Genomic DNA, 72,089 nt, shown 5'->3' on the forward strand with positions numbered 1-72,089 from the left:
TGTTGCAAAATAGACTCTTTGTAAACCATATGGGTTTCTGTCCTGGATGTGAAGTTGACAAATAGATTCTGATTAGTAGACACACACTTCAGACTAAATAGCAGATGTCCTTTAGGCTAAAATATAACATAAATTACAGCCATAAATGGATAGGTGAACAAAACCCCTAAAACAATAAAGCCACAAAAGTAAGGCTTTTGTTAGGCCTGGAAGAATCTACAAAGTCCTCTAATTTATTAGAATTTTCTTGGATGCATTTTTGAAACCTGTTTTTCTCTCTTATATCCTATAATTTGAAAAACAATTGTTTATTTTTGTGACTTAGTTCCATTGCTTCTTTTACCGAATGTTTGTCATTTTAAAGTGACACAAAAATGCCATTTCCATCTATCAACGGCTTACATACAGTGTGAACTCCTTGGAGACCTGAATTTTCGAATTGTGACTGAAAGACAGGTAATTTCTCTTGTGGAGATGATTCAAATAATTTGGAGGAGACACAGAGTGCAGGAACACACTGTAAGACCTTTAACAACATGACAAATGACTGTTCCAACCTGTCCAAGTCTCAAGATCCAACTTCCAGTGGTTTTGGTTTTATAAATGAAGAACAGTCTATGAATAGATTTTTGCTTGCAAGCACATGTGTGGCTTCTTCAGAGGCAAGCTTTCCATCTTGTTACAGAGCTAATACATCCATTTTGAAACATCCTGTTTTATTTCTACATGTAAGGCAAAGTAACTCATTTCTTAAATTTAGTTAGTAGATTCAAACTAGTTCACTGAGATTTCAAAAGTGATTATTCGGTGTGGGTGCCTGGTTGTTTTCTACATCTGTCTTCCACTGTGTTATACAATACCTGATTTCAAAAAAATGGTCTTTGGAAGTAAAATCTATTAAAGATATTTTTGAAACCTGTTAGTCACTCTTCCAAATCTTGACTTAGGTCTCTAATGTTTTGGGTTCCTGATATATTGTGATAGTTGAAGATGAGTCAAGAAATTCAATGTCTGAATTTTGAAATTGCATGTATCACAGGATGCTGCAATCTCAATAAAATGGTGTGATTTATGTCTCCTGGAGGTGTGTCCCAGCATGCTCATAAATTCATCTGTTATGTATGTATATCTAAAATAAACCTCCCCCCAAAGAACCCAAGAAAACAAAAAAGGCCAAAAGTGAAACAAATAAATGCAAACTGATAATATTAATAATTAAAGTATAGTTTAACTTTTATTTAGTGGAAACACAATGGACATGTGTGTTATTCTCTAAATCACAAAGTAGCTGGTCCTTTTGGAACAGGAGGTTGCTCCAGTAACATGGTATAGAACAAAGAAATAACTGGAAAACAAATATTAAACAAGGAAATAAACCAATGAACAATGTAGAAAAAGGATAGTCTTCACTTTCTTTCTGTTTGCCAATAGGGTAGATGTTCCATTGTAATTCAAGAACTGAAGGAATTGCCATCACATAAGAATTTTTTTCATGTAGAATTAAACTCTGTTTTGTTCAGAAAACCTCACTGTTTTATCCAGGTTGAATGTGGAAAATTACTGTTGAGAAAATCTGAAAAGAGCTTATTTACAAGAATAAAAGTATAAAATTCTTTAAGTAGTACTTAAAAGAAAGCCCAGATCCGGTTAAGGGCAATTTAAAGTCTTTAGATGCTTTATGAAATGCAATGGATATTTTGAAGACTCTTCTGTGAACAATACTGCAGCCTGGAAGTATTTAATGGCTGATGACCCTAATTCCAAGTGATCTTGGAAGTGGAAAAAATCTGATAGTATATTGATAGAAAAAGATTTAAAAAATATTCAAGTTTGGGTATTATTATTATTATTATTTTTTTTTTTTTTTTTTTTTTTAATTCTCAGCCATGATAGTGTGAAAATGAATTTAAATCATTCTACTGCCCTCCCTTTACGAACTTCCATTTTGTCCTTCCTGAAGAAGCTTGTATACCACTTTTCCATGTTTTCAAATCAGGTAAAATTTGCCTAAAGTGTATAGTGTTCTCATCGTCACTTCTCCACCTTGAATGCTAGATTATCATCTGTGCTTTTTGGACTCTTCTCCCACATCATTATTTTTCTTTATTATGTTTTTAAATTGTCTCAAATGCAGCAAGTTACTTCAAAGGTTCTAGAGTTATGTCTTTTGCATTTGAACCCCACAGGGCACACCCTGTTTAGACAGGGTTGATTCTCATGTAACTCATCACCATCTAACTTAAGATTCTCAGCAGTTCTTCTCCATAGTCAGGTCACACAATCCAAACAAAACTGCTAAGTTTTATTATATTATTGCTTATATCTTGGAAGTCATATTTTTGTATGTTTAGCTGAAGTTAGAAATTATTTATTTCCTCAGTAGATTGCCAACATAAAAAAAGGAGCATTTTAATACAGAGACATGGACACAAACCCTATTGTAAACATCCTTTATTTCTGTTCCACTCCCTGTTTCACGACTTTCCTTGGTAATATAGCCACTAGCTCTCCCTGAAGAAGTTTACTCTCTGTGACGACTAAATAGGAAATCAAGGATGACCTGGCCATTCACATGTTTTTCGTAATCTGGGAATAGGATGTTAATATCTGCACAGGATGTGTCTCATTCTGAATGCTGGTTCATAACCCCTGACTAACAGAGGACATGCAAGGAGTATAGTTCCAACATTTGCATGAATTACTGTCATCCTTTTCTGGGGTATTGTGTAATCCAGCTGGGATGATGAGGCTTGTTCAGAGCATGATCTAAGGGCCATCCAAATGAGAATTAAGGTTTGGATCTTTCATTTGAACCTTGGCAATATTTGGATTCCAACTCAGGGTACTGCGAAATACAAAGAAAGGTCAAAATCTGATTAAACAGCTGCTCACTTGAAATTTCATCTCCTCTTACCTAAACCAATCCTCTCTCCTCTGAAGTCATCACTCCCACTTTCATGGCCCACACTCTCAGAGTAACACTTCCCTGGGAAGGCGTCTTCCATAGGGAGTTGTAGCTTCTGTTGATGAGGGGCATTTACCCGCACACTCTTTCCTTCATTTAAGAAATTTTCCAGAAGGCAGGAGACTGCTGATGCTTGAACAGAAGTCAGGCAGGAACAAAATCCAATGCTGTGTATTACTGAAACACAGCAAATGGTACCGAGTACTAGTACAGAGGCTATCAGTGTGTGTGACAGTAAATGTTTCTGCATGATTCTTCAACATTAATTAAAAGTGAAGAAGTAAAGCCAAAGTGAGGTTCTGGAGTCTTCGGTCCACTATCACTTTTACTTTTCTCTCACTTTTTGTTTCTAGGATGGCTAGGAGCTGGGAGTACTCATACAGAGTCTAGTTTTACATATTTGCTGCATTTGCTGAGAGAGGTAACAGTGATCTCAAAATGCATGCATACACTGCAAAAGTGTGAGGAATATTTAGGACAGGCTTTGTCTTCAACAGTGGAAGTTCAGAGCATTTGAAATCCTAGTGAATAGAAGGCTACAGTGATATGCTGTTAGCTGCTGCAGCTGCTGGTTACACCTGCACAAAAAGATTTTATTTGGAAGAGAATAAAATGCCAGTGGAAGGAAAGCCATTGTTGAGTACTAGAACAGATTGGCCTTTCCATAGAGAAAGAGTCTGAAGTAAAGGACATGATCATGTCAGACACTTCAGCTGAGGACAGTTTGAATTTGTTTCCTAGGGTGACCTGTGGATCCCACAGACTCCCTTCAGAAGGGACCAGGGAGATGACTGTGAGGGTATAGAGTACTTTGGTCTTGCTGAGTGGAAAAAGGAGAGAAGGGAAGACAGACAGTGAGGGAAGAGATTATTCCTTCAAAGAGAGTGCTCTTTCTTTGAAGGGTCACAGAGGACTGAAGGAAACTTTGATACTCAGAATACCCAGAAATTACATTTCTGTCTCTTTAGCTACTTTGTCAATTTCTGCCTGGGTCAATATTTACCTGGATCAATGTTTACTAAGCTTAGGTCAATATTTACTTGCATTTTCAGTAGAGGAACTTCATTGCTATGGTAAATAACAGTTTACTGCAGGTGACTGGAATAAATTATTATGTATAGTGTAGAAAAGAGAGGACAGACAGGTAGTAAGTAGTACATTAGAGAATGCAGAGGATGCCATGCTAGGGAGCTTGTAAAGCTCAGGCATGTAATATAGAGGTAGAGGAGGTGGAGAGGGCCCCTAAGGGACAGCCAAACAGGGGATCTTGTTTCATCCCTTCCTGATGGGAACTGACACTCACCTAGCTGGTTCATGAGGCAGATTTGCTTGCCCCTCTTCCTTACCACAACAACTATAACAATGCTAGCCAGCCTTTGATCATCAAATCTGGGATCTATTAGAAGGCAGCCCAAGAAAAATGCACCCCCCCCCCCCCCTTTTTTTTTTTTAAACTGAATCTCTGTGCCACTGTATTCCTGCAGGACAGATCCTGTCTTCCTGCTTAGGTTTGATTCCAGTAACATTCTGGATTGCAATAAATGCTACTTTTTTTTTTTTTTCTTTTTTTTTTTCTCATGCTCCCTAAAAAAGCACTTTTCTTTCTATCCCCAGGGGCAGATTATGTCAGCTCCTCTTTCTTCTGAGGAGTCTGCAACCTGTGCTGGCAGCACTGGGTGCCTGCTGGACGTGCCTCTCTCCCAGCCCCACGCTCCAGGAGCTCTTCCCCCAGGGTATGTTTGCTCCTTGCAAGGCAGCTGCTCATCTCCTTCCTGCAGAGACTTCCACTGGACCCGGGCAGAGCAGGCAACAGCAGGCAGGCAGGCAGGCTTCCTGTCTTCTCTCCTGCCACTGCCCTTTGAAAGGTCCACAAAATAAGCTGTGAGCAAATGAAGCAGATGCTATCCATCAAAATTTAATAAAAAAGACTGTTACATAAATAACATTAACATGCAGTTGCCTGTAACATTCTGGGAATCTGTATTTGGAACAGCATGTAGCCCTGTAAGTTTGTTAAACTAGAGTGATAAAGTCATATACAAACCAAGATTGCTCTAATCATGTTTTTTTCTATATTGACTAAGCTGTAGTCAAAGCAGATCAGACTGGGAAGGAGAGTTTATCAATGCTAGAACCTGTGTATGGTCATGGGCCTTAAAATAACATAGTGACTTAATATTATTGTTCAGTTGGGTTTTTTTCAAAGTTATTTATCTTCTGAGTGACATCACAGGGGGCAAAGAGTGGGATTAAAGGAATATTTGTACCAGAAAGGATCTGACATTCCCATAAAAACACACAAATGACTCAAAACAATTAATGGGGTACTGCACCAACATTCAGTGTCATAAGTACTCTCCCATTCAGTTGCTCAGACCTCCATGTACTCCACATAACATTTCAAGAGGGGGTGGATGCCTGACACATGCCCCTTCTACTTCTGGGTCTCAACAGGCAGAACAAGTGTCTTCATAATTCCTAAAGGTGGTAATCCCAGTAAGCACACTGTACTCCTCCTGTTCCCACCTTGATCTTTATATTTTTGTTTGACTTTTCCTAATATCTGGGACAAAAATGGAGAAGTGGCTGTCCATCTCTTCCTGTGCCTCCAAAGAGGTGACTAAGCTATTAAATTATAATACCTTTTGACCCTGTAGCAGATATCAGAACAAATGTAGTTTGGTTTTACTGGGAAAATGGGTTATGTGAAACAAACCGACAAGAAGTTTACCCTGACCTGTTCCTCATCAAAATCTTGCTTTGAAATGTTTTTAAACACCAGATGCAGCTGGTGACCAAGGTTCAAATAACTGACATTACTAAGATGCTGCCAAGATTTCAGCAAGCCTCATGGTGACACTTCTGGACAAAGATAAGTCTTTGTTTTAAGCATGAAAGCTTGGAACACCACTAATCTTATGTAGAAAAATGTCACAATAAAAACCATTAGCAGCTTTGAATCCAGTGGAGAGGAAGAGGAAAGAAGTTAGTTCATGGACTAGGGGTGAATACATTTTCCTTAATTTTTTAGAGTGAACTATATAAAGAAGGTGTAATGTAAGATGTCTGATTACACCTTTGTGCTACACTGACCAAAACTAGCAGTCAATTATTCTACCATGTTTTCTTCCACCAAAGGAGAACAATTATAAGAGCAGTTTTAATGGTTCTTCTTGAAATTCAATGAAGAGAATAGCTAAAATGTCAAGAGTTTATTGCATTTTTAAAAATTCAGACTTCTTTTAAACATCATTTCACATTTTATAGGCTTTAACTTCAGATTTGCACCTGGTCTTAGCCTAGGGGCAGAAATAAAAGGATACAAGTCAAAACACAGAGGCACAAGCCTCCAGTCTCTAGATAGGACAGCTAACAACACAGGGAAACTACACGTGTTCACAATGTGTTTGGATTACTAAATAAATAATAATTATTGTATTTGCTCTCCTTTCAGTTTGCTAGACTTGTAAAATTGTGCAGGAATAGAGAAACTGCAGTTTAGCTTCCACTGGTATTTGCATCAACCCAGAAATTACTAAAATAAAATATAAATCTGAACAATGAGCCAGATACATTTTTCCTTTTATCTTTTAAAAAAGCTCCAAACAAACAAAAAAACCCACCAGAAAAATCCCAAACAACTAAAACCAACCAACTAAAAACAAAACCAAAAAAACCCAAACCACTCAACCCCCGCCCCCCAAAAAAAACCCCACCCCAAAACCCCACTTAAAGCTATTTTCCCCTCTGCTTTGCTGTCCTGGTGAGAAAGCAGTAAAAAAAAGAAGGAAAAAAAAAAAAGAGGGAAGTTTATATAAAGCAGTTCTAACCACAAATATTAGAATCATTCTACTAATGAAAACATGATTTTCATATATATGAAAAACATGCTGTAGTTTCAAGAAATACATAAAAACTATTATTAGACAGGATAATAGTATATTACGCTATATACTACTTGGTTTGACAATGATTATAGCAAGAGCAAAGGCAGGTTGATATCTGTTTAAATAGTTTTACCTAAAGCTACCCCCTTTTTCTGATATTAATCTCCACTTTTACTAACTCCAAGATTAACTTTATATCATTCTCTTGAATTATACATACTATAAACAAGAGGAACAGCCAAAAAATTTTCTCAGTAATGAGTCAGAGAAAAAAAAAAACATAGTTAAAACCAAGAAAACTTTCCTAAATATATGTTACAGGAACATAAAAAAAAAGATAAGTTGAATTACAGCTAAGCATCTGTCTAATAGTGTGCAAGTAGTTTGGGATTCTAAACAGATGAAAAAGAAATAAAGCAAATGAAAAAGAGAAAAGGAGGAAAAGAAAGGAAAAGACCTGATAAAGTTTCTGGCTACAATACAGGAGACATATCATTACCATATGATCTAATGTGGGTGTCAGCCTGGATTGTGTTCATTGAGAGAAACCTTATTTTTTAACTGTGCTATGGAATAGAAGCAGGAGGGTTTTCCACCAAGTGACAGTCACTGAGCTGAACTTACCCCCTCCTCCTTTCCACACCTGCAAAGCCTTTTGCCTGGGTTGAATATTTAGTTTAATTACATCTCAGCTTTGAGAGCTCCTGTTGCAAATCCCTGGATTAAAAGGTACGGTTTTCAGTAATTCTCCTGAACTATGCTGCATTAATAAAACTTCAGGCAAGTCTACGGCAAGAACTAGCTGAATTTTAAGAGAAGCAAGGAAAAAATCCTTCTAAATGTTTAGCAATGTTAAGTTTTGTATCCAGCACTTTTGTTTCTTGGGAACACGAGTATGCATTCTCAAGGACTGTGCAGATTTCCTACTGTTTATTTGACTGTTCTGTCTCTTGTTTTGATTTGTATAAGCACTGCTATAGCCCTTTCTTTTTCCTTGCTGTAAACTTTTGCAGCAGTATATTCTCTGTTTGAAATCCAGTGTTTAGAATTGTTGATATAGTGAGTGTAAAAAATGTGTGAGTTCTTACATTTCTGTTTTAAACTGCACTCTGTGATTTCTCTTTCATTTGCGTTTCTTCATATATATTCCAAACATTAATGAATATAGTTTCAATTTCAGAGAAAAAAATACCTAGTAGTTAGTTAAACAGGCTCAGTGTATGCCTTTGTAATGTTAGAAAGTGTTATGTTACAGTGTACAAACAAGGGACTTGCACATAAAGAAGGTTTCTATGAATGAAATAATAGAAAATTCCTGGAGTTGTTACTCCTGTTAATACAGTTTTAATCTCTTTAAAACTTTCAACTCCTATTTTTGCACATCTAGACTTTATTACACAAAATGGGTAAAACATATAATGTAGGGGATTTTTTTTTTTAACTGCACATATTGTTTAACTTGTCTTTTGTGGTATTTTGAGAGATATCTGACAGTAGGTGAACTAATATTTAAAACTTAATATTAAGGTAAACTGACAAGAAGACCACCAATACAGTGGTGACGTGAACTGATGAGGCATTTTTCCAGTGGTATTTTAAACTGAAATGTGGCCAAGTCTATGGTATAGTTTCCTCTGTTTGTGGAAAAGTCTTCCTCATTGTAAACACATAATTAAAGCAAATTTAAACAGTTATGTCCTGCAGACATAAATATTGTGTCACAGACCTTTAAGAGCTCAGATTTTTTTCCTCCTCTCTATTTTTTTTGTAAGTGAAATGTAAATATTTCTAAATAGTACAGTTTTGTATGTATTTTTTTCTCTAACTGCTTATGTTCATTTACACATGCAAACAATAGCAACAGATATGTGTCCGCAGTATGAATACATGTATGGAGAAAAATATACAGACAAATATCTATTCCTAATTCCTGACTAATATGTATCTTGTATCTGCTGTTTTCTCTGATCCTTGATATCCTTTGTTGTCCTACAGTTTTTATTTATACACAGCTCTTACTGATTTTATTATAATTTTGACAGAACAGGGACCAAAGGAAAAGGCCTGCTACAAGGTTTAACTAAGATAAGTGAAATCATCAATATTAATGTGAATGAGAAGTGTGAAGACACTTCCAAAGTGCCTTTGCATTGTTTTGGGTTTTTAGAGGGGTAGTAATTTAACTCCAGGATAAGATCCTGATTCTTGAAATGAATGGTGCTTCACCAGTGACCCTGGGGGGGATATAAGCAGTTTTAAATATTTTAAAATATTTTAAAAATATACAAATATGTAAAAAAGAGCTGGGGAAGCTCTTTAAAAGGTACTTACTGCCAGTTTCATGCCAGGGTTGGTGTGCAGTATTCCCAATGTTTATTGATGTTAATGTACATTCTGAAAAATAAGTTGTACTGGGGTAATGTTTTATTGATCATTTTCTCAGGGCAGTTTATTAGGATGAATGGTGATGATTTAGCAAATTTGTCTTCCTGCTTCAGCTTATTAATAATTTTTTTAATTATTTTAATTATTTTTATTTTATTTTACAATAATTCATACATAACAATGATTATTTTAAAAATCTTGTTTTAGATTAAATCATGGTATGAACTCATCACCATGTATTAACACCGCTTTATTGTGACATCTTTACTTGTCCCTGTGCACTCTGGAAGCATCAAGGGGGTGTTCCTGGGGAAGGGGCACAGCCCCAATGTCGGTGGGTGGCCAGGGCAGGCAGGAGGACAGGAGGATGTCCCACATGGGCACACAGCCTGGCCCTGTGACATGGCACAAGTTTGCATGGCACCACCTTGGGCTGACAGGAAATGCTAAAATGCTCTGGCCCTCCAGTTGACAGTACGGTCTGCAAAATCCCTCAGTTCATGCAGCAGGTAATATGTCTGCTCCGGGAACAGAAAATACTTTCAGATGCAACTAATAAACTAATTATGCCCATTAAAGAGGAAACAGAAATGGTGTTTTGCTGCACATGAAGTCACTTTGAAGTGTTTGGAACATCTGAAGATGTTAGATACCCATCTTCCTGTTAGGTAGATTACAGAAATGTAAGCTATAATTTTAAAACACTAGCATATCTCACAAGGTAACCTTATCATTGTCTCAAGACTGAGCCCTGAAGGTTTCTGCAGGATTACATTATTGGCAACTGTAGGTAAAAATTCATAAAGGAAATTGAACCCAGACACAATATAGATTGTATCTAATTCCAAACCTGTGTTTTTTATTTATTTAGCTTTTCTTTTTTTTTTTTTTTATATACTAACCACACCTGTTAGAGCACCTGGACATAGTATTCTAGAAAGAGAGGCCCCAGCAAACCACTCTCACCTAACATCAGATGTCCAAGTTAGTCGTCTACCTGGTAGGTTCCATATGTCAATGTAAAGAGTGAGACAGCCCTCCTACTCTGTCTCTCCCCCATTTTTTTTAATCTTTCCATTAGTCAATATGGAGCTGAGAAATGCTATACCCCGCCCCTAACTGTTAGATAACTTCTGCTAGAGAAAAAATGAATCCCAGCTAGTGTCCAGACAAGGCATTTCAGAAGTTATTGACCTGAAGAAGCAAGTAGACATTTTCACTTTCTTTACAAAGAGCAACATCTGTATTCAGGACATTTTAAGAAAAGGCTCCTAAATAAATTACAAGTTTGCCTTTCTGTCATTTGGATACTTGAGGGCAGTTTTCTTCATTTTTTTTTTTCATGAGTTGTTTTTAGACCCATGAAGGTTTGTAAAATAGAAGTTTCTTTATACAAAATAAATAGAAAAATAAAATAATTTTTAGAAAGTTAGCTGATCTATACAGCCTTGATACAAAACCTGCAAACAGCTGTTTTGTAGTTTCTCCTTAGTGCAAAACACAAGTAGCACAATGTACAGTGTGTTTAAATGCATTTAGGCCTAGGTCCTGAGAACACGTATTTAAGCAGTTTTCCTTGTTAACCTCTATGGCAATATATACTTCTGCGAAGTTGTTCCTAAGCATGAAAGTCTGCAGAATGAGGCCCTGAAGTTCCATTAGAAAGTGTGCTGACAATACTATAAGCATCAATTCAAATGCTTATGCAGTGCAAAGAGGAGGATTTTCAGGGTCCGTTGTTTATATCATAAAATCCCCAAGCCAAAAATTTGTAAGGAAAGCCAAGAATGTCCAATATAACACAACATTGTATTCCATTTTATTGTGCTGTTTAAACTGGGAAAGAAGTATAGCTCATTTAAACAACTAAAGATCTTCCCGTCTCTCTCCACCCCATCACTAGATCCTACCCTTTCTCAGTCAGTTTTACTAGGCTATAATTTAAAACACACAGGAAGCTTGCACTTAAAAAAAATAGTTCTCAAGACATGAAATACTGCATCACAGTGAGTTTGGGAACCTCAGGTTCATCCCCAGGGGACAAACTCTTTGCTACGAAACAAATACTAATGAAATCAAATAGACTGTTACACTAGCAGAAAACAGATACATGGAAAATGTGGCTTATTGTGTTGACTGTTTTGCATAACAAATTTGACAGTGCTGCCTGTTCCTAATAAATATTACTCTAAATATGCAAACAGATGTGTTTATAGTTGCCTTTAAACTGCTCTGTCAAAGAAAAAAAAAGCCTATTGACAAGCAGTTACTGGAGTCCTATCACATAACTGTCCTATTTTCACTATTCAGTTTTCATTTATTGAAAGGAACAGTTATGCAATTGGTGGATACACTGGACCTCCTTCAGCAGGAACTGTGCAGCTATGGGAAACTGCTACTTTTTTTGTAAATCTCCTACTTTGATTCCTAGGTTGTGCCTGGAGTCTATGAACTAAGCCATGAGGCTGGCTCTTCTCTTCGTCCTACTGCTGCCAGCATGCTTGGCCAAGCCGTTCCACCAGCAGGGCCTCTTTGACTTTATGCTGGAGGATGAAGGGTCGGCCGATATGCCTCCAACAGATGACCCTGTCATATCTGGATTCGGACCAGTGTGCCCCTTTCGCTGCCAGTGCCATCTTCGCGTGGTACAGTGCTCTGACCTAGGTAAGCCCAAGAGTATCTTCGCAGGGCATGTACTTACATTCTAGCCAGGGGTTTGTAGCTGAAATGGTGAGGCTGCTACACACTGCCACTCCGTAACTGGGGTTTTGTCAAAGAGATATCCTACAATTACTGTTAACTAGAATGTACTATATGAAATAGGCCATAAAACCCTGACAAGATGGATGTTTGTTATGACCACAAAGAAATTTTGACTTTTAATGTACATTTTTGTGTATGTACATTTCATTTGTTCTTTGAAATACCTCAGACTTCTGTAGCAGAGAAAATAACTTTTCAAGCCTATGTCTTCAAATGCATATTAAATACATTCAGTGAGGTCAGATGTGGGGATGGAAACATTTTAAAAGGTTCTAAATTGCATGGTCTAAGCTCCTTAATAATACTGTCTAGTACCTCAACATGGAAATCATCCCATTTCCATTGGAATATATGAGCATGGAATAACCAGCCCTGAATCATATGTGCTGGAAACAGCTCTTTGGAAGAAAGAGCTTGGAAAGACTCCAAAACAATGAACACATTTTGGAGCTCCTTATTAAATATCTTTCTTAGACATTATTCAAGCTAAAACCATGAGAACCTTTCTCACAAACTTCCCTTGCTCTTTCACGTACAAGGGCTTGTCTGCGCAATCAGATCAGTGGGATGTGAAGACATGCCTGGCATCACTGTATTTGACTTTCCCATGCAGAGATCTCAAGTAATGAAGTCGACTTCAGTGAGACTGCTCTTGTTTTAAGCCAGTATTATTCAGTCTAAGTCAGTGTGCAGTGCAGAAAATTAAAGTTGGATTTGCTCACAAGGAAATTAGGCCATTTGTTTGTTGGACAGACAAATAAATTCTCTTATGATTTTACAGAGTTAATTGGTTTTTAAATCTTCTCTTAGCTGTTTAAATATATAGCCGAGTGTTTCTATTTTCCTGTGTTATAGCATTGGCTTTGATAATTGCTATAAATCATAGCACATATCCACCAATTGGGACCCAAGTTTCATCGTGATGGGTGTAGTATAATTACAGAAAGGAAAGGGAATCATTAGTTACATCCCTAGAAATTTCTGTGAATTTATTAAAGCGAGCCACATAATTATGCAACAGATATGTTTGGCAAAGACCCAGTGAACAATGAGAGCCAAGTTGCACAAATGAGCACGGACTAACCTAGCCATGCATTCATAAAGCTTTCACAGTACTGTCCTGTTGAAAGATTATTACTTTTTTTTTTTACCATTTATGTACCAGAAAGTAGCAAACGTGGGGTGGGGAGTGGGGAGGAAGTTGCCCCACATGCTATGAAGGTCATAGGTTTTACTGTTACACTGGTTAATGCTGATGGAATTTAAGTTATTTTGGGAACTCGTCCCCAGTCTGCTTCAACTCTGAAGAATGTAAGGAGCTTTCACTTGTTCAAAAAGTAGAGATATTCACACAGGAACCCTTTGTTGCTGTATTTGCCCCCATGTTTGTTCAGTTCTTTTTCATACACATATGGTTTCCAAAGGGTTGCATGACAGTCTACTGTCTACAGATGATTCTGGGTTAACAGAGTCTGATACTGACAAGGAGACACAGAAACACAGCAATTAAGGTCCTGGGTCTGTGTTTCCCAGATAATTTCAAGAGGGGTGATAAGAGGTATACTTTGAGCTTGGTTTAGACCCACATGCTGCAGATACTGCAACAAAGAGACTCTGCTTTTGAAGCAGCTGGCCTGATAACATCCAGCCTCTGGGCACAAAGGAAGAGACATCTCCCTGGGCTTAAAATATGCAGCCCTGAAAAATAAATAATATTTCCCTGGCAGAGCCCAGGGAAGTAATAATCATTCAGAGTTACCCAGCCTTAAGTCTCATCCATCCTTGTCACATGTGGACTGGACAGCCCCTGATGGGTCGTGGCCCAAGTGGCTCACCAGGGCAGAGGTCCAATGGCTGTCTCTGTGACTAGGGACAGGACAGCTGTGTGCTGCCAGCTCACAGGCAAGTCTGCCCTCCACTCTCCTGTGGCCTTGAATCCATTTCTGTGTGAGACTCAGACAAGGTCAGATTTACCTGCAGACTTGAGGAAAGCCAGGGGCTGGCCCCAACAGCTCAAAATTTTGTTGCAAACTGGGGAGGTTCTGCCAGGACAACCTAGTATGCTTCTGGAGGGAACTGGGGCTGTTTAGCCTGGAGAAAAGGAGGCTGAGGGGAGACCTTATCAGTCTCTACAACTACCTGAAAGGAGGTTCTAGCATAGAGGATGTTGGTTCTCTTCTCACAGGTAACAAGCAGTAGGGTGAGAGGAAATGGCCTCAAGTTGTGCCAGGGAGGGTTTAGATTAGATATCAAGAAAAACTTCATGGAAAGCGTTGTCAGGCATTGGAACAGGTTGCCCAGAAAAGTGATGGAGTCACCATTCCTGGAGGTGTTTAAAAGACCCATAGATGAGATTCTTAGTGACATGGTTTAGTGCCAGTGTTAGGTTAACAGTTGGACTCAATGATCTTATAGGACTTTTCCAATCAAAATGATTCTATGATTCTATGAAGGGTCCTTGGGCTGCAGTGATTAGGAAGGCAATGTGCAAGTGGGAGCCATGAAATCAGCAATGGCAATTGCAGCTCCCTGCAAACCGTCGCTCCTGGCCTGACCCTCCCTTCAGCTCTGGGTGTTTCTGACCTGATCAAATTAGCTGCCTCTCTCCCCCAGAATTATCAAATTTAGTCATCTAGTCCCATGGGCACTAATTGACAAAAAAACTGCAGGCAAAAACAAGACTCATCCCAGGTATATATTAAGAGCTTACTAAATTAAGTCCCACACAGGAAAGTTGAGATCTGGATCAGGATCCTTTCTTCCACTCACTCCTTGGTGTGGAAGGAGGTCTCTTTGCAGCCATGAGCCCCTGAGTGCAGAGAGTATGTCAGAGCAAGTCAGATGGGGGACCCTAATTTGGGCTACCTATGGAGAGGTCTTGTCTTCCTCATCATGCTCCTTTTCGTGCCCAAAGGGACATCTGCTATTTTTAAACTCTTGCTTTGTAGGGAAAAGGACAACTGTCTGATGGTGAATAAACCACAGAACTGTCACACCCAGGGTCCAGAGATCAGGTTTGCCCCTTGTCTCATGAGCATTGAATGGGAATAATTAAAAAAAAAAAAAAATCAAGAAAAACAGTGAAAAAAATGCCCAGTGGTCCAATTACACTCTTGTCAGCTATATTTTTGCATTCCTGCAGTTTTAAGCTTCAGTCACATCTTCCTAAGCACATACCTCTGAATTAATTTATTTTGCCTCCAAGCCAAAGGCTGAGTTAGCAGGAAGGAGAACTCTTGTCTTCTCACACCCTGAAGAAGAATTCTCTCTGAGCTGTGATTACTGACAGATCAAGAGCAGAACCCCACAGGCTCAGTTTATATGAGATGTATTACCTTTGTGCAACAGGCTCAAGGATCTCATCAAGGAAGGCTGCTTCAGTATCTTTTCAAGTGCTGCTTTTTCTCCGTCTGCCTCCTGTTGCTAAAAGGGAACCACAGGTGCACTTTTTAATCATGTCTCAGTATAAGACATTACTATGCTATAGCCAGGCTTTCCATAGAAATCTCAAACACTTTCCTAGTTAGCGCACACTACAGGTGGGGAGTAGCTGATACAACTGGTCAGAGGCAGCTCTTTCTGTTTTAAAATAATAAACACAGGGAAGATGTGCAGTCAGTTGGCAGGCAAACATGCCTCATTAAAAGCCCTAGCAAGGAGTAACCATTCTATTTAAAGTCTCATCCTCCCAAAGGGAGTCTCAAGAACAGGTTCCTCCCAGAACACCCTGGAAGGCAGGAAGATGCATGTGTGATTATTTGGCCCTGCAGCTGATGCAGAATGCTCTATACATGCATTTGTCAGAGCTTTATTTCACCTTCAGAGGAGTCTGGCAGCCCCTTATGAAGTGAGAAGCGCCTATGTTCTGCAGGATGCAATGAGATCACCTTCCTTGGAGGCTCCACAGGAAGCATAGCGTCCCTTCAGCCCTGTTGCCTCCATGGAGGTTTTGCGGTCTCCAAAAGGTGTGCAAGAGATAGATGTCAGTAATCAAAGTTCAAGCAGTATCACAGCTTAAACTGAAGTTTTCTTATAGCTCAGAAATGCAGGGTTTCTCCAGCCATAAAGTAAAGAAGGGTATATTAAAGCTTAGCATGGGTGTTGGAGTATGTGTTTGAAAAGCAGTTTGAGACCAGTGGGAGAAAATCACACAGATATGTAAACCATTATTCCAGAGATCTGGTAACATGAGGCAGTTTATCTGAACACATACAGTGTCTGAACTGTATTAACTGATGGCTCTTCAACAGCTGAACCATGGTAAAGTGACAAGAGTTAATTTATTTTTTGACAAAAGGTGATTTACCTCCTTGTATAAAATTTTCCATAAACATTTGAACACTCATTTTCTGACCATGACTCCATTTAGGAACCTCATCTCTCATTATAAAGGAAATTATCTCCTTGGGGATATAAATTGGTGTGAACTTCTGCTGTCAACATGAGATCTTTTTAAAGAAAAATAATACATACCTCTTTGGTGATCATTTTCAGTCATTTTATGAGTTCAAGAAATCAGATAGGATTAATTAGTATTGTGTACTTAGCTTTAGAATCCCTGCCATTATTTGAATGTTTACCAGCCTTTCAAAAATATAATTTTTAAAGCTGAATGTTTAGCTCAAAATCTTGCAGATTTCTAAAGATGAAATAAGAGAAAACATAGATCCATAAGTAGCCAAACATTAGCAAATATAATTTTTACATAAAAGCTTTTGTTAATTTGCATTCTGGTTGCTGAGCCTTTAAAACAACAGCCTTTGTTGACAACATTTTTTAGCCAAACATAACTATGGCAGTCAAACACAAATCATTGGGCTTTCCACATGCTAACTGGGTCAATTGTAACACTTTAATATGTTGGAGATCAGACTGGAGGACTTATATGAAGGATTACAGGTATTATCTGTAAAATAGGAGTGTTCTCAGGTGATGTTAGCTACCTGTGATTCATCTGTGCTCTTTTCACAGCCATGGGGACAGCTAGGTAGCTGCCCAAATGGGCATTTCATCCTGTCTGAGTTGGATGTCAGTGCCAGAAATGATAAATCACTCTTGGAGAATTAAACTGCCAATATAGGGCCTCAATGATCACTAGAGGCTATACAATCTCCTTTCAGATTAATAAAGTTATGTGTGATAGAAGTAAAGCATGGACAAAATAAACTCGGGTTACCAGCATTATTTTGTAATAAATTTGCCATGGATTATTAACATTTTTGTATACAGTCTTCTTAGATACAATTTTTTGGGATGCCTTGGAAGCATGAATTAAAGCCCTGTACTCAGCACAGCCTGAAAAGTTAAGTCAAGAACCCAATAATTAGTAAATATTCTTCAAAATTTGTCAAGAAAAAAAAATATATTGACCTGGATGTAGATTGCTTTATATTAAAAAAACGTCATTAGCTTTTGCCAGCGTAACAGTGAAAGACAGGCCTTGTTACATTGCAACCTGAATTGCTGATGTTCCGGTTGATAAACATGATTCCAGGTGAAAATTAGTTTACTGTAAATACATCCCTTATTTATTAGCTGCTTACTCCAAGGTGACAGTTACCAACTCTGTGTGTTTTCATATTTTTATTATTTTTTAAAAATTTTTTTTTAGATTTGTTTACTTTCTTAAAACTAGGCTATGCCATTTAGGAAGGCCTAGTGGCAGGAATGGAAATCCTGGCTGCCAAGTCCAACTGATACAAGAAATGACTGTTTTCTGTGTTGCACTGTAACAAGGTTTAATTTCTAAAATTTCCCAATGCACAAAGAAATAGGTAATAGGTAGCTAGTAAAATGTGAGTTAGTTATTATAAACCATGGAAAGTGATTTCAGTGCTTAAAACATACTAAATCACTGCTGACACCTACTAGTATTATAAACATCTATAGTATTTGTATTATGTTCTTAACACTTTTATAGAGTGTATTATTTGGTAAGACGTATAACTATTTAAAAACTATCCGTGTTTTCACAACATGAAGTCTGTGCTATTCAGCAGTGAAACGTTCACAGCCAAGCCTTAGAAAGAGCTGAAGAGTCCAAAGGCTCCTTCCCAATGGTCACTGAGAACTCTCTGCCAACAGGGAGGAGATCTAGAAATTTGGGTCCTATGTGAAGCCACAACAAGGAACTGCCAATATTAGCCTTCAGCTACTCAAGAAAACTGTACTTTCAGAGTCCAGTTACCATGGTATTTAGAAAAGATTTTAGTTTTAAACAAATTCTCAAAACATGTCTCTCTAACACAGATTTGACAGTGTCCCCTCCTTGTCAGCTGTAGACTCTCTGGTCTGCATTTTAATTTACGCATGCCCTGGACCTGATTAAAAGGAAGTGGTACAAAAGAAGATAATCAGGTCACAGGAAAAAAAACAGTATTTTTCTAGGTAAAATTTTATCTTTTCCTTCAAAATACATTGACATTTTTTAACTTCTTTCTCCTGATTTACATGCTTTCCGTGACAAACAATATTGACAAATACTGGAATACTTGGTCTCTTTGGCTGTATTATATTTAAGGGGTCATTCATGCAGAGCATTGTTGTCCTACTATGTCCCCTATGAAAGTAAAATAAATAAATGAAATAGAACTTGCTTATTGACTTCTCTGCAAGTAAAGAGATGGAAATTATGAACATAGACACAAAGGGATCTTAAGACCAAGGACTGTGCCTGTGCAGGTTTTTTTTGGGAGTTTGGGATGGCTGAGTTGTAGTTTTCAACTTATGGGACCAATTATGGGATTTGAACAACTTTGTTGTTAGAAGGGTTACATTTGCTATATAGGCAACTCTACTGAAAACTTCTTAGGCAGTTAATAGGGAATGAAAAAGGTGAAAAGCAGTACTTAAAGAATTTTTGTGCTCTCTGCGTGCATGCTCTCAAGTGAGAGGGCACCCAGGACAGTATCCCATACCACATTTGTGTTTGTTTCCTGGAATTTATTTGGAGAGTTTTGAGTTGCTACAAAAATCTGTTAAGGAGAAGATGCTTTCAGTTTTGATTTCCATAAGAAAAGGAATGCAATAAATACTCATATTTTAAAAAGTAGTGAAAACAAGAAACCTTTACTGCAACCTAATTTTGTGGCAACTTTAGGGACTTAAAGGCAAAAGAACAAAATGACAGGTTATTTATAGAAATGTTAAAGCATTTAAAACTTGCAAGTGTAAATGAGGCTGGTACTATAATACATCATCAACATAAAATAAATGTGCAATAGGTTGTCCCAGGACCAATTTCTGCCTGCACCTCCTGAACCATCTAAAGTGTGAAAGTCTAGGATGACCTCAGTTTGTACTCTGGGGTGCAATTTCTCCCTTCCACTGCTCCAGTGTGGGCCTCAGAAACTGAACAGGCTCATGATTAATTTATTTTTTAGGGTGACATGGAAGAAGAGTGTTTATAGTGGTGCAATAGCCAAACTTTTTGCTGAATATCTCTACCTAAGAGGTGTAGGAGCAAAGACATAAATGATTTAGTCAAACAGGACTATAAAACTATGTTATCATTCAGCTCTGATGTAATTTCTTTCCATAAGTTCAATTAGATCTTCAGCTTTGATTGCACACCTTCAAACTGGGATTCTTTACCACTGGGAAGTAAGAATGGAAACGGAAAGGCAAAAGGTGCTAATAAAGTTTGTATAGTAGCAGCAGCCCAGAAAGCAACAACAAAAAAGGCAGATACTAGATAATGAGCAGATTCTAGGATATAAATGAAAAAGGAGAAAGTCAATGGAAGAAGACCAGGATAGACACAATAGGAATGATTTGAAGAAAATAAGGGACAGTACGAACATGGAAAGGAAAGTCTTGCTTTTTCAAGGGAAGTAATAACAGAAATGTTTAGAAAAGGAGATGTACAGAAAGTTTCAGATAGAGGAGGAACTTAAAATGGTAACTGAATGGAAATCTTACTATTTTCAGGGTTAGGAGGCAACATTTATTTATTGTCTTGCTCCATGGCAGAGAGTTTACATTCTCTGGACTGTAGAAGATGACTTTTACAGTGATAGCTGAGCTGGGGAAGGTCTATCACTACATAGCTAACAAAATAAAAGAGTAAAATGCCAAAAATATCTAAGAGTTACAAGGATATATCCAACATCATCTAGTAGAAAGAGGGAACTAGCAGGTCTGCAGACTCCCTGATTGAGTCATAAAATTCTCTCTCAACATTTATTTAAATGTTATTCACTGTGTTCAGACAGAGTCACAGTGTCTCCTTCCATTGTTTTCATGTGTGGAATTAGGTTGAAAACAACCCTACAACATTTATGAAAAATGGCCATGTTATGTTTGGAAGTACCCAAAATAACCAGGAACATATCTCTGCCCCCAGGTCATAATAAAACTAGGGCTGTGCAATGACCATGTGGTCAGAACAGGAAGGGGTCAGTTTACTTGAAACCTGAGAAGATGTCTCCCCCCCACCCCCTGCCCCAAATAACTCTTTATTGCTGTTCCGTTATGGTAGTGCTAATTCTGGTAAATCCCAAAGTACAGATTGAGGGAGCTAGCCTTAAATTGGTGTCTGTTACCTGCTCCTTAAAACTGCAAATTGAGCAAACATCAAATTATGTTACTCAAAAGAGTAATTCAAAATGTAATTTGTTAAATAATGCTCACTTTTATGAGTCATTGAAATGCTCTCTTCTGACTACTGTAAATACTCATAAGAAATAGATGTTTCACCTTAATGCATGAGTACTCATAACTAGTACATCTGCATTGCATCCACTTTGACTAAAGCCATTATGCACATGGTGTTGGCAGATTGCATGAATCACACAGGACAGTTGCTGTTCTCTGATGGGATGTTTTGTGTCTGTAACCATGACAGTGGGAAATGTAAAGCTGGCAATTCTAGGAGTTCAGAGAACTCATGTTTGATTTTTTTACTTAATGTCTTAATCCCTGAAGTCTCATGATTATTTCAGAATATTCTTCTGCTTTTTGAAAATATTTCTGTGCTTACTGAGGACTCATATACCTTCCAGACCTTTGAAATTAAAAGTCAGTTAGAAAGAACACAGAAAAGGAAGTTGCTTGATTTTTAGTTTGAAGAATATATCATTACTCTTAGGTATTAGCTATTGGAGCCAGGAGGCTGAATCTATCTGTACCAAAAATGTGACTAGCATTGAAAAATAATTCATAACATCTGTAGCATGCAACATCCATTATACTTCGAAATATGCGTTCACAACACAGAGTGGGTGGAAATGGAAAACAGCAGTGACAGCAATGCACTAATTTGTAAACCTTTGCTAGGACCTTCCTTAATCTTAGTACTATGATAATGGAAATTATGCATTTGATCAGAATGTGTGAATTTGTTTCTGTTTTTCTGTGTTCTTCACTCTGTTGTGGGAAGCAATGTTGTAAATATTTGGAACAAAACCCAGTGTAGTAACATGTCAGTATGCCTGACTTCGTGAGATGCCACCTCAGCAGGGGATGGAGTTCAGTTTCCTATTTTTTCCCATGAGAAGGGTCAGAGTTATACAAAAATAATAATGTGTGATAAAAAATAAGTCCAAAATGGATTTTAATGCAACATGACTCTTACAGACTGTTGCGCAGAAAACAAATCAGAAGAATGGCTGAGAATAACCTTTAAAAATGTATTTTAGTAGTCTTATACATTCCAATGGACACTGTTTTTTTTTATATATCTTCTAAAAATAACTTGAGATAAATAGTTTTCTAATTTTTCAGGCTTTCTCACTTTTTTCTTTGTAATTATTACTGCTGATTTCCTAGCAAGTGAGGAGAAGGTGAAGAATAAACTTTTACTTCACAAGTGGGAGAAAGAGGCTGTAGATACTTCTCTTTAATGAAAGACAATTGTTTATTATTTTAGGGATGTAGGATGCAAATAATGAAATTACTTCTATTTGCAAATCCTGCACAACAGAGAACAACTTTGTAGTAAACACTGAAGAACATAGCCTGGGAAAGCATCAGTGAACTTTTCTAAGTGAAAACAGTCAAGGCTGCCTCAAGCAACTTGCCATCCTTCCAGAAAGCACTCCTTGAGTCTTGTTATTTTCCATGACTAAGTACTCTGACCCCGTAAGCTTACCATTTGCCTCATTTGCTCCAGAGTCCACGCAGGGCATCACTAAGGGCATTCACCCCCGGGAGGGTTGCTGCCTGTCAGTGGGATGCGGTGGAGCTGGACCTGGAGCAGGGGAGAGCAAGCAGCTGCTGGAGAGGCTGCCTCCACTGGGAGAGCAGCCGCTGATGATCACAGTTGGGAATTACATGTAGTTCAGCCCAAATTCCTCAGCTGGCAGCAGCTGTTTGTGGAAACTCGAGGAGTCTTGAAAAGAGCCCCATTTTATGGCCCCTGTGATAATAATCGTGAGTGTTGCAATGTAATAACACATGTAGCTGAGCTACAGCGTTCCGATGTCTCTCTCTGCCTTTGGCCTCTTTCCTCCAGCTGGGGAAGGGAAGGTTTATTCAGAGGAATAAGCCCCATCCCTGCTTCTTGTAAAATGGATAGGTGGAGAAAAAAAAGCCAAAATACCCTAAACAAACAAGCAAAAAAACCAAACCACAAGCTCTGTTCCATTGTAAACGTTATTTATAATTGGCACTGTTTGCATATTTGTTATTTTTATTATGTGGTCTCAGTGTTGCAAGGATGAGATTCTCAGGGAAGTGTCCTCATCTCTGGGCTACAAACTCAGACTTCCATTTGCTTAGTCTCCCTCGCTGGCCCCATAAATCTCACATTCCTTTTCTGCATAGTCGTATGGCTTCAGCAGAAACATGACTCTATGCCAAGTTGCAGACTAACTTGTAGCTCTCACTTCTGAGAAACTGGAGCAGCAGACTAAAATCCCTTCATAGCGAGGAGGGTTCAAAAGCCACCCTTCTCCGTTTGTGGGTTAAACAACTCCACAGCAGCTTGATCACAGCTCCAGTAGCTGAGCAGGTTACTCCCTCAGCTGCAAAAGTAATAAAGTCTGTCTTGTATACCAAACACCCTGACGTCCCTTAGTCCTCACACTCCTCCAAAATCCTTTCTACATCTCCTACACCTGTTTGGCTGGCTAAATGGCAGCATGTGCTGGTTAGGCTGGTGCAGTGCTGTAGAGGAGATGGCTAGCCACTGATTGCTGCTCCCTCAGGGACTGGAAAAGGGCTGAATTATACCAGCCTTGGCTCTTCTCTGCCTAATTTCTGGTCTCATAAAATCTCCAGACCCATCAGCCTTCTGTCCTCTCCAGGAGGTGAGGCAATCACAGCTAAACAGTAAGACACTGTAATTTGCTGAAGAAATTATGAGGAAAAAACATAGATAGAGTCCCACAGAGGCAAGCATGATTTCTGCAAAGTTACCACTTCCTCCATCCTGCCATTAAGGAGGGATTCCTGGTCCTGTTAACCTCTCCCCACCAAACATCTCCTAGGTGATCAAACATGAACCTTTCAGAGTTTCCAAAAGTGACAGTAGGCCCTTGATGTCTGCATGAAAGAAATCTGTTGATGATCCAGCTCTACTGGATTTTAATACATTTTGATTGTGTTTGTTATTGTGAAAATCTGTGGTGTATTGACTTGTATAGGAAAAAGTTAAGAAAACTTCTGCCAGGGATAATAAAAGTTCAGCTGATCCTGACTAACAAAAGGAAATATTTCAAGCTTACCTACACACTTTTGTTTTTCCTATTTTGTAGTTCTATGGCATGTTTTGTTCCTTTTGTGTTTTCATATGCATGCATTTTTACACACATGCATGCACACTGCTGGGAATAGTTGAGTGCTACAGGCTGATAATGTGGAACAGAAGAAAATGTCTACTTATAGAAATCTGCAAAGAATAATACAGATCTGACCTGTGCAGCAGGAACTGATGACTATTCAGCTTCTACAAGAAAATCATGATTTCTCCCAAAGAAATATTTTGGTGCAAATCGAAGTGGTTTTTGTGACTAAGGATACATGAACTGGTTTAATAAATCCCTTCTATTTCCAGAATCTTTAGGCTCTTAATTTCAGTGTAAACAAAGATTTTGGAAGGGTGAAGATACACCATTTCTACTTAAGTAGAATTTTTAAAAATGTATTTACCAACTTAAATAACAACTGCCTTAATTTTATTTGACCAAAATAAAGATGTGTATTTTCAATTTAACACACAATGGGAAAGCCAGAAGAATCTAAATCTTTAATCAGTTATAAGTTAATTTTAGCAATGAGAGGCCTGAAATATTTCCAGGAAACTGAATAGCAAACTCTGTAGCACTGACTATTCACATAAAATTCAGACGATTTTGAGAGGTTTTCATATGGCTTTTTAAGAGGCAAGCTTTAAGGTATAAAAAATATCGCAGCCAAGAGCTGGAAAACTTGTGTAAACTGTTCTTAAAATGATTGAGAGGTGACTCAGTTAACATTTTCCAACATCAGTTTCCCTTTCAGTTGGTGTTGTATGAACTTCACCAAAAGGCATCTTTAGGTGGACATGCAGTCATACTGTACAACATGGCTTCAGAACTATGTGGGCATCACTTGAATTTCTCAGAAATGAGTGGTAAGGGCAGCCCACAGTTCCCCTCTAAACTTCTTGGTCTCCCAGACAGAGAAATTAAAAAATCCTCCTGGGAAATGGTAATTCTATCGCGAGTCATTTCAGCTTCTAATGAGATTACAGCTTTCTTGGTTCGGTTCAAATTCTGTCATGCTGTCATGTTAGTTCAGGCTCCTCCGTTCAACTGAACTGGCTGTCTATTGACCTGTCCTGACCACAAAGGTTTACAAGTTTGCTCTGCAGGCAGGGAATCTCCAGCACAGGGACTAGTTTGCACTACACCAATGCTCCTCCTACATGTATCTATCTGGGAATACATCTACCTATATAGAGACCTGGACCTGCAAGCTGAAGCACAGCTCTTGAAGCCAATGTAGATGTGACAAGTGGTGAAACACTTGGATCCAGTCCACACCTCAAGTTCAGTTTAGTCTTGAATTATTTAGCTGCTGATTTTACAAGGCAGTATCCAGATCTACCCATTCATAAAATCTTCCTCCACTGGAAAGCTCCAGTTGATGCTGTTGATGTAGCTTTCAGCTGGAGGATGTACTAAACTGCTTAATGATAATGTAGTGTCTCTCCAGCACCAGGGGTGCATCCTGTACTCCTCTATACTTTGCTCTTCAAAACTCAGATGAGACAAGAAAAAAAATACGTAATTTCTACAGTTGCTTTCTGAAAGTTGTGTGTTTTTTTGTTTGGTTTTTTTTTTGTTTGTTTGTTTTTGTTGTTGTTTTTGTTTTTGTTTTTTGTTTTTTGTTTTGGTTTTGGTTTTGGTTTTTGGGGTTTTTTTGTTTGTTTTTGTTTTTTTAATAAGCTTCAGGAAGTGCATAACAGAAAATACATGGGATAGGAAAGAAAATAAGTTTAAAACTTTAAGGGATGGCAATTATATTCTTTGCATGCAAAGCTAATTATTGTATGGTACACCCTTCCAGTTTCTAGTACAACACAGGAAGGTTTTATAAATCACTTATCACAAATCGATATCTGATCATAAATTTGTCTTATTGTTGAAATATAGAACCTTTAAATTTTAACATAATTGCTCTGATAAATTGTCAGTTCTATCTTATTCAGGGATAGCACTTAAGCTTTTAGAAACTGATATGTGTAACTTGAAAAGTACATTTGGAAATTCAGTTTAAAGTTTAGTCGCTGGCAAATTTTCCCTTCTGTGGCAGTCCAAGTGTTCTTACAAAGTATGATCCAAGGGCATCACATAAAGGACATCTGTATAGCTCTCATGTGCCCTAGTTTCTGCAATAAGCACTTATTTACAGTCTACTAATATAAATGTAGTAACAACCAGAACAGAGTAACATTACTTTAAATACAAATAATTAAGCCTTTTTTTGTGTGTGTGTTTGTATGTGAAAAATGCTATAAAAGCTGCTAGACTGTAATAACTTTTTATAACAAAATTCAGATTTTGAAAAAGAAGTGCTTTTGGGAAAGAATTTTTAGCTGCTGACATCATTCCTGTCCACTAAGGGCAGAAACTGTCCAAAGACAACCAACATACAAATTATATGGTATCACATTTTTATATATTTGGAACCCTAGTCCTACATTTCTTAAAGTAATGAGGGTTTTGCAGCTACCTTCAGTAAAAATGAAGTCCAAGACTGAATGAGGAAAAGTTATTTTAGTAATATGAAGAATCTTAATTTATATCATATTCATGCACCATATATCAGTAAGGTAAACAGGATGAGATGTGAGCTTTGCCTTTTTTCACTTTCTGTACTGTAGAAGCTTTTATCATTTCATCCCAGGTTACGCTTTCAAAAAATTTTGGATGCTGATGTGATTTAAACTCAGCCAGATTAATCTTTATTATACTTCATTTTAAAGAATATCAGATCCAAATATTTCAATATTTTTTTAGCTAATGTTAGAGAACTTATGAATGGGAGAATAAATTTGAAAGAGTGGCAAAGATGGGCTTTTTTTAAATTCAGGAACCAAACTTTTATAATCTTGGGACGTGAGAATATGCTCCATACAGACTAATACTTTCAATTTAAAAATAAGATTAAAAGGACCAAACACTTTTCAAAAGTTTAGGTCTCCTGCACCCATATATAGATAACTAAAAACCCAACAATTCTTCTTTCCAGAATTAGTAAGCACTGAATAGTGGTGACAGATACCAGTAGTATCTGTGAGATGCTCAACACTTCAGAAGATTCAGAACAGGCACCTAAGGATGAATTGGAGGCCTCATCTTCATGCAGATATTTTTAGGAATATGGCCAAATCTATAATGAATTCTTAGTGCCTCACTAATTGTAGTAAAAAGCTCCTGTACACATCACTGTGGCCTCTCTAGAGTTTATGGTAAAGTTTTAAAGTAATAACTATAGAATAATGCTCTTTATGTAGGTTAAAAGCATTAAATATAGTACTAAACATATACTTCTTTTCATGGTTTGCCATAATCCTTCCAAATAAGAATCAACCATACCTATGTCACCCTACTTGCATATATATATATATATATATTCTGAAAAGGATGGAAAGAGATGGGTTTTTGCTTAGCATTGGGTTTTGACAAAGAAACCTACATTCCATTTGTGAAAACACTTACATTTGTGATGAACATGAAACATCACAGAATCACAGAATTACTGAGTTTGGAAGTCACCTCCTGAGACTGTCTAGTTCACCTCCCTGCTAAAGAAAGATCAGTGAGATCAGATTGCTTAGGGTTGTGTCCAGTCAACTTTTGAGTATCTACAAGGACAGAGACTTCACAACCTTTGTGGGCAAGGCATATCTTACTTCTGGGCAAGCGTTTTGCACTGTGTTTGCAACATCATCCATGAGATTAAAAGATACAGGTTTTAAAAAAGAATACTCATAGGTATATTAGGTATATATCTTTAATTTGAGAACATCATCCAGTCCATCATCTTACTGGGAAGACACTGGTACTACTTGCAGAGAGATCTTTCCCAGGAAAGTTCAAGCATAGCCTCAGAAAAAATTGTTAAAAATTTTACTGGTAAAAAGACACTTTATCTAGAGAGGTCCACTTCTGTTAAATGCCAATATAGAGACTTCAGTATACGTTTTTCCTACCAACCATTCATTTAGGATGTCACATTCTGCTACAGAAAAAAAAAAATAGACAACAAAGACAACTAGTTAGGAAAGAACATTTTAATTTTGTGGTAAATCAGAATGACTATAAAAGATTTGCTCTATTCCAAGTCACAGCATGAAAGGAAAGCTGGGTAAGGCAAGTGTTATTTAACACTAAATAATTTCATTTCCATGACTTCATCGGACTTACATATCAGCCATTCAGAAAATAGTCCCAAAGAGAGTCTTTAATTTAAACTGTCTGATGTTTTTTTGGCAGTTGAAGTGAAACCAAGAGATTTGTTCTCCAGAAAGCTTGGACATCATTTCAGATGAAAGAAAAGAGGGGAGGTGGATTAGTCTTTTTTTTTTTTTTTTTTTAAGGTGGACTTTACTGTAGGTTAGTCAGCCACCGTCAAACAAAGTAATTTTTTCTGGAAATTATTAGAATTAAGCATCATACTTCTTTCAAAAAAGCCGACTACCTTTTAAATAGCAGGAAATGTTCTCTGTCCACAAAAGCTAACACACAGTGAAATGAATGAATAACATACCTCTTTCTGAAAGCAATTTTTATTCTCACAATTCAGTGGAATTAAACATGTTAGAAGTAATTTTCCCAAGCTCAATCTTTTGCTCCAAGCTATAACTCAGACATATTCTCAGAAAAGGGTAGAATGAAAATAGGAATAAATAAATTTTGATTTAACATAGCAAAATAAAACTCCCTTTGAATGGCTGGAGACAGAAATAAGATAAGTCTTCATAAGCTTCTCCAGGAAATTAATTTTAGAAATGGTGTTTACTGAAAGGTAAATGCTGCTAAGAGAAGTAGTGACCCTCATTTAAAGTTTCTTTCCAAGTCAATTGTTTATTCTTGTCACTCTCCCTAGGTCTGGAAAAGGTGCCAAGAGACCTTCCTCCTGACACAACTTTGCTGGACTTACAGAACAACAAAATCACTGAAATTAAAGATGGAGATTTCAAGAACTTGAAGAATCTTCATGTAAGTGTATAAACGAAGTAGTGCTTGCCAGAAAAAAAAAAAAGAAAAAAGGAGAGAAAACTTGGTTTTGGCCTGGTGCTCAGGTTTTTAAGGAAAACAGATTAAATAATCAGTGATCTTCCTCCATCTGCCCAGCCTGTTTATTTCCTTTCCCATTCCTCTCCTCTCCTCATACTGCAGAAGTTTCTTGTCTCCTTTCAGCTCTTCATACCTGTTTCCTGTCATTCAGTCTCCTGATCTCAGTCATGACTTCTCTCACCTGTTTATTTATGTTTTCAGTCCCTTTGGCATAATGACTTTCTATTTAAGAATCAGATCTATCTCAAACCTGTCACCTCACTCACTTATTGCTGTATTCCTTCCCCTCCCACCTCTGAGCTCATGGAGATTTTTATATGCCATGGTTGTCAGCAGTTTTTCTGAATAATTTTAGTTCAAGTATCATTTCAAATAATCCTTCCCCCTACACTACAATGAAATTGTGTTTTTGCAATAACCTTCTCGTAGCAAAACTCCATGCTCACCCTCCTTTACCTGCCAGTTTCTTTCTACACTACTGTCTATTTTCCTTTTTACTGAAATATTTTCCTTCCCTGGTTTCTGTGACTGCCCTTCTTTTCCAGTTCACCTCTTCTTTTCCAACTTTCCATCAGACAACTACCTTCCTCTGTCTCCAAAATTTTGTTTCTCTGTCTGTGGTCCTCCTCCCTTATTTCTGTACTTTTTATCAACATCTTAAAATTCATACCTCATAGTCTTGCCTGAATTTTGTTGAAATATCTCCTTCTTTCCAGATCAGAAAAAAGGCTATTGCTTCTCTTCCTTTGAAAGTAATATGCCAACACAGACATATTTCTGAAAATATTTTTCTAGCCTTTCACCAACTCAATTTATTCTGTGTATTATTCCATTTGATCCTTTTTGATTGTAATGAATATAAACTACTTTGCTTTCCTGGCTCTTCACAGCCCTAGTCTAGTCTAGTCTAGTCTAGTCTAGACTAGTCTAGTATAGTCTAGTCTAGTCTAGTCTATTCTGGTCTAGTCTAGTCTAGTCTAGTCTGGTCTGGTCTAGTCTAGTTCTATTCTATTGTTTTCATTCACAACTAAGAAGCCAACTCCTACTTTTCATCCGTTCATGATGGCAACGCCATCACCCAAACAGGCACTGTTTCCATCAAGAATCTGCATTCAGACTCTCATACTTGGAAAAAAAAATTCTATAGAGATTTCTCTCCTTAATTACTTCCAAATTCCCTCTTAATTTTTTGTTTTAATGCAACATCAAGAAGAAAAGTTTTAAAAAGTTTATAGGACCAGACACAATCCCAGTCTGTCTATAGTGGAGGGAGCTGCATGAGTAAATCATAAAGAGGTTCATGTCATCTAATTTTAGCATAGCTGTCTATACTTGAGCTAGTTACATAGATAATCTCTACAGTCAACAAAGTAGGCACTTCTACATCACATTTAATCTGACTTGGTTTTAGAATTAGATCACTTGTGCCCTAGAATTTATTTTTAATTCCTCTGTGTGGCTACCGAAAATATTTGACACCTGAATTCCTGTCCACTTGTTTTGGTTTTCTTCCCTCTTGGAGAGAAGTCCCATGTTTTCAGTGAAGATCATCTGTAAGGTGCTAAAAATGAGAAAAATCTTGTTAGTAAAATTAATCTTCTTCATGACACTGCATGAAATGGGTCAGAACATAGCACTTCAGATTAGAATTGCTGGCCCCAGTGACTTCTACTTACTTGGCCCTCAGCTCAGGTCTCTGTTATACACCCTGCTGTGAGGTAAGCTGTTGTGAACTATGACATATCATTGAGGTTAACTCTATGTTTTGTTTTGTTTTGTTTTTTCTTTATTTTATTACAGCAGATATAATTTAATAGTAAATTAAATAGGCAACTCTTCGGGGAACAGTTTATTTGTTTTTCTTAGTCTTAAAAGTACCAAGTACTTGTAGGGATGAGTGGAAATCATACAGAAGAGAGACAGCAGTAACATAAGTTATAACAAATGACCTTCAAAACAATGCAGTTTTACTGGATTTACTCAAGAACAAAAAATGATCTTCTCATCTCCTCCTCGAAATAATAATTTAGTCATGCAGTACATTTATGTAACTAGGCACCATCTTCACTCTCAGCAGGCATCATTCTTCTTCTTGTGTAATATCTGGGAATGATTCCCGTTCCCCACCTTGCAATTAAATATTCTACAGAGTCAGAGTGAAAGGGGAATATTTTTTCAGATACATATAACTCAAAAGCTTTGTTGTTGACAGAGGTCCATTGACACTTTTTTTGGAAGAGATATATGTATGTGATATACATGTAATCATGTATATGCTTTTTAACAATATTCCCTGATAAACATGGCTTGTGTTAGCATTACACTTGACAATGTAATGTTCAAAAGTTTCTATATTTCTTGGACTTTACTAAACCTTCTTAAACTCTCCTAAAAAAAAAGGAAGATTTACATAAATTACCAGTATTATTGTTCCAAAATCTAAAATGACCAGAAAATGCAGTTTATCTCTTGCATTAAGTGATCACCTAAAGGAAAAAAATCATTAAATTCCAATTTTCATGCATCTTGAAAAAATCATCAGTATATTCAGTTTATTCATTTTGAATATTGCTTTTAAATTCCTTCCTACTTCCCATAGACATCACCAATCACAGGTATGAAAGTTTTGGAAGAGATTTTCATGAAGAAGTTGGGCTGAACCTGTAGTTCAACTTGTACTAAAAAACAGGTGAAGTAAGGAGAAAAGAAAGGATCTACCTATAACCTGCTGGTGGCTTCTTTTTCAGCACAAATGTAACTGCTTATGCTCTCAGTGAAAAAACAATACCTAAAAAAAAAAAAAAAAATTAGTACCTACAAAAATATTCATTGTATCAGAAAATTTTCCTGAGTAGGGAAGTAGAGAAGTAGAGAAGTTTGAATTTGCAGCTGTGGAAATACGGCAAGCAATTAGAAAAGGATACTAAGGGAATATTTATCTGCAAATAATAGATGTCTGCCAGAAAACACCAGAGTCAACAGTTTTGGTGCACTGGATATTTTTATAGTTTCAAATTTATAAAGGAAAAAGTGGCTAAGCTGTTAATGTTGTACTATAAAAACCCAGTGAGACTTCACACTATTTAAAAATGAAAAATAAGTTATTTTACCAGAGGACTTGGGATAGTAGGGGAAAAAATTAAGACAATCTTTTTTTTTAGGAGTGAGGACTGTGTTTTCTGGTTTTAGAAAACTTTCTGATACTATGTAGAAGACTTGCTTATGATTCAGAGCTGTGGCAAAAAAAATCAGTGAGGTGCAATTGGGAAAGCCAAGAAAAAAAAATAGTCTATGAAAGTGTCAGAATTTTCCAGTAAGACTGACACTTCTGGATAGAGTACAGTACTTTGACCCCATGGACACAATAAAGCATCCAAAATACTATACGAGTAGCAGTCCTTCTCCCATGCACAGAGAAGGAGGAGTCTACAAAAACAGCACATGGAGTTGCAAGCTGTGTGGCAAAGCCAAAGCAAACCAGCATAATGCCTGGCACTTGGAAAAAAAGAGGTAAAAGAAACTACTGTGTATTAGATCACTGTAAGAACAGCAAAAAACCCCAGAATAGTGACTGCATACTTTTCCAATAGGAATTTTTAAATGGCACAGTGTTAGTACAGCAAAAGAAGACGAATGTGCTACTGGCCTGAAATCAAATGGAACGTTGCTTAATTTAATCTGGCAGAGCTACACAAAGCCATGGCTGTGCGTACAACAGTGCTAGAACCAGTTGTAGCTATACTGAAAGAGAGGTCAGCATGAACGAAAGGATTTAAACTTGGACTTAAAGGTTATGACCACATCCACATTAAGGGTTTATCAACGCTAAATGTACAGGTAAATAAACTGAAATAGTTTTTGTAGTAATATCAAGTAGAAAAGTAATGTATTACATTAGAAAAGTTTCATGCACTCTTTTTTTTTTTTATTTTTAACTGAAAGAAAGCTCCCTATGGAAGGACAAGAGCCCAGATTAACTGAAGAAAAGTCTAAGAACATCTTCCAGGGATACAGAAAAACTCCTAACAGATCAAAACATTTTAATGAAAGAACAGTCCTCTGATGACTCATTGCAGCTTCACTTTCCTTTTCCCAGGCATAATTAAAAGAGACGTTAAGTAAACATAATGCTCTGCAGTTCACAGAATAAAGAGTCCATAGCTGCTGGCACACTGTCTGATTTTTACCTCTGAACTGAAATAATCAGTGGTAGACATTCTTAACAAGATTGAGAAATACTATTTTTTAAATTTTTTGTTTCCACTTGATAAAGCTGTAAATTTCTAACAAATATTCAGAAAAAAAAAAAAAAAGTCAATCTTTCTGAAATACAGCACTCGTCTAGAGAGAGGTTATTTCCTCACACTTTCCTTTGCATTGTGCTTAACACCCAATGAGATTTTCCATCGAAACAAGCAAAGTTAAACACATCACAATCATACAAAACATTTGTAATGTGCAAAGGATAAAGATCTTTTCATGTGAGGAAAACAAGAAAATACTCTAAGGTCCTCAAAATTCTGGAGAGAGTCAGCATGTTAAGATAATTAAAAGAAAAATAAAAAAAAGCAATTTTCTAGAATACAGCAAAAAAAATGAACAAGTAAATTCTGCTAAAATGAAAGACCAAAATGCCTCAGTAGGGAAGGACAGGGTTGAAAGATTCTCTAGAACTTCAAAGCATTCAGATTATTTTTTGTTGGAACAGGAAAACATAGAGCCAGCTGCTCCCTGGTCATCTGTGCAGGACACGTTACACAATACTTATCAGTAAGAGCTCAGACTCATGCCAACTAGATCTGCAGCAGGCTCCTTGTCTTTGAGAGATTATTCAACAAGGTGCTGTAGATGTGATCAAACTGTTTCCACAGTCTTCTTTCATTTATACTGACGGGCTGTTGTTTCAGTGCCTCACCATCTCCTTCCTTCACAGTTCATTCATCTCTTCCCTGTTCTTTCTGTCATCCCTTTTTTCTTGCCTTTCATAGCTATGTCCACTCAATCCTAGGTTGGATAGGGTTACTACCAAACCCTACCAAAGGGTTTAAGTAACAACAAACACAGAATAAGCGCACCATCATGTTTTTAATATACTTTTATCCTTTTCCTGCCTTAACTGTATATCAGGGGCCCTTCAGGAGACATAACATCTGGAATTCTGTTCAGAGACCTCCTTGGATTCAGGGGCCCTTGGTTCCTTCAAGTTTACCGATGTTTATGATTTTTTAAATTAATTTCAAAATTATTATTATTTTGTAGAATTCTGTCTCTTGATATAACACAACTGAAGAAGAAAGTCAAGTTCTGTTTTACATTTTTGGTGTGGTGAGGTTTTGTGTGTTTTTTCGGGTTTTTTTTGTGGCTTTTTGTGTGTGTGTGTGCATTTCTTCTTTTTTTTTTTCATAATTGTACATCTACTCCTAATAGTTTGTCAGAAAAGCTGGACTGTATGTCCAGATTGTAAGTATGACTTAACAACTAAAACAACAAAGCAAACAAAAAGGACCCAACTTATTTTTATTTTTATTTGGATGCCTGACTCCTGAGCTTACAGTTCTTAAGGCACTGTTTCTAAATGCTGTTTCTAGCAGAACTGTAATAAAAACCAGGTAATAATGTAATACATAACCCAGGAAATTAAGGAAATTCCATTGAGTCATCAGATTGACTTTTCAGTTTAAACCCTGAAGGATGCATGCATCATTAAAGATTTGATGTTAGGTAAGAGTACCATCCCCAGCTGGCAAAACAGATGTATCACCGTGTATTACGTCTCAACAATTTGCTTATCATTTTACAGTTCACTTCTGATTTTGGCAATGCTCTCACTTCAACCTATTTTCAACTAAGAAGAATAGAAATAGGGATGAAAACCCCTTAGAACAATCCCCTGAGATTCCCACATAATGAAATTACACCAAAAATAAAATCCCCTGCTCTCCACCCCCAGGAAGGGCAAAAATTTTGACAAAAGGCTGCCAACAAGTGTCCTAAAATTTTCCTGATTTGTGAATCTTCCTTTTCGTTTTGGGAATAAATATTTGAGGTAGAAACCAGGCCAGAGGGAGCTAAAAGGCCAGACTCCCACTGACTTCATCTTAGCCAGCATCTATTCTTGTCATACAGTGATTCTTTTTTTTTTTCCTTACTACACTAATATCAGAGGTGTTTCAGTAAAAAGTAAGTCATTTTTGTAACAAAGCCTGGATTTTTTTTCTTCTCTGAGCACCCCTTGAATTACTGGTCATGATAAGGTGGTCCATGGGTATTACCACCGTGCCACACTATAACACAGTCAGTGTTCACAGCATAAAGATTACCTGCTACTTATGTCAAGAGAAGAAAGGCTTTATCTCAGGAAAATGAGGATGGAAGCTAATTTTTCTCTTAGCCACAGGAAATTGCTATGAACCCTGTAAACCTGACTAAGTGATGACTTTAATACCTCATGTATTTGTACCTTTTTCTCTTTCTCTCTCTTTCTTTCTTTCTTTCTTTCTTTCTTTCTTTCTTTCTTTCTTTCTTTCTTTCTTTTCCTTCCTTCCTTCCTTCCTTCCTTCCTTCCTTCCTTCCTTCCTTCCTTCCTTCCTTCCTTCCTTCCTTCCTTCCTTCCTTCCCTTCTCCCTTGCCTTCCCTTGCCTTCCTTTCCCTTGCCTTCCTTTTCCCTTTCCCTTTCCCTTTCCCTTTCCCTTTCCCTTTCCTCTCCTCTGCTTTCCCTTCCTCCTCCTCCTTCCTCCCCTTTCCTCCCTTTTCCCCTTTCCTTTTCTCTTTCTTTCCTCTTTTCTTACTTATAGCAAATATCTTAGCATCTGTACCAAATTATGCTGAAACATGCATTTTTGTTCTCAGCCTGCTCAGCCTTGTGTATTTGGAATTGATGATATGCTTTCTTTTTTGTTTGTTTGTTTGCTTTCTTTTCTTTTTATTTGGGGGGTGGGGGGGTGGGGAACATTTGTTTTAAAATCTTTTTCTCCACCAAAAACTGAAGTGTGGAAGAAAGATTTTTGAACAAAAGTATCAATTCCTATGACTCTGTTCTAGGCTGTCAGGTTTCTTCAATATGCCAAATAATTTCTCACTAGCAGCATTACAAGTGCCATCTGTGGGGCTTCAACACTTTCAGCACTTTCAGCTTGACCCTTATTTTTCCCAGTACAAAATTTTTATACGTACAACGTGAATATAATGCCCCATCACACCATGTGGGTTTTATTCAGGATAGTTAGTCCATGTGGCATGCTTTTGCCTAACATCCCTTCCTCAATTGCACTGCCTGCAGATGTTTTCCCTAGGTTTTTCTCCTCTAGTTCCTGTTTGCACTGATTCTAAATTCCCTTGAGTATTTTATTTTGTTTTGTTTTAACTTTTGTTACATGCAAACCATACGGGGCACATTCTGAGGAAAGTAAACAGCAGTGCTCCACGGCTAATAACCTTGTTCTTTAAGCCTTGTGTATAATAGAGTTATTGTGAAGTGGGGAAGGAACTCAGGGGTATGGCTTGCCAGGTGCTGTGCTGGTGTGTTATCCTCATCATTTGCTGTTGCTCTGGGAGACAGTAAAAATTCTCTTGCAGATTCTGATGTGTGGGTTTATTTTTCCTTCTTTATAGCTGCACAACAGTGTGGAAAAATAATGCAGGTTTAAAATACTTGGAGCAAGGATTTGCAAAACAGGCTGCAAGTCGGAAATGATATTCTGGTACAAAAAAAAGGGGAAAACTACAGGCTTCCCACCTTACACAACCACATATATGTTTCCAATGTGAAACCAGTATTTTTAAACCTACCTTTGATAGATAACATCATTTCTAAGTGAGAGACTTTCTGAATGTTTGAATAAAACAAATTTCTGTATGTTTCCCCAAGATAACATGATCATGTTCAGGAGAAAGTGTTAAGAAAGCAGAACAGATTAATCCTGCATACCTAGATAATTTCTGATTTTGGTCAGGACTATCAGTTCTGCTCTGAAGAGCTGTAACAATCCTCTTAACATCAACTACTCAAAGAATATTTAAGTAACAGTGCCTAGCTCAATGTATACCTATCTATTTCCAGCAACAAAATATATCACATCAGATCATCAGCTGTGATAATCAAAGCCAAAACATTCTTTATCTAAAAGACAACAAATTTTAAACAAATCAAATTAAAATGAAATTAAATGAATGACCAAGTAGTGCAAAACAGGATGGAGGATCAAAATTTAAAATACTGAAGAGTGTAAACTCACTGAATATTGACTTGGATATCTATGGGGAAAAAAAAAAGGTAAAATATTAAAAAAGTAGTAATTATCAGTAGCATATACAGTTATGCAGTTGTTCTGATTAAAGCAATGAAAGACATTCATCTGCATAATTCAAGATGTACTCCTCATGATAACTGGATTATTTCCCATGTCCTAATATTGGGCAGGTAGCTGTACTACACTATGGGCAGAATCTACATCTCTATCACAATTCTGGCAATGGTGACTCTTAGGAAACCACACCTCATGTGTACCACATGTGTTCTTATGGCGGTTCTTATAAGTCAGGCTCAAATAAAAGAGAATTGGGGCCATGGTTTCCACTGACCAATATATTTGTTTTGGGAAAGGCTTATTGTTAGGGAAATACTCTGCTGAACTGTGAGTGACCTTTTCTACCTCCTCTTGCAAATGTGTTATTGCTAGCTAGCATAGAAAATTAAAACCAGATATGCTCAGCTTTATGTGTACTCAGTGAAACCACGTACAGAACACACTGCTTGTATTGCTCAGGATGAGCTGCGAGAGGAGTCCATTAGGGAAAAAAGAGCCATCAAATACCATTTTAAACTGTTTTCTCACCTCTTTTTCGGTTTTCACGAGAGGTACTCTCACAAATACTGGTATATTTCTTGGCATTCTTTTAATACTTAACTGATTGTGGAAGGAGCTGGATGCTCAATTTTCCTCCAAGAAACAGATTACAGTGTAATTCTGAAAATATTAAAAGTGTATTAAAATACACTGAATGTTAAATGTACTATATGCAAAATAAAAAATCTGTGGTTTAGCAGCAACTGTTGTATTCTGTTTCTGAAAACAGTATAGTGACGTTAGTGAACAAAGATGTTATATAGCTGTTCTCTAGTCATAAATATAAATAGATATTGATATCTATATTTATACAGCCCATTTGACCTAAACCACTGCATAGGTAGCCTGATAAGGAGATAGCAAACAGATGGAATTATAAGATTCATTCTCATATGTATCATATTTTAAATCCTTTCCATTGCCTGCATTACTGCTCTGGCAGTAATGGAGCTTTCTTCTCCTTTCTTGTCATGGTTGGCTAATCAAAATGAGAGTCAGCAATAATCTGAAAGTTCAGAGGAGTGCAGAGACCACCTACTACAGGTAACAGAGCTTCTATGGATGCCTTTTTCTCCTGACAGTATAGAGAGGTAATTTGCTTAGTTACACTGAGTGGGAACTAGACTAGGCACCTACACAGTAGGTAGAATGAATTTGCTCCATGATCCCCAACTGCAGGTCTTAGAGTATCATGCCTCAGATTGCTCCCTATCCATACCAAGCTATGCATACCAAAAAAATAAATTATATCTCTGCAAAAATGAAGTTATTACTTTACAGTAAGTTCAGTCTGTAAGACTAACAGCAAAGAGGTGATGATATACATATTTTTTTAAGCTAGGTTGTACCTTCCTTGTATTGAGTCATAGCATTTTCTGTTCATGAAAAATGGTGAGGATGGTTGTGTGATGATAGGTTAGGTATAAAAGTATCCTAGGAATAAACAAAACTGGGGCGGGGGGGAAATACTGTTGGGTTTATGTGAATGATTTTTTCTTCACAACTTTCAAGTTGAAGGTTTGTACTTATTCTTGGATATAAATTATGACTATTAACAGAAGCTGCATATATGTCCGCAATGAAATAACACTTGCATTTGTAGTGTAGGCCTTGTTTATCTTTCAGAGGTTCTTAATCTATATGTTTTACTACTGCATTACATTTTCTTCAGCTTATTAGATTGACCATCAAAAGACACTAGAAAAGAATAGTTACTTTTAATTTTTCATTCCTAAAATAATTTCCCTAGTGGCCATCTGAGATCTCCTTCATTATTACTCCACAGGCATTGATCCTTGTTAACAACAAAATCAGCAAAATAAGCCCACTGGCTTTTGCTCCTCTGAAGAAACTGGAAAGACTTTACCTGTCCAAGAATAACCTGAAGGAACTCCCAGAAAACATGCCGAAGTCTCTTCAGGAGATACGAGCTCATGAGAATGAGATCACCAAGTTGAGGAAAGCTGTCTTTAACGGACTGAATCAAGTGATTGTCTTAGGTACGAGCATGAGAAATTATAACAAAATCCAGTCAGTGTTTTTTCAAGATGTTGTTTTTAGTTCAATCAGTGATTTTACATAGAAAGCCAAGGAATGCTCCAATAAATTGTACCTCCAAATTAGCTTTGACCTGAAGGATAAAGTTAGCTACACTGCAGCACAGCTCACGACCATGTTTTGTTGGCAGAACTAGGCACCAATCCAATCAAGAGTACAGGCATTGAAAATGGAGCTTTTCAGGGGATGAAGAGGCTCTCCTACATCCGTATCGCAGACACCAACATTACTAGCATCCCAAAAGGTAAGAAATTCGATGAATATTTCAAGAGATTTGAACACGTAAAATATAGTGACTTCTAGTCTTCTGGAAGGAAAAAAAAAAATATTATGGAACACTTTTGAGGCAATCCTTAGAGTATCTATTACTACTTCATTTGTTGGTCTACTGACTTCTATTGGTTTGAAAAATCTTGTTTTTCTATTATGAGAAGCTCCACAAGAAGTGCACTGTCTAGAGTAAACCATTTTATGTTATTTTGCTTTTCTTCTCTCATCACTGAAAAAAGAAGTGGAAAAATGTTTTCACTCTCCAACCCTGGTTTGTGAACCTGACCAACATTATACACATGTAAACTCATGTAGAATTTGCATGAAATTCATGTAGAACTAAAGTTCCACAAGCATAAAATCAGCCTGCACAGGTCTGTGAGTTTGATGCAAAAAATATTATTTCTATATAAAACAGAAATAGTTGCTATTTTTACAAGCACTTGATTGCAAATGGCTACAAAATAAGAACAACTTCAATATAACCCATTGAAATAAAACAAAACAAACCAGAATTTTTCCAGTCCAGAGGAAATTATATTCGATTTATTCATACTTCAGTGAGCAGTTTGTTTTGAAATAGTTGAAAAGTTTTTGAAAGTTAATACTATTTGTTATTTCTTTCTTCCCCCATTTCCTGTTTTGGATGTTCCTTTGAGGTACCTCAGATAGCTAAAATAATTGGTTCAAAATTTTTTTCCCCAATAAACAGAATTTACAAACTAGTATGTGCCTTACCTGAAATAACATTTAAATTATTTTACCTCATTTTTGTAACCTCATTTTCTGTTGCTGTTATTTCTTCATTATCTAGCCTCCAAAGGTTTGTAGATTTATGTATGTGTATAGTCTGGCTAAAATGCAGGCTTTTTCTCTTACACTATTATATATGTCCTATTTACATAATCATCAAGGGTAGAATTCATATCTGGGAAGAATTTAATGTAGCTATCTTTTAAGAATTAGCTGTTCTATAATGACCTTAGGAGCTCCATCACATTTCATGCCAAACAAATTGTTACTAGATGTTTTCAGTTTCCCTAATTGTGAAAGTTCCTTGTTTCAATCAATGAGTTGCTCTTGGCCATGTCAAATAAAAAAAAATTTTTTTTTTTTTTTTTAACTGTCCAAGACTCTCAGTATAACATAGTTCTTTAAAGAAGGATAATAACCCACTTTTATCAATAGTAATTTTATGGTGTTCTCTCTTTCAGGCCTTCCTCCATCCCTTACTGAACTTCACCTTGATGGCAACAAAATCAGCAAAATTGATGCTGATGCTCTGTCTGGACTAACCAACTTGGCAAAGTAAGAATTTATTTCTTCTTTTCACATAAAACATTAGTTGACATTCTAACCACCAACAACACTTTCCAGCAGTTTTCAATGATTAGTGAGGTATGCCCAGGGCAATTGTTTTTTTTAATTAAAAAAAAAAAAAAAAAAAAAAAAAGATAAGGAGAACAATTAGACATTTTATGTCATGCTCCTTTCATCTTATTTCCATCTTTGGTTTATGCAGTTTTCTTGGGAGACTGCATTGCTGATGTGATTTCCTCTGGAAACTGAGTAAAAAAGCATGTGGGAACCAAAAATTCTTGCAACAGTGTCTCCTCTGTTTCTCAAGAAAGGCAAGTCTGCAATGAGTCCAATAACATGACCAAAAAAATGTAATGATACAGGATAAATTAAAAAAGGGTGATTTTTTCAGAGTGCTTGTACCTTCCTAGTATGTGAATATGTTGTTCAATAAGTTTCTCTAACTGCAGGAGAATTCTTGAAGAGTAACTGTAGACATAAAGAATCATTTGTGAACTATTTCACATTAGATAATATGTTAAAATGGTAACATGGGCCTTTAATATAAAGTATATTAATATTATGATACTTTCAAACTTTTATTTGAAAATAGAAGGAAAATTTATCTGAAAGACTATTAATCAGATTGCCGGATTTAAGTCCTGGATCTTTATCTTAATCATTCTGCTTGTCATAAAGAAGGAAGATAATGGAAATAAAAGAAACATTACTAAACAACAGTAGTTAAATTTACCACTGTTTGTAGTAGCTTGGGCACCAAATTAGTGCATTGAATATATAGTATATTAATACATATTTTGAATCTGGCAATTCCAGGTAATAAGGCCTAGAACACCTTTCTAGAGCTTGTCAAATAAGGCACTTCAGTTCATGTTTGATGTTCATATTTGATCACAGACTAATCCCCACTGAAAAAGAGTCTGCTGCTGGATTTTCATGAAAAAATAAAAATACCATAATTATGGGTTAGGGGATTATGAAGCCATTATTATTAATGATAGAGACTTAGTATAAAATGTAACATCCTCCAGAGAAAAAATAAAGAAAACTTCCAAAACTAAAACAAAATCATAACTACTCAGGTAAAGAGTAATTTACTTTACTGGAGGAGGTGAAGTGTGTATGTGTATGTCAGCTGTCCTGTAGATGACCCAGTTTTTCTGCTTTTTCACATTAATATTTAGAAAACACAATAAGTGACATCACATGGATAAAACTGTTGGAAGTCCTTCTTAAAACATAAAGTTTTATGCAGCAAGTGCTAATGGACTACTAAAAATATCCAACCTTGGGCTGCTTCCATTGTGGTTGTACTGTACAGAGAAACAGGATATTCTGTTGGTGTGGAAAAGTGAGAAGCAGGCACCAAGTTTCAAACCGCTCTCTGGCCTTTGCTTAAGCAAACAACTTAAGCATACTCAGAAATCCTCTTTTGCAAAATTTAAAAATAAGGTAGAACACAGATTTGGTGAAAAAGGAGGGCATTGGACATTACAGAGTAGGCAGATGAAGAAAGGAAGGAGCTACAGAAAAGCTCCAACACAGCATATGGGATAAATCTAAGGGGCAGCATGCCACTTATGTCACATAAACGATGTACCAAAAAATATCTTTTATTAACACATCTAAGACTTCAGGAACATCAGTGTGGGGTCAGACCACTCTCCTCCTGGGTCATGTCAACACATGCTCAACAGTCTAATAGCTGCCTTAAAGCATAGTTAGGCCTTGAGAAACAGGTCATTCTCCTGACTGTGTTAAGGTGTTTTGAACTGTGAGATTGGTGTAGATCTACTGCTCATTCTCTTTAGAATTTTGAGTTCTAGCAGAATGCCAATATTTGTCTTTTTTGTTTGTCTGCTTTCATTGTGAAATTGCTCTTAAGTCTTCCAAAAGTCTTCATATAGTGCTACCATGGTAAACAACAACAACTTATTAATGTAAACCAAGAAAAGACTTCACTGGTTTCATGCAGGAATGAGAACCACAGGAGGATATACACACTACACAACTGATGTTGCTAAAGTTTGTATCCTACTAAAGTTTACTGAAAAGATCTAGCTCCATACAGTGGAAGTCAGATCAAGCCCTGAATAACAATGGTCTTGACCAGCATGAAGTTTGTTAAAGGGCATGTAATAAAAAAAAGTGGGAATGGGCAAGCGGGGATGTTGGAGGCAAAATAAGGTGAAAAAAACATTTGAGAATTCCTTCAGCTTTTAGATATGTTTTTGATTATGTTATTCAATAATTTAGAACACTAACTAGATCATCTAAAACACTGGAAATACATTATGTATTCACTAATATAAAAGGAAATAATATGTCAATATAGTAGGTAAGAGTGATTTTTCAAATTCTTCCCTTTCTGTTCCCACGGGAAAAGGGAGACAGAGACCATATTGTTTCCTAACGCTCTTAATCATTCTGTATTTTACACACTAATATTGTCTTATTTCATTTGTAAACATAGCCCCAAGTGACTGAGAGTTTGTTTGTAACACATTTAGATGAGATGTAATTATATATATTTTCACTGCTTGTGGGAGTTAGAGCCACTTTTCTACAGACTCCTCCAATTTTACTCTTTCCCTAAAAGTTTCTCTGCATGAGCTAATCCAGAGTTGGATCTTGGCCATCCTTATGGTGTGAAAAGAGGTTACTTTTGCTTCAATAGACCAACATGGAAGTCAAACCTGCTTTTTTCATGCTAATCTCCCTAGGTGTGGCACATCTGCTTATAAACCTGTGTTTTTAGTGAACATATATTTAGATATGTGTCAACCAAGAATTTATAGCCTTTAGTTAATTTTTTTTAACCCAGTTCTTTTAAAGATACTCACTATAAGCACTCATTATTGAAATGCTTTGTAGCTGTTCTGTATATCTTCAGAACAAATTGCTTTGTAGGCTCAAATCTCCCAAGCTTTACTAAATCTTGTACTCATAAGGAGTTTTGTTCTGATAACTTTTAAATGAAAAAAATCACCAAATTCTACCAAAGATATAGGAAAAATTGTTTGCTTAAGGAAAAAAAAAATAAAGCAAACTAGATTAAGTAGGTTTAGCCTTTATAGAAATAATTATCTCAAAGGACAAGACTCCTGATGATGACAACTCCTGCAGAATTATCACTAAATTCTTTACTGCAACACAGAGAATTGTAAATTATGAGATTCTCTTAAAAAAAAAAAATAGTTTTGTAGTCGCAAACCGAAAAAGTACTAATACAGAAATCCACAGATAGGACCAGATTTTACAAACCAGACATAAATTGTGCTAGTAAACCCAGCACAGGGATGTATAAAGCAGGAAGGATGATTTTGTGGTGAAAGCTCTGGACTGGAACCCAGAAGAAATGTGTACAACTCACTTCTGTGTCCTGCTGAACAGATCATTACATATGACTCAGCTCCTGTTTCGAGTTTGTAACAAGGCTCTAACTACACAAGTATGTTAGAAGGATGTGGTGAAGGTTTAAGCTTAACAGTTCTGGTCACCCTGGGTTATGTAGTTTGACAAAGAAAGTTACAGCCAGTGCTCCTAAAGTCCTGCAAGAACCTCTTATTCAGCTTTTAGAGGAAGATTAGTGCCTATGGAGATACACAGTACATATTTACAGTGGGATTAGTCATATAGCTCATGAAACTATGCAGTACCATGGTCACAAATTGAATGATATCATGACAATTATGATAATTCACATGAGGCATTAAACTTATATTTAAATATGTTTATCTAGACTAATTCTCTGTGATGAATCTGTACCTCACACATATTTCTGAAAATTAGCTTGGTCTGTTCTATACCGTAGTGTGTAGAAGCAAACAATCCAAGAAAGATGATTATGCAAGAAAGTTTAACTTTTTTTTTTTCTTTCAGATTAGGTCTTAGCTTCAACAGTATTTCTTCAGTTGAAAATGGCTCTCTTAACAATGTACCTCATCTGAGAGAGCTCCATTTGAACAACAATGAACTTCTTAGAGTACCTGGTGGGCTGGGCGAACACAAATATATCCAGGTAAAGTTTATCATACTGTCTCAGAGAGCAATAGTTGAAAGATTCTATTTGGTATTTGTGTGGTTATTCACTCTTTAACAGAAACATACACAGTATTCATGCAAAACTGTTGAATATGCATGGAAAAGTTACGTACAACAGGAAGACTACTATTCGGATTTTTGTGCGAGTGTGGCTACGGTGGTATGTAGATCTGGAGGTGTGCATTTGTATCTCTGTGTGTCTGAGGGGACGCAACAAATATGGGTTTATTTGTGTACTTTAATTTCCTCTTTACTAAAAAATTGCTTTCAAATAACATTTTTTCTGTTGCTTTTTTTTTCACTTCCACTCTGACATACGTTTTGCAACCTTTCCCAAGAAGAGTCCTTTTGGTAACTCACAAAGCTATGCTTTTAGGAGGGCAAAGAGACACAATATGCGGTATTTTGAGGTCTGTGTGGCTGGATAACTAGAAATATGGCTTTTTGGAACTAATTAAAATATTTCTGCACTTGGTTTAAGACTTCACAGGACAGAAAGCCCCCAAAGAATGAAGACTCCCAAATGTATATCACCACTTGCATGTAGCTTAGGAAAATTTGTCAGAAATAGTGATTCTGGAGCAACATAATAATCATCAGCTATTTTAAATCACCCTTAGTGATTTCTTTGGCTCTGAGTCTTGTACAGTTGCACTCATGAGAGCAAAAGCATTAGAGCTGTTAGAGCTTTACACACAGCACATGCTTCTGAACCACAGCACTGTGTTAATAATGCCACATCTTTGACTCCTTTTTACATTACAGTGTGATCAAATCGTAGTAATGTTCTTAGAATGCTTTGCAGTTTCTTCTCTTTCTGTAGAAATTAGTTCTAATTGGTTATACTCTAGGTATTTCAAAAGGTAAGCGTAATCAAGCATTTGTTTGGAAAAAATGGTATTTACTCTGTAAAACATTGCCCAATACATAGCAAGTATTTGACGCCAAATTATTTACCTTATGTGCCATGGCAGCTCTATTTCTCACTTCTTCACTTCTGTGCTTTTCAGGTGGTTTATCTTCACAACAACAAAATTGCTTCCATTGGTATCAACGACTTTTGCCCTCTTGGCTACAACACCAAAAAGGCAAGCTATTCCGGTGTGAGTCTCTTCAGCAACCCCGTGCAGTACTGGGAAATCCAGCCCTCTGCTTTCCGATGTATCCATGAACGCTCTGCAGTACAGATTGGAAATTATAAATAGATGTCTAAAGATGGCGTTCAGTTCTGTTTCAGCTAAAGTACCTGTTGTGATAGGCCTGTTCAAAAAATTGTTATTAACAAATGCCAAATACCAGAAGCTTCACTTTGAAGTGGAGATGATCCATTGATTTAGAATAAATTAATCATTACAGATGTACAAGATCAAGCATACCAAAAAGAATTGCCAACTGTGCTTTAAACTGACTTATTTCAGCCTTCTTTTCCAGCATGCTTTCTGTGGTATTTTTCAGTTTGCTGAAATCTACAGGTTTTCAGATTCCAGTGTATATGAGATTCGGAGTAAATATTTGTCAAGCTATGATATACATTAAAAAAAAAAAAAGAGATAGCAATTGCGGTTAATTTTATAGCCACACCAAAAAAAAAAAAAAAAAAAAAAGAAGAATAGTAGAGGGAAAAAGGACTCTCAAATCATCTTGAGACTTGAGAAGGTGAGAGTTACCTCCTTTAAATTTATTTCAAGCCCTGGAGGTTTAAAAATATCTGCTATAACACTAAGCTAATTCTGAATGTATCTATTTAGCAGAGGCAGATAAAGTTGTTGCTAATGTCATTATTTTGGGAAAAATAAGATAAATTCATATTGTACACATAGTTCTTTTAAGTTTGCCATTCTTCTAGAGCAATGCTATTCAGGATTAGCCTAACATAATCCTATTGAACAAAATAATGAGTAGTCTGCAGTATGAAACTTGTAACCTATGTCTGGAGCTCAATGGCTACATTTCTCTAGGGCAAATCCCTCTCACCTTAGTCACGAGAGCAGTTTTAATTACTTCAGTGAGACTGCCTTGCAGAGTATGGTATTAGTCATTGGTATAAATCCATGTACATATCTAAACAAAAAATAATAGCAGTTCACTGTTCACTTGTTCTACATGGTACATTTGTCAGCATCTTTTACTGTTTTTGTTTTTTTAAACTATGTTTTTAATTGTCAAGTAGAGATATGCAGGCTCCCCATCTGATGAATTTGTGGCATTTAGATTATAAGCAAAATAATAGGTATAGCAAAATATGAAGTGAAATAACTGCAAGGCCTAGCTGGACATTGCTGGGACACCATTCCTAGAAGTATCTTCTTAGACTGATTTGAAGCCCTCTGCAAACTGGGATTCATCAGCCCATACCAATGGGCACATCAAAGTTAGGCTGCACATTTCTAATGTCAATCTACAAAGCTAAACATATATTCAGTAAAAATGTCACCTTAAAAGGATCTTCTGCAGCCTCTTAATACTCCAAGGTCAATCTCTCTAATTTGTAAAACTTATATGTCATTTATATTAAAGGATAATGTAATACAGGCAAACTCCAAAGTGTTTGTCTTTATTTTCTGTTTAGATAACGTAACACAGTGTGTCAGAATTTTAATTATTATTGAGTCTTGAAAACTGAAAATCTTTGACATGGTCGCTGCGTGTGAAATTCTCTTACCTCAAGAAACTTTTTCATGCCTAACACTTATAGGTATTTTTTCTAGAAAATGAATATATTCTCTTTAAAGTTGTCATTTATTCAGGTAGTAAATAATAAGAAACTATTGTGAATCACTAAAACCATTACATAGAATAAGTGTGTTTGCACTCTTGTTAGCCATCTTCATATAGCAGCCAATGATTTCCCCCATTTGCATCTGTTTTTTCTTCTGGATTTCAGATTTTCTGAGTGTGATTTTTGAATAAATCTACCAGCACATGATATCCTTCTGTCACTGGAGGGAAAACCCTGCAGAAAATCACCAGTTAGATATTTTTTGTTCTTGGTTAGATATCTGCTGTTATTCAGAGAGAGACTGTGTGCAGAAAGCTAGGCACTAGCATTTCAATAGAGAGCAAAGGCATTGCCTTAGCTTGAACAACTCCACGATTCAGATTATCAGATACAGATACAATTTACAGGAAGAGACTTATAGAATAAATAATAACAATTATTTATTACCTAACACTTCATTAAAGATATATACTACCTTCCCATTTCTACCTCTATGGCTTTAAGATCTCTCCCTACTAAGGTTTTTCTTTCAAAACAGAAGCAACTTTAAGTCCAGAAGAAAATATCTGAGCTATCCTCCTCTATAACACCTATGGTACATCCCATACCAAGCTTGCTGTCCTCTGTGCTAAAGCACAAGCTGTTCCTCATGAAATACCTTCTCCTCTAACAACTAAGGGCTGCAAAGATAACAGGACTTTCCCGATCCCCAGCACTATGCGATAAAGCCAAATAAGCAAATCCTCTAACATGAGAACACAGCAAGACTATGACAAATTCAAAAGGTAAACACACTGTTGGTTTTCCATAAATTGTGCAGCCATACCTACAATGTTGGACTGACAAGACCCTATCCACAGACAGATTCTGTGAAGACTTCAAAGCAGTGGGAAGCCAAATGCTTTTAAGACTGCTTTTCATATAATAACAGAACGATGGATCTTCCACTTAAAGAAAATAATGAAGGGAAGGGAAGGGAAGGTGCGGGAAGGGAAGGTGCGGGAAGGGAAGGTGCGGGAAGGGAAGGGAAGGGAAAGGGAAAGGGAAAGGGAAAGGGAAAGGAAAGGGAAGAGGGAAGGGAAAGGGAAGGGAAGGGAAGGGAAGGGAAGGGAAAGGGAAAGGGAAAGGGAAAGGGAAAGGGAAAGGGAAAGGGAAAGGGAAAGGGAAGGGAAAGGGAAAGGGAAAAGGAAAGGGAAGGGAAAGGGAAGGGAAGGGAAAGGGAAGGGAAGGGAAGGGAAGGGAAGGGAAGGGAAGGAAAGAACGAAAGGAAAGGAAAGGAAAGGAAAGGAAAGGGAAGGAAAGGGAAGGAAAGGAAAGGGAAGGAAAGGAAAGGGAAGGAAAGGGAAGGAAAGGAAAGGGAAGGAAAGGAAAGGGAAGGAAAGGAAAGGGAAGGAAAGGAAAGGGAAGGGAAGGGAAGGGAAGGGAAGGGAAGGGAAGGGAAGGGAAGGAAAGGAAAGGAAAGGAAAGGAAAGGAAAGGAAAGGAAAGGAAAGGAAAGGAAAGGAAAGGAAAGGAAAGGAAAGGAAAGGAAAGGAAAGGAAAGGAAAGGAAAGGAAAGGAAAGGAAAGGAAAGGAAAGGAAAGGAAAGGAAGATATAATGCTAAAGAATGTTATTTTTCAAAATTTGACTACAAATTCATTAGTTCCTTCATATAAGCTTGTCTCTTAAGGCCAGAAGGGAACTGGATGGTTTCTCTTAAAGTCCACCAAGTTATGGACTGTTGTCATATACGTGATTGGTGATGTATAAATGTCTTCACATATAATTTAATTTCCATGAAAGGATCATCTCTTATATCTCTGTCAACAACATGTTACTCTGAATTCCAAGCCTACAGATTTTTTCAGTTCCCTCCTCAGAGTGCTTGTCAAATCCTCTAAAAACTGCTCTTTGGCCCACAACCTGGCTTTTTTGACTTACCTGTGAACAGTTTTGTTATAATTTCTTTCTGCTTATTTTTGCTACTTCTTTTAAACAGACAGTACTAGCTACTTTAGAGTCATATACAAAAATCAGCAGAAAGCTGAGAAAATTTGCTTTTGTTCAATGCTCACATTATTTTAATGCCTCTATATCTCATGGGCAAAATAACTAGAAAAGATTACAAAAGACTTTCTGATTCTACCACTACTCTGAAGTGCCATCTAGTGTCACCGAGGGACAGTAACAAAACTGTGAAAACCAGATGGAAACGTGTTTCTGAGGCTTTATGAAAGGAGTCTACACAAATTCATGTAATTACTCTGTTGTTTGACTATTTTTTCTTTTAAATCAGAGTCCATACCTGTGAAATCCATAACCATTTTGTACATTCAAATACTCTCTCCACATGGATGTGTTTTTGCTCATCCTCTCTGAATGTATACATTGGTTTGAAATCAGTTTTGCTACATGGACTGACCAACATTTCTGGTGGGTTTGTTTGGTTGTTTGTTTGTTGGTTTTGTTTTGTTTTTATGTTTTTTTTTTGTTTGTTTGTTTGTTTGTTTTCTTAAAAGAAATGGCCTTATTTTTCATGGTCATTACCAAGCCATTGCTAAGTGGTTGCATTTTTTCCATTCCAAATTTTAAAACACCAAAGGAGTTTAGTCAGTGCTAATTTAGTTGGAAGTAATTTATTCTGTAAAAAGAAAAAGAAATTAAGGCTCATGTTAGTGACAAATTTGCACAACACTGAAGGGGACACATGAACTGTGAGATGTTTAATATGAAGTGCATCAACTTCAAACTGAAACAGTGGAACTAAAAATAGTTGATAAAATTTAGCATAAAACATGGTTCTGACAGTGCTCCAGCAACTCCAGCTGCAATAGAACAAAATATCTGCATGTCCTGAAAAGGCACAAGAACTGTTTTAGTGCTTGAATTAAACTCAACACAAACAATCGGCTAGACTCATCAATGGATACATTTAAAGTGACATAAACCAGCCCTTGGTCTCCTGCCCTGCTTCCTGCTCTGGAAGTCCAGGGCTGTTATTGTACCATAAGTGCCTGAGGATCATCCTGGATGCAGGCACGACAGAGGGCTGCTCTCCCTGCCTCTTAAACTCCAAACTTTCTGAAATACAATGTTGTGTTTTCTTCAAAACTGCTTTGTCAGGCTGTTCTCTTGCTCGTTGTGTACATTATGCCACTTGGAAGCTTGGGAGATTACCTCCATGTGGGTGTTTTAAGTCAGCAGACCAGAAGAATGTTAATACTCTGTTACTGCCTGCTTAAACTGGAACATAACTTACATCTGTGGGAGCAAGAGTGGACAAAACTATGAAAAAATTGTATTGCTCTAATCATATACATATATATTTACACATTTTTAAGATTATAACGTAATATTAAAATACAGGAGCTAATAGCAAAATCAGAGATTCTGCAGTGTGGTGAAAAGCAGTGATAGTAATAGTCATGTTTCTGAATCCACATGTATGGCTGCAGCCAGCAACACAGTGAAGTTATTGGAAAATGGCAAATGTTGTAGGCCTTGTATCTGCATTTACTCACATGAATAGTTCCGGTGTTTTCAGTCAGAAGAACTGAAATCTACAGATGGACACTCAATTTTGAAGAGGAATTAAACAAAATATGCTATCCACTGTCTAAATACAAATGGTAATTTTTAAGCAAACAAACAGTAAACCATCTCCACCTAGAAAAGCTTCATCCAAAAAAATTGTCCCAGGTACTATCTTTGGCTCACACTCAAATGGAGAGAAGCAAGTAATGATATCTGGTGATAAATGGCATATTATTTTACTTACATGCACAAATATTAATGGGTATATTTGTTGCTCCTAGCATTTGGCAAAATGGACAGTAGAATATGCTTTATTCTGTCCAAATGGTCACAATTTACAAAACTTTCTATTTTCATAGCTGAAAGGAAATCACGCAAAGTTCCATTTTTTTTTTCCCATTCCTTATGTTATTGACTCTAGAGTACTGAAATATATAATTTATAATAAAACATACTTATGCCTTTTATTAATTTTCAACGAATATATTAAACTACATATTACATTAGAATGAAAAAGCCTTAAGGATTTTGCTACTATTTTTCTAAACTTCAGATTTGAGCAACTCATATTATTGCTTCCAGATGAAGACTTTAATTGAAATGAATTAGGCTATTGCTTCTCCACACAGTAACTTTTTGAAAGTGTTCAAATCCCAGTATAAAGGCATGGAAAATAGGGACCATGTGTGTGCTACTAAACGCATGTTAGAAAGCCCTTTCAACAGGAAAACTCAGAAGCAATTAAGCTAATCACGTAGTATTCTGCTGGTGCATTCTTTCGTCTTTTAATTTCAAGGTATTGAATCCTTGCAGGAATCAAAAGATTATCAAGAATAAACCAAATTCCAGAGTGCAAGAAAAGAAATGGAATTTCAGAATGCATAAAATAATCTTGACATGAAAGACAGAATAATTCTAAATAATGTTTGGCTATGTTAGAAACTGGGGAAATGAAATGCTTCAAAAGGCTTATTCCCTTCTGAGAATAATCCTTCAGAGGTTTGTCCATACACATCATTCTCATGTGGAAAGAGAAAGTGGATATGTTGCAATAAAACCTTGAAATAATGCACTGTCTTTTAAGTGTTGGCTAATGGAGAGCAACTGGGAGACCATAAACCTCAGGCGATTTAATGTTCCATGATATTAACCTTTTGGGTATTTTTTCCCTCTTCTGTCCTTTACTGCTCATTTCCAACATCAAGTTCTTTAAAGACATCTCAGTAATTTCTGGTGTGTAGTAGGAGACACTGCACATGTAGGTTACAGGGACACAGAGAAGAGTCTGTGAATTTCTGTTCAACAGATGCAGATAATTTGATTGTTTTGGAAACAGTTAAGTAGTTAGGCTCCTTATTGCTATCAAAGGGCTAAATTATTCTGATATGGTAATATCTCCTTTGAACTTCCTTGTCAGAATTCTGACCCACAAGGTTGTTGTGTTCCCTACATCTTAGGCAGAAGGAATGTTCTCACACTATGGAAAAATACAACTGAACAATGATTTTAGATTATGTTGCAGAGCTGAAAAAGAAAAAGCAGGAATAGGAATCAGTGAAGACAAGTACCATTTACCCAAGCTCTGCCCTACAGAAAAGGAAGCTGAGGATGCCTCCCACCCCCCTCCACCCTAGCTCCCAGTTCAAATGAGAGAGAGGAGATAAAAGCAATTTCTAGCCACTTGGCAACCTCACAGACATCTTCTGGGCTGGCATGAGAGCATTTGTGGTAGTACATGAATGTATAAAATGTGAACCTCATGAAGGTGGAGGCAAACTCAGTGTCAGTAAAGATTAAGTGATGAATGGATTGAGAGCAGCCCTGGAGAGAAGAACTTGGGGATGCTGGTGGAAACTTAATTGGATATGAGCCAGCAACATGCACTTGCAGCCCAGAAAGCCCATTGTATCCTGGGCTGCATAAAAAGAAGCATGGCCAGCATGTCAAGGGGCACGATTCTCCCCTCTGCTCTACTCTCGTGGGACCCAAACCTGGAGTTATACATCCAGTTCTGGAGTTCCCAGCACAAGACATGGACCTGTTACAGTGATTCTAGAGTATATGTGTAATACATATATATATATCATATACCAGGGACAAAGGGCAACAGTTTTAAACTGAAAGAGGATAGATTTAGGTTAGATATAAGCAAGGCATTCTTTGTGTTAAGGGTAGTGAGGCATTGGAACAGGTTTCCCAGAGAAGTTGTGGATGCTCCATCATTGGAAGCGTTCAAGACCAGGCTGGACGGTGCTTTGAGCGGCCTTGTCTAGTGAAAGAGGTCCCTGCTCATGGCAAGGGGGTTGGACTCAATGATCTTTAAAGGTCTCACGCAACCCAAACTATTCTGTGATTCCATACACGGTACCAGGACCCCAAATACAACAGGAGGCTCTTGCTGCCATAATCATGCTCATCCAGAGCCTCTGTCCAGCTAGACAGCTACATTTAAGCTCAGGGTCTTGTATTTTCCCTGAGGTTATTGTCAGGGTTCAGCAAGAGAGGGCAGCTGTGCAAGAGAAGGAAAGTTGGGAGCCAGTAGTTACACAAGGCAAGGCAGCAACCTCATGAGAGAAGTGCACAGTCCCACAGCACCTAATGAAGAAGAGCAGAGCTGGTTCAGTGGCTGCAACCAGGGCTGGCCAACCATCCAGTAACAGATCCCTATTGATGAGGCAGGTCCAAGGTCAAGATATCAAGTCAGTAAAATAATTTGAGGTAGAAAACCAGGCAGAACATACCCACAACACATCTTCCTTTCACTGTGCCTTGAATCAAAATGTTGTGGGGTCACCTGAGCATCTATTCTCCACTTACTTGAAAGAATGACCCTCATGTCAGTTCCATAGAAAAGTCGCCAGTCTGAGACAGCACAAATCTCTGATGGGTCTGGACAGAGAGGACATGAGGTTGTAGGCTCACACATGTGCTCAGAACCAGCCTTGCTTGTTAATCAACATTTGCATACCTCAAAAAACCCTCTTAGTCCCAGAAAGGTGGAAGAGTAAACCTCAACAGGATAGGAGAAAAGCAGGAAAGACTCACCAAAACTCTTTTATAAAAGGTGTGGATCTTTCTAATATGATTACCCTGTTTATATTGTTTTCTGACATCAGGTATTCTAAGAGTTATTCAATGTTTGTGCTAAAAGTTCCAAAATAAATGCAAAGATTTAACAGCTGAAACACAAAGTAAATTCCTTCCACTCATGAGCAAAGTTACTAAAAATGTGTGGTGCTCAGATCTGGAAAAAAAAAAGGTCTCATTCTGCTTTCAAGAGATTGGAAAAGGGGCAATGGATTTTGCTGTACCACAACTGGCTAGCCATATTATCAAAGTTATCTATGGGATAGGAACATGACCTAAATTACAGCGTTGCTCACCAGTACTGCTGTAGCTAAGTTTGTGTCAGCAGTTCCAAGTGAAAAATCAGCTTTTCCACTTAAAAATTATTACTCTGCTAAAGCTTGGAATCAGAGCTTATTTCTGGAACATATTTATTTCTTTTCTGAAAATTAAAAATAATCAATGTATATTCTTCAGATCTTCAGCATAAAGCAAGAGTGACATGCGCACACACACATGCAAACACACATACATTTCAAGAAAATGGTGAAAATACTGAAATTATAATTTGATAAAAGTCACATGGTTGATCAGCTAATGTCAGCAGGCCTTAGGACATGAATGTATATTTTCTTATTGATGGCTCAGGTTATATTCCAGACTCCAAAGCTGCATCTGTATTATTAAGTGAAATCTTGCCATTTTACAGCTCTGGACCAACTAGCATGACTTAGCCCCATCTCTCCTGGAAGTCTATCTTACCCCACAAAACAGGATGGCTTCATTTAAACTCTCTGTTGAGATTTAGAAGTCCCAAACCAAGTCTAGGAATTGTTCAGTTCAGGCCAGAATAATGGAAAAGCCATTTTTAATAAATTTATACTATAAAAGATGACTTCCTAGTGTCAGGGCCACTATGTGATTTACTAGTACAAGTAGAACCTAAAGGGGAGGTAATCCATTTGCTTGTATAATAATTTTAAGTACAACAACATTAATATTTTGCATTGATCTACCTAAATATTGAGAATGCTTTTGGCTGTTTGCTATCTGAATGCTTTCCTATTTTTTTCTTCTCAGGCAGCTGGAATGCTCTCTTCAGCCCTTCATGTTGAAGTTTATCTCTGACTATTTATATCTTTGAACAGCTGATAACACAGAGTTTTGATCTGAGAGTTTGGGGGAATTACTGCATTTGATTGCAATGTTTTACTTTCCATACCTACAATCCAAAATAAGTTACAACCCAGCATTTGAAGAGAGAAGGAAAGAAATTCCTCCTAAGTTAGCTTAATATTGCTATTCTAAAAAGGTGCTTTTGAAAACGCTACTCTGTTTTGTAGTATAATGTACCTATATAAGCAAAAGCAATTTTAGATAGGAAGAAAACATGAAAAATACTACAAGGAAGCTAAAGGGATAAATGTTGATTCCAGGTTTTGGTCCAAATCAGTTTGCCATTTGTCAAACATGTGTATGAATATACAGATACATAATTATCCAAAGACAATTACTAAGTGCTTACTGAAGTCCAAAAAACAAAGAGGGATAGAGAAAAAAGAGTCAGGCTAAGTAGGCAGAGGTCTAGAATCTATGGAAGGTGAAAAACAATACTTGGAAAGTGGTGTATTCATTCACAGGATGAGGGAAATGTTGGTGCAGCTTGTCCCTTCTTGGGTGGATAGAGAGCAAATTAAACTTGAAACACTCTTGTGTAAGTTCAAAATAAGCCTGTGAAAGCATGTGATGCAAAATCTCTTAAACCATTTCTGTACTTTCCAACGTCTATAGCTTACAAAATTATATATGAATTCTATTGAAAAGCTTTGCTTGACTAAAACAAAATAAAACTGTTCAGTGAGGACCCAGGTGATGATCTAATGGAAGCAGAGGTCTGAGGTCTGTTTTCTAAATTTTTATTTCATTTTTTTTTCAGAAAAGTCCTTATTTTGGCTTGTTTATTACTATGTTTTTAGAGGTGGTAAGAAAATGGAAAATACCTGTGGGAAAACAGATCATGAGTGCTTCTAGGCTTCTACATCTCATTTTGCTTGGCTCTATTTCTGTGATAATTCTTTGCAGACGTTGTGCTGAATACTCAGCTATAAGATAAGTCTACAGAGAAAATTGTTGGACAAAATACCTTTCAGACGGTTTACACAAAGTGAGGATATTATCTCACTTAGGAGACTGGTTATCTCCTGGACTGGAGCTCCAAGGACACAGTTCAGGTATCAAAACATAAGTGTTTAATGTCATTCTAGATTGTTTAGATGTTCTTGGTCTCTTCCCACTACTTCAAGACAGAATGGGTCTCCTCAAGATCATGAGTCATAGCAGCCAGCTCCACGTAGATGTGCTGGACAGTCCAGGACATGTCAGACAGCAGTAGATGTCTTTCCCTCACCATTTGAATGAAGCCCCTTGACAACAGTCAATTGCCTAAATGCAGATGCCTTGTTATTAGGCACTGTGGAGTACTGTGCCCTGTCATCAACTGCCACTTGAAAAGGGGACAGGTCTTTAAGTCCTTTCTCTTCACCCATACAGGTGAGCTACATACTTGAGAGCATCTCAAATGATACCAGTTGCCTACATTAAGGTAATTGAACACTGTTACTGTGTCTGTGTTAGAAAGCTGAATCACTCCCTAGGCTGTGTAACTATTTTTACTAGATCCTCATTGACCATGAGAAGTGTTTGGACTACTAGCATGCATGTAGACACCTATTTTTGCTGTCTCTCAGAACCTAAGTTTGAGGTACAGCATCTGAGACCATTTATAAAAAGAATGTGAACAGAGAATGTGAAGGTAATCTTAAAAAGATATAAGATGCAGTAACTTATGAAACAGATAGCTTTTCTAATGGGAGATTTCATCTTGTAAGATGTTACCAGCACTGTCATGCAGCCCATAACAAAGCATCAGTAGAGATTCTCAAGACTGCACAATTCCCAAGACAAAAGGTATTGCATACAACATGAGGCAAATCCACTCTGGACCTCCTCGTGATGAATAGAGACAAGTTAATCACTGTACTGGAATCTGGTGGTTGCCAGAGCTGACTATTTAATATGGTCAAAATCATGTTTCCAGCCAAGAGGAGCTCAGTGTCCCCAAACAGGAAAAGGATGAGAAAATTTGTCTGGCAGGAAAAAATGAGGAGAAAAATATAATTACACTTAAAAAGATTTTAAGAGATTGTCCTCACATACCTTTTCCTCCCTGATTTTACAACCAAAAAAGGCCAATTTTACCCATAAGCTCATTTGTTTCAATAGAAAAGTCAAACACAATTAGAAGTGGGAGGAAAAAAAAACAAAAACCACCAAAGTATGAGACATGGAGAATGAGGAAGTATAAAATATACATAATAGTGTCTCTGTGCATATGAATAATAAGGCAAAACCAAAACTCATTTGCACTGAACATGTCAGTGACGGATCCACAGATAGCATGGTTGGAAATAGTAGGAAGAAGCTGAACTTTATGAAGAGGAAAATAAATTCCAGTAATGTTACAGAACCACAAGTGAACAGGCACAAGACAATAGGTAGAAATAAAAAGTGTTAAAAAAAAATAAGTAAACATTGGAGAGTAGTAGACTGAGGTACTTTCATCAGACTAATGAATTTTTATCATATGAGGAATACCAAGTTTTTTTTTTTTCCTGAAAGGAAATTAATGAAATAATTAATGAAATGAATAAATAATGAATAATTAATGAAACAATATTTATTAGTAATAAATACTTTCAATTTGGATTGTCATAATAATTTGTACATAAGTGTCTTTGGAAGGCATGCAAGAGATCTTTGGTTCATTAACAGTCCATTTTAATGAACCTGGTAACACTAGAATAACAGCGCATTGTTACAGTTCATGGACTACAAATGGGTAAATACTATGTCTCAGGGTTATTAACTTGCCATGAGTCCCAGGAAAAAGAATGCAAAAATCTGTTACAGCATTCAGTTGGTAATGAATTAAGTGACAAATAATGTCAGAATAGATACTAATAGATAACTAATGATATAAAAGATATTATCTAGCAAGCCTTTACTTGCTCATGAGGTTGTAACTTGGTGGATAACAGGGTCTTCTAGTAGTAGCAGTAGAATATTCCAAGGTGTTTCATTTTAAAAATGACAATGAACAGTACTTTAAAAAACTGCACAGTAAGTGGCTCCCAAAATGTCCTGTCTTCATGGTAAAGAGAATTTATCACCAAGTAGATGTGTTCCAGCAGAGGGTTGCATCAACTGGGAGAAGGCAAATCCTATGTGCTGGCTGCCTGGGCATCATGTTCAAAGCTATGTGGCTGCACACCAAACTGCTGCTTGCTACATAGAATCACAGAATATCTTGAGTTGGAAGGGACCAGTAAGGATCACCAAGTCCAACTCCTGGCTCTTCACAGGACTACCTAAAACTAAAACATATAACACCATACTGCTGGATTACTTTAGGCAAATGGTTGCAGTTATAGGAACTCTCTGGGAGACAGTATCTCACGGAGAAGCAAGACGCAGTAAAGTAGCTTTACAGGAAGCAGCAGTTCCCACCTGCACTGAGGTCTCCTGGAGCAGACAGTACCAGCAGTCCCTGCCCACCGCAGCTGCATGCACAGACAGAAGCTGTGAGCTCCCTAGGACCTCACCATCCACGCTGCGATCTCCTATTCCTGTACCACCTGGCAACCCTGTTGCGTTCATTAAGCCTAAAGTTTCCTGATGTTCGTGCTTCAAGTGGAAACAGAAAACAAATGTACTGAGTGTGGATATCCTGGGTCTGTGCTAACTGAGCAGATGCTCCTTCCTATGAGCCTGGGAACCAGACCTCTACTTTTGGGTGCTGCCATGAAGTAAACATTAGCAGACACAAGGATGAAAACTATGATAAATAAACCCTACTCAACTGTCAGTCTGAATTATGTCAGCTGCTGCCCCAAGATGCAGCCCTCTGCCCACAGATGGGAAAGTGTTGAGTGTCTGTCATAACCTGCCAGATCCTGAAAATAACCTGGGCAAAAATTGTCAGAATTTTAGACCAAACTAGAAAACTCCCAAACTTTTTAAGCCTTAGATGAGAGTTATATGTTTGGAGCATATGTAGTCAAAGGCGCTTTGTTGAACTCAGTACAGCAGTAACAAGACAAAGTTTAAAGCTTTGTGTTATAGAGCAGCTCAGGGTAGACGGTGTGCTATAACATCCTTTCTGACCTTAAAGTAGTGTTCTGAAAGCAGACAGACATTGCTTATACTTAGATTAGGGGAAGATGTTTAGTAACCAAGGATTTTCAAAGGAGGTCTACACTGATACAGCATCAGATGTGCAAACAATAGGCAGAGAGCTAACCAAGTTTTCCAAGGCCATCTCTTTCCCTTCCTATAAATTACCTGTACTGTTTAAAATACAGAGCTGCTACTATAATTTTTACCTGTAACCACAACTTTTCCCACAAATTCAGCATCTCCTTGAGATCCTATTACGTTCTTTACATTAGGAATAATTTGACTTGGTTCATGTTCCAGGGCCACTTAGCTTTTTTTAATACATAGATTTGCACATTTTAAGTGCTGCAACACAAAGAACAGTACATATGTATAGGAATCTGTTTTAAAAACAGCATCTTGCCTTCATCTATGCAGTTCTTAACATAAAAGAGGTCTGATGAACCTTCAGATGAACTCAAAGGAATTTTCCCATTGACAATTTGAATGAAATTAAGTGCAGTCTAGTACAAAAACAGTCTGAAAAACAATGGGGAGGAGGTTAATAGTACTGGAACATAGATGCTGTCAAGTTTGAAGCAAAGCAGTGAGCAATTTTTCAGAACGACACAAACAAAGAGCCATGTTCAACTAAAACGTCTGTTGCGGTCTGCTAATAGGTCATACCACTATTACCATTTTTGTAAATTTCCAAAGCTGTTATTTCCTTTTTTAGGAGAAAGGAAAAAAAAAAAAAGAATTTGGATTACCACAAATTTTGTAATAGTTATAGTATGTGCTCTAACACTTTCCATTTAACATGTAAGTGCAGTGTAGACACTGAACAAATAAAATTTCAATTTGAAGGAATGGAAGTTTTCAGATGAAAAAATAATAAGCACCTACATCCTTCAGAATCCGGAACTGAAGTGTTTTTAGTGGAACTCATTTGAAATGAGTCAGCCTTAAGTAATATTTTTGAAACACTGCAAGACTTCACAAAAACATTTGTATAAATATTACTGGAGATTTGAGCCAATACAATATTTTTGTTTATTCACTATACATAGGGTAACAGGCTATATATTCACTGTTTAAGAGATATGGAGAACATCATGCATAAACACTACACTGCCCCTCTACAATTAAGTGTCTTGCTCTATGTTGCCCATGAAACAGCCTTTTTCCTTAATGGAGATTTCTTTATCTTTTCCTGCAGGTAGCCAATTCAAATGAACTACCCTTTATTTCATCTTGAGAGCATTATTTAAATAATGAGTGATCAGTGCAAAAACTCACTACTCATTTTACATGGCAACATGTAAAGTACTTCTTTAGGGACTACATGCTTTTATGACCCAGATATCCTATTCTGAATTTTGGGCATCCAAATCTCTTAGTTCTTAAGGTACACATCTGTGTACCAGATGTGTACACAGGTTTAAGACTAAAAGGAAGCAGTTGGTTTAGATAATATCTATTATGTTTTAGTAACCTGAGACTTTTAAGAAAAAAGATTAAAAGCAAACAGTCTGGGAGGAGTTTCCAATTTGTGGAGAAGTATGTAGAAGTTATAAACAAAGTTTTACAGGAGACAAAAGGCAGAAAAGATATCACTGATAAGTGAAGAAATAAAACAATTGTACTGTAACTCAACAATATTTGAAATCTAGATCTCATGCAGTGCAAAGTTCTATACTTGCAGTGAGCTCCGCCTTCAGATTCTTTCACTACAACCTACCAGACTCTTGGCCATTTACAGCCATGAAAATATCAATTAACAAGAAAGGAGCTTTGAATCAAATAGAAGGAATATTTCTGTTCATGTACCACAAGCTGAAGAAAACTGGATGAGAATAGGTTTTGATCACATTTCCCATTAAAGAAAATGAAAACTAAGGAATAAGACAGAAAATTAATTTTGGAGAAAACAAACTGAGATGGCTTATTTAACAGCACAGTTGCTGTAAAGTTGAAATATCAATATATTCTGACATTATCAGATATGAAGTGTATTCATAACTGGCTTTCAACTTAGATGTTATAAGTGAATTACACATTCTTTTGTGTACTCCTTGGAAATTAGATAGAGTATGTTCCCATGCTGTTTAATGATTTCGGAAAGCTACCAAAAAAACCCACCCCAAACCACAAAAAATAGGGCTAGAAAGAAGAAATCAAGCATTCATTTTTCCATCCTTTGCTGCAGAAGGAGCCATACCTCCATTTGCTGGGATTTAGTCCCTACCTGCTCTCCCAGAGATTTAAAAGGTGGGTCCTTCGTGAGTCAGAAGAGAATGATTAGGAAAGCATAAAAAAATGATGATGAAGAGACAGTATGGAGAGACGGCAAAAATCTTATTAGAGAAAACGGAAAATCTATTGTTTTATAACTTATCTTTGAAAGGCATGTGATTCTTCATCTTGACTGTGCAACTCATGTCACTAGTTTAAAACAGTCAAAAAGACAGGAACTATATGAATGAAAGAGTCTCAGCTGAACTTTATGTAATCTAAGATTTTAACATACAGTTATTGCAAAATATCATCACATTTCTTTAATAAGATTTTTCTACAATTTATTAAGATATGCATGCTTTATATTTCTGTTAATAGAATGAGAAAAAGGATGTGACTGCACCTACAGAAAACAATGTAATAAACAACCTGTGCATAAATATAACTGCCAAGAACATATTAAGCCTGCCCTATCCTGTGTTTACAGCCAACACACAGTTCTGTTTGTACTGCAAATATAAAACTACATTATTAGTGAGAGATCAATATATGTATTATATTATAATATTGATCTTGTCCCTCAAAACAAATCTTTGATCAGAAAAAGCACAACTAGCTCCTTTCCCTTGGATTTCTCTTTACAATTATTATGCTCCATTGCTCAGCTTGATGTATCTTCTGTCACAGAGCAAACCACAAGAACCTTAAGTATTGCCTTAAAGGGCATCTTTTTCCATATTCAAAATATTTTCTTTTTTCCAATTGGTCTTTTGCTAAATGCTCCAGCTTGTTTCTCCATTTGCAGACAAGGCTACAGTTTAGGTTTTTCCTTGGCCAGCTGAAACTAATGAAGCAATTTTCAGATATGTATCATACTGTGCATGAGAAACTCCATCTGCTCTCTGTTTGTTCACACACAGAACAACAGCAGCTTTGTCCACTTACACATTTCTAGTTTTGGTACCATGCACACTTCTTCACCTACTTAGCTTAATTCACTACTGTAATCCCACTGCTTCACAGTCACTTATTTGCATAATTCAAATAGTAATGTAGTTATGGTCTGTCATCAGCATCTCTTTCCTAACGTGTAAATGGTTCTCCCACACCAGGAGAACAGGAGCGATGTCAGAACATCAAAAGAGTAACAGTCACTCCCCATGGGCTGAACTGGCACTTGGCACTCTTGTCTTGAGCAAATTTGTTTGCTAATTGTGTTATTGCAGAAGCACAGAGGTCTGTAATCATTTTGCTTGTTTCCTGTTCTCAGTGAAGGGCATTGAATTACGCCAGACCTCTCCATGCTCCTGTTAACCTGCACTGGCAGGGAGGCCCCGATGCATCAGCAGCAGGTTTTAGGGGAAGCCCCCATCCAGACTCCTCTTCTTCAGGAAGTTGCGAGGGTTTGCCAGCCCAACCGCATCCTGTACCATGATTTTTCATAAAGACAGCCAGTCGATAATAGCTGAGAAACTTGATCTGTACCCACAGTTACAGTTAAAACACACAAGACACTTTAAAATTGTTTGCGCATGCTCTCTATATGTATGTATCACGTTTGTGCCCACCTAACTTAACAAGAAAGAGCTTGTGTCCCATAAAAAGGCAAGACATCCACCATTTAGGGATAAAGGAAGGTTCTTATGGAAACATTAAGACCCACTTTAAACAGTTACTGTCTTAGTGTATTATTTTTTGGCATTGCCTGGTGAAAATAATATCTCATCCAAGCCTTAAGATGCATTCTTGAACTACATCCATGGAAGAAGAAACAGACAATGTAAAGCTGAGTAGTTCCAGATTCTGAAAAGCAGGAGAAAGCTGTAAGTGCAAAAATGAACAAATGTATAAAGTGAGTTTACAGTAACTGCTAAAAAAAATTGTTCCTGGTATGTGTTTTTATTAAACAAACATGCATTCCATCACCAAAGTAAATCTACAGACCAAGTAAATTCCAATGCTTTGCAGGAGAAATTTCAAACTCAGTATTTAATGTTGCAGAAAAGGTTATAATTCAAAGACAGTGCTACACCTTTAGTTCTGATCCTTAAGCTAAAACTTTTCTTAGGGATATTTTACTGTGGACATAAGATAGTTAAAACGGCAGAAAAATGAATGAGTCAGTTGGCTAAAGAAGCAGAGCAGCATTGAGGTCTGAGCACTATTTCTTAGCTCATGTCTAGCAGTATAAAATAAGTTGGAAAATAAAAGTCTGTTTGCAATTTATTTTATAATCTAAAAGGTTTTCCCTCTGAAACACAAAAATTCCTTGTATAAGGCTATGGCTAGTGGTCTAAACTTTCTCAGATTTGTGAAACACTGATCATTCTCTCATCCCACAGGAGTAACAGATGGGTTGTCCTTGTACAAAATATGGTATCCACCTGCACTTCATTAGAGAGCTGCATTTTTGTACATGCCACACCACAAGATCACCATGATGACATAGCAGCTTCAGAGAACAGCGTGACTAGGGCTTTTTTTTTTTTTCCCCTTGTAACACAGAAGATCTGGCAGACTTTTACCTCCTGACACTGTTTACAGCATATATTGGTTGACACAGTCCCTTATTGCATCTGCTCTGGGAATTAAGGAAAGCAACTTCAAGGCAGTAAGGTAAGTGTTGCTGCATGTTTTTACCAAAATGTTCAGCTATTTAAATGTAGCTGTAATGGGAATGTGAAAACATGTCAGAATAAGTTTGCCAATTTGTAAATTGAACACAAATCAACAGTTGCTTAGTGGACTCGCTTTCTCAGTTTCCTTAAAACAACCTCACATATTTTGTGCATCAGTGTTGCACTTATTTACAGTCTGTTTTCTTCTACTTCAAAAGAAGAGTTGATATACAGTACAAAGAAATTCTTAAGACTACTCACTGCTTACTTATTCATTCATGTCTATTAGTAAGAACTCCACAAACTCCATTTGTTAAATCATTTTCCTTCATTTTACAAATAAGACAAGGTATGCTGCTATTTAAATAATTAAGTAAACAATTAGAGGAAAATTATAGGTATTTTGAAAATTTTAGTTAATTTTAAAGCACACTTTAAATATACTATTGAATCTCCAAATTAAATCTTTTGAAAACTCTGTAAGATGTTATGTGGCAGAATTAAGGTATATTTTGTTTAAGACTGATTGACTGATAAAATTCTATTTATTTTGTTTCACAAAGACTTTAGAATTAAGGCAGTACAGACTAGCTCGACAATAGTTTGGATACTTTGTCTACTGTACTGTAGTAAGCATTATTCCAAAATTGTGGATTTGCTATTTCGTATGTTTTGGCAAGATGCCTGAGCAACTTCATAAATATTTTCACAGGTATTTTACACCATAACTAGTTAGAACAAAATCAGGCAATTTGTTCAAGCATGCTTATGTTATAAGATAAATTTCTAAGATTGTATTCTGATTTTATCTTTTGGATTCATACAGTTCAGTGTCACAAATAAGCACGTGTACATGATGTATTTACCTTTTACACTTCTGACAGAGAAACATTTAGATACATGAATGAGAAATCAATAATTAAAACAAGTTAGCTGCATTACATATATATTTTACTGTACTATTTTCTGTCACACACATGCACACATGCCTCTGTACTACAGAACTGTCACCTACATTTTAAAATGTTGTTAATAAAATAATTCAAATCACTTGCTACCAAACTTTTAAAATTACTTCCAGGGTTTTGCAAAGCAGTTAAACATTTTAAACTATTTAAAAGATCTCTAAGCCTATGATATTAATAATAAAATTCAGCATTACAAACATAATTTGAAACTAGAAGAATAGTAAAATTTGAATTTAAAATAGGATGTTTATGCTACTTTATCAATTAAACTATAAAATTATGCATATGTATAAAAATGTCACTGTAAGGCCAAATAGTGTTGTCCAAGAAGTTCATTACACTCTGTCTTATACTTTGAATACAGAAGCAGTTAGTCTCCCATCCTTAATGTCTTGTACTTTAATAGGACCAGATTTTGAGCTGAATTGTGTCACTGTACTGTCTTTGCTTTCAGAGGAGCTGTACTTATTCATACCAGCAGGGGACTGTAGGTTGAGTTTTCATGTTCTCATGCAGTAATGAAGGACAAAGGAAATTACACCAATAACTCATATTTCAATGGTTACTTTATTCTTTAGTTTGTAGTTAGGTAAATGTGATGGAACCAACACCATGGAAAGGATATACAATCCTCTTCTTTTTTCAGGGGACAGCAGCTTAATATCTAGAAGGGGGACTTTACGGGTGATTGAATGGAGATAACATGAAAATATTTTCAGAAAATTCTTTGTGCTGCATTGCATGAGATCAATAGGACCTGCCCTGAGGTACATTAGTTGAGATTATTACATTACAAGAATGTGATGTATCTTTTATCAAGTCAATGAAATCAAGGGAATTTATAATTAGGTACGACTTTCTAGCTATGGCCCTGCATTTTAACACTAGGTACTCTGTGTAACACTAAACAAAGCCAATAGCAAGACTAACTTACTCGGCTGGAAGATTGCCCAGATCTCAGATCAATGTCTGGTGGTGTGTTTACAGGCTTCACATACTTTCTCAGATTACTTGAGAACAAGAACTTTCTAAGGATTTTCTTAATCATCTCACTGTCTGAAAGTAGCTGAGTATGCCTAGCCTTTTGCTGGTGAAAATCAAAGTAAGCTCACTGACTTCAGTGATGCTAGACCCACTTTTCCAACACATTGTCTACCTAGATAGTAAGAAATAATACCAAAGTACTTATCTTCACAGATTAGCATCTTGTGGAGTAGCTGACAAGAAAGGTATGCCCTTACAAAGTAAGGTGATACCACTCATATTGGATCACAGCAAAATATCCCCAAGGACACTAGATGTCCTTTTGCTACATGTGGACTGGAAGACCAACTATGTGAAGCCAGTGCTTTATTGTTCTGTTGATTTAGAATTGTCATATAATGTAATCAACACATTTATTGTTATACATAGAATTTGCAAGAACATTTGCACTATCTGAAATTCAGTCATTTCAGATCCACTGTAGACCCATATTAGATAGAGTATACTCATGCACATAGAGGCAGTGCTGCTTGTTTGATATGACCAGGAGACTCTGCTATATATTTCTATTAGTTTGTTTTTCAGATGAATATGAAACTTAGTGGACCATACTTTACAGGATATAATCCATGAAAAGAAGATATTTCAAGTTACAGGCATCTTAACAATATACTATACACATTATCCTCAGTTTGTAACTTTCCTGGGTCTTTCAAACTTCAGTCAATTTGCCACATGTTATTTTTATATGAGGGAATTAATTACATTAGGAATGCTTGATATAATTTAAATTGTTGAAATGCGTCTGAACATGGCCTTCAGCAAAACTGAAAACTCCACTGTGCCAAGTTTAAAAAATTTGGATTTTATTATCCTTCTTGTGACTTAATGAATGAATGCAGGAAGATGTAAAGAAAGTTTTACTTACAACAGCAGAATAGCCTGCAATTTTGCATCACAAAGGCAGATTGTAACAAGACAGGGACTTTAAGTTTATAGTAACAACAACGCAATGCTAAAAAACTAATATATTTTTCAAATTAATTAAGAAAATATGATTAATGTAGCATATATAATTAATGTTTTTAATTATAAAATTTATGTGGTAAAATTTCACATCTTGCTGAAGGAGAGAAAAATGTCAAAGTTATAACTTTTTATTCCCTTTTACCTTACAGGGACAAGACGTATTGTAAAGATGGCTTTAAACTCCCTACCTGTCTTTCTGTTATTGATTAGTGGCATTTTTTGCCAATATTACTATGGTCCTGAAGAGGATTATGGTTATGATCCTTTTGGGCCATCCTCAGCAGTCTGTGCCCCAGAATGTAATTGTCCACTAAGCTACCCTACTGCCATGTATTGTGACAATCTAAAACTGAAAACCATTCCAATTGTACCGAGTGGAATAAAATACCTTTATCTTCGAAACAATATGATTGAGGGCATTGAAGAGAATACGTTTGATAATGTAACAGACCTACAGTGGCTGATCCTAGATCACAATCGTTTGGAAAATTCAAAAATTAAGGGAAGAGTCTTCTCTAAACTAAAGAATCTGAAGAAACTTCACATTAACTACAACAATTTGACTGAAGCTGTTGGACCACTCCCCAAAACTCTGGATGACCTGCAATTAAGTCACAACAAGATCACAAAAGTCAATCCTGGTGCACTTGAGGGCCTTGTGAATCTGACTGTCATTCACCTCCAGAACAACGAGTTGAAAGCAGATTCTATTTCTGGGGCTTTTAAAGGTCTGAATTCACTTCTATATCTTGACTTAAGCTTCAATCGACTCACAAAGCTACCAACAGGACTGCCTCACTCCTTACTCATGCTGTATTTTGATAATAACCAGATCTCCAATGTTCCTGATGAATACTTCCAAGGTTTTAAAGCCCTGCAATATTTACGTTTATCCCACAATAAATTAACAGATTCTGGAATACCAGGTAATGCCTTCAATATCACATCACTGGTTGAGTTGGATCTCTCCTTCAATCAGCTGAAGAGCATTCCAATCGTCAGTGAGAACCTCGAAAACTTCTACCTCCAAGTCAACAAAATTAACAGTGAGTTACATTGGTATATTTCTATTAACATTTACCACAGTCTAGACACTGATGGTCAATGCAAGCATCTGAAAAGGTAGATCAATCAGTCTGAAGAAATAGTATTGTTTGGACTTTTAGCACACTGACATTTATCTGACTGTTGCCCACATTAATGTTAAAAGACAAATATCTGATGCAACTCAAATTAAGTTTTAAGAGATTAATTTCTACTCTCATAATAATGTGGGTATTATTGGTTAACTTCTCATCTCATGTAAATTGGAGTAACTCCATAGAAGCCAATTGAGTTGTTCTATAAAACCGAGGAAAAAACAGTGGCAAAAGTTTGATCAGTGTGGAAGATGTTCAGAATTCTTAAGTCAGCAAAAAAGAGACAGATATCAAGTGAGGATCTGACTATGGTTTGTGTAACCTTTCGGCAGGCTGGTAGTGAGACATATTGAAAAAGATATGACAAAGTAGCTGCTTTTTCCTCTTTCCTCTCTTTTCTCATGCAGTATCTCTTCAAACCCATCTTGAAATCCAAAGAGTTGCCCTGGTCATTTTTTCTTCTCATTCACACTTCCTATATGGTATGATCAAGTGGCAAGCTTGTCTCCAGTAAATCATGATTTGAAAAAATCTTCCTTCTGAAGTTGATAAATGTCATACCTTGCATGAGATCACGGAGGTTTCTACTGAGACAGGGCTTTTACAAGACTACCCTAATCCTGGGGTGGGAAGGAGCAGTTGGAGACCTGGAGAGGCCTCACCATCACGTCAGAAGCTCTACAGCTGCACCTCTGGCAGTGGTGGTCCCTGATGGAGAGACAGATCTGTCAAACATAACAGTGTTTCTACAGGACAACTTATATAATATTGCTAGCTAGCAGAAAGTAAACCATAAAATCCTCTCTTCTGTTTACCTGCTTGTATTCATCAGGGGTTTAGGATATCAGTGTTAGTTATTCCATACAAGGGTAACTCCATACAGATGTAGCTTTTCAAGGCAAATATTTTAGCAAAGATCTCACCAGACAGAGGGCAAGACCTTTTGAAATGTTTTGTATTTACTATGCTTTACGTTTTCCTCAATGTTATGATTTTTTTTTTCCTGTTATATCTTAGTTCCTTGTCTTGATGAGGGAAAACAAGGACTTAATGCTTCCCACCTGAGGCACCACATACAGCAGCCTTTAGAACTTTATCACATACTCTCCCTCTCCTAAAAGAGCTAACAAAGATGATGATTAATTTCTCGTGAGACATATGAGGCAATTTTCAGTGCTTAGAGTGGTTGTTCTGAGCCTTCCGCAAGATGCTCAGGTACTGAATTTGCTTTCCATTCACATTTTCCCAGACTTCTGAGTCAAGGACTGTGACAACAATTTGATTTTGCAATGAAAGCTTTATTTCCATAGTACTGGTCAGCAGCAGAGGGCATTGGTATGAGGAGTGGATGTGCATTGGCTACTGATGCACTGTCATGGCTACCAAATGGACTGATGCATGAGAACTCTGTTTTCATAGAATCAAAGAATGGCTTGTTTTGGAAGAGACCTTCAGAGGTCATGTAGTCCATTCCCCCTGAAACAAGTAGGGACATCTTTGACTAGATCAGGTTGCTAAGCATGCTGTGCAATATGGCCTTCAATATCTCCAGGGATGAGGCATCTACCACCTCTCTGGGCAATTTGTTCCAGTGTTTCACCACTCTCACTGTAAAAAATTTCCTTCTCATTTCTAACCTGAATCTCCCCTCCTTTAGTTTAAAATCATTACCTCTTGTCCTATCACAACAGGCTCTACTAAAAAGTCTGGCCCCATCTTTCTTCTAGGCCCCTTTTAAGTACTGAAAGGCCACAATAAGGTCTCCCTAGAGCCTTCTCTTCTCCAGGCTGAACAACCAATTCATATTTGTCTAAGAAAGAATAACATAGTTCCAACTCTTTTGATATTACTAGAAAGAAAGGAAAGGGTGAGTGTCACAAGGATGGAGCCAGGCTCTTCTCGGTGACAACCAATGATAGGACAAGAGGTAATGGGTTCAAACTGGAACACAAGAGGTTCCACTTGAATTTTAGAAGAAACTTCTTCTCAGTGAGGGTGACAGAACACTGGAACAGGCTGCCCAGGGAGGTCATGGAGTCTCCTACTCTGGAGACATTCAAAACCCGCCTGGACACATTCCTGTGTAACCTCATCACCTCATCTAGGTGTTCCTGCTCCGGCAGGAGCATTGGACTAGATGATCTTTTGAGGTCCCTTCCAATCCCTGACATTTTGTGATTCTGTGATTCTGTGAAATATTTCTCTAAATTATTTTCCATGAGTTCCATCCTGGGCTTGCTACAGTCATTATGCATTGCCATACATTAAAAAAAAAAAAAGAAAAGAAAAATCTCTTTGAGAAATACCACCATTTGAGTGATTTTGAGATTTTGATCAGGAGTTGATGAATAGACACATAAAGAAAAATTGTAACAGAATTGGCTTCATTTTGGTATGTTCTCTCTTCATCTATGATGTGAAAAACAGTGGGTAAAGTAGATAGGAAGCTGAAGCTGGAATGAAGACAAATTCAGAGTAACTGCTCTGATCTCTAACTCATAAATTGAAGAACATCCACTATATTGAACATATATTCCATCTACTGTACTTGATGCTGGTTAAATCTCCAAGCTGACATAGGATCATTGAAAGTTTATAAAAGCCTTTGCTTTCTCCATACCTCAAATGTAAACTGTAACTGCTAAGCTGAAGCTTCTTTGTAAAGTATTTGTCATTGCTATTAATTTCAGGGTGGAATTTTCTGTTTAATAACAGCAGTTGTTTGCTACCATGCTTTAAGGTACCATTAAGTGTTCATATATACACAAACACTTGTTTTACAGACTACTTAAGGCAAAAAGAAACTCTGCAGAATGAAAAAAGTACAGGAATCAAAGAGGTTCAGTGATACAAGAAGAGGGTCCAAGGCTGGACTTCTCCATAATTCATTTGTACTTGTAAAGGATTAAGGAGACAGTTATTGCTTCTACATGAAACCCCAGCAAGAAGATACCATGTGAGAAGAGTATAACAAGGAGGAATCTGAAAATGTTTCAGAGAACAGTTAAGGGGCCACATATTCTCTTCAAGTCCATCAGCCGCACCTGTACCTGTACCATAATTGTATTTATTCTAAACAGAGTTTAAGGATTTTTTGCAGTGGCCTGTGAAGAAATGACTCACATATGGTTACTGTGGGACCACAGACCAGCAAGGATGATTACAGGATTTCAGATCCCATTAGGATTTCCCACTCTACTGCCTTCTTGAACAAGAAATCTTTGCATAGTTAATCTTCGTCTCTTCTACAGGATGCTTACGCCCCTGATGTACAGGGGATATACTCTCATCTAGAATATAGTAAAAAATAATTCTATCTAAAAAATAGGTGTTTCTATGCTCCAATTTTACTCTATATGTATGGGAGAAAAGGAGGAGCAGACATGCCTGGTCCTGATTTTTATTTTTTAACTCCCAGGTGTTTCAAATTTTTGGGTAGTTTGTGAGAGTTTCAGAATTTCTTATGGTGACAGACACTTTTAGTGAGAAAATAAGCATTCAGATAAAAATCTAATTTTCAGCCAATCCTTATTCTCCTAGTGTCTGGCTCATGCAGACATTCTGTGTCGGGAATATATGAATGTCAGACCAGTGGCAAAAATCCAGGTACTCTGTCTCTGAACGTGAGTATTATAAATTCAGGAGGACGTTTTAACACCTGCAACATTAATAAAGAAGTAAGCTACTGACATTTTATGCAACAGCAGTCTAGTCTCACTGTAGCTCCCATACAGATCATATAGGTAACAGCACATCAAGTGCATTCACAAGACTCACTTATCTTATTTTCTGCTAGTCGAAAGTGAAATTAGAAAACATTTTTAATGTGCTTCTAAC

General features: G+C 37.0%; 2 protein-coding genes across 2 annotated transcripts in view; both read left to right on the forward strand.

The window, feature by feature from the left end:
* Window positions 1-11,696: 11,696 nt before the first annotated feature.
* Window positions 11,697-46,451, forward strand: DCN (decorin; the record flags this gene model as incomplete). The annotated part of the gene is made up of 7 exons (XM_080354345.1): window positions 11,697-11,901; window positions 28,537-28,649; window positions 38,859-39,072; window positions 39,261-39,374; window positions 40,615-40,708; window positions 44,603-44,741; window positions 45,775-46,451. The coding sequence occupies 7 exons, from the start codon at window positions 11,697-11,699 to the stop codon at window positions 45,967-45,969; spliced, it is 1,074 nt and encodes a 357-aa protein (XP_080210471.1). The 3' UTR covers window positions 45,970-46,451.
* Window positions 46,452-67,282: 20,831 nt separating this feature from the next.
* LUM (lumican) overlaps window positions 67,283-72,089 on the forward strand; it is a gene marked incomplete at both ends in the record, with an annotated part of 7,438 nt that continues 2,631 nt past the window's right edge. The window contains one exon of the mRNA XM_080363465.1: window positions 67,283-68,159. Coding sequence (XP_080219591.1) covers window positions 67,283-68,159 — 877 coding nt within the window. The remainder of the gene's footprint in view (window positions 68,160-72,089) is intronic.

This window comes from Nesoenas mayeri (genome assembly GCF_963082525.1).
Source record: "Nesoenas mayeri genome assembly, chromosome: 1".
Classification (NCBI taxonomy): domain Eukaryota; kingdom Metazoa; phylum Chordata; class Aves; order Columbiformes; family Columbidae; genus Nesoenas; species Nesoenas mayeri.